Source organism: Hemibagrus wyckioides, linkage group LG22 (assembly GCF_019097595.1).
Source record: "Hemibagrus wyckioides isolate EC202008001 linkage group LG22, SWU_Hwy_1.0, whole genome shotgun sequence".
In the NCBI taxonomy this organism is placed as follows: Eukaryota; Metazoa; Chordata; class Actinopteri; order Siluriformes; family Bagridae; genus Hemibagrus; species Hemibagrus wyckioides.
The window spans coordinates 17769255-17840803 of NC_080731.1; the positions used below are offsets into that span (position 1 = coordinate 17769255).

Here is a 71549-nt window from a genome sequence, read left to right on the forward strand (position 1 = left end):
CTTTCAATGTATAGTTTTTCTTAGGTAAAGGAGCAGATCTGGAAGGTTCATGGTCATAGAGTGTTTGGTGCACTGGGATGTTTGGATGCTGTCATCTTACCACATTCGCAAGTCCCTCAGGTTTGCTGACTGTGAAGTGGTTGGACGCTTTTTGTCCCGGGAAGCCTTCAAGTCTGTCACCTTCTGGCTCTCCCTTTTAGTTATGCTGTCATAGCTAGTCCTGCCGGAGTCCCTGCCTGCACTTTAGTCACACATAATCTACACTGTCTTAAACATCACATGATCAGAAGCATACTTAATATCTTTCTCCTTCTCTCTCTGTCTTTCTCTGTCGAGCTATACACCCCACTCCTGAGCTCCCAGTGTTTGCCAGTTTCCATTGTGACCACTGCCCTACCCCTGGTCGGAGTCTCGTTGCTTGGTGGTGCCTACTGATGCTGTGGATGGATCTGTGGGGACAGCCTGTGACCAAGGAGACAGCGTGGACAGAGTTACTTGGGGACTTTCACACCGTCACAGATCTGCCATTTCATCTGTCAGCTTCTGACAGCAAGGAATTAGTGTCTGTAATAAACTCAGAAACTGCAATGACCCAATAGTTCCTCATGGGTCATTGATTGCTGTTGTAGAAAGGACATTAATCAGTTACAGTTACGTTGTTTACTGTTTAGTGTCACCCAAATGAGGATGGGTTCCCTTCTGAGCCTGGTTCCTCTCAAGGTTTCTTCCTCATATCATCCCAGGGAGTTTTTCCTTGCTACCGTCACCACAGGCTTCTCATTAGGGATAAAATAGTTTAATAATTTAATTTAATAATTTATTTTTATTTCTAGTTATTTAGTTATTTTTTATTTTAATTTTTTCCCCTCCCCTTTCTCCATTTCTGTTCTTTTATAAAGCTGTTCATTGTAAAAGTTGCTATACAAAATAAATTGAATTAAATTGAATTGAATCTCACTAGACCAGAGAGAGAGCCAGGGGATGACTACATACATACCGGCGTCGCATGCAGCTGGTATCATATGCCCATCTTTATCCTCTGCTGGAGCAGGGTTTTTCTTTTTGGAAAAAAGGACAAGTCTCTCTGGCCCTGCATTGATTATCAAGGCCTCAATGCCTTCACTATAAAAAACCCTTTACCATTGATGTCGTCAGCATTTAAGTTACTCCAGGGTTCCAGCATCTTCACAAAGCTGGAACTGAGAAAAGCATATCACCTGGTACGCATCTGTGAAGGGGGCGAATGGAAGACGGAGTTCAATGCACCTTCTGGTCTACATACATATGCTGATGCCCTTCAGCCTGACCAATGACCCAGCGGTGTTTCAGGTGTTCGTCAATGAAGTCTTTCAGGACATGCTGAACTCTTTTGTCTTCATCTCTCTGGATGACATCCTGATCTTTAATAATCTGACTTTGAAAACTTGATATTTAATCCTGACAGAATTTATTAATCGAGCTCAAATAACAAAATATGGCTTGATGTTGACATTTACTCTACTAGTCAGATATTCCTGTTCTGTAAATGCTAATGAACAGAAATTTAAGACATCCCTGAAGCTAACCATCAAGGTATAAGTTAGACGTCAGACAAACAATAAACACTTAAAAGGTTGAGATGCGAAAAATTTCCATAGTTTGAAATGAAAAGAATAAGCAGAACTGAATTTATAAATGAAGAAGAAACAAACATCCAGTTTATAAAAGTTATCCATATAATGATGTTGGGGTGAGGTTATAGAGAGAGAAATGAGCACACGGATAGGAAGCACATGGATAATCAACAATGGTGAAACAGTTCCTGCCACGAGCTAATCCATTTCCTAGTTACACTGAACATCCATGAAGCAAGTTCCTTCTTATTCTCATGCACATTACAGCATCTCTACCATGCAAGCATGCTCAAAGCGTGAAAGACTCAGTCCTGTGATGAACATAATATATATTTATATTGATGTGTTGTTCTTTGTTAAACAACAACATGCACTTTAATCTGTTTATTAGTGTCCCTGTGAATAAACAGTTACCATAGAGACAATCATTTATTAATAAGAACAGTAATATACATACAGTCTTTAGGTTACACCTAAAAAGGCAGAAAATATTAGTTAAAATCTGTTAAAATATGACTAACGATGTAGTAATACAGTTGATGGTTTAAAATGTTTACGAAGGCAATCATGACATATTTCTTGTCCTTCTATTAACCGATGCAAAGAAATATTTCAAACTTTAAACTGCAAAAATGTGCTAGATAATTTTAGGTTCTAGCTGATTGGTTGATCAGACTCAATCTACTTATCGTGATTCTTAGAGGGCTAGAGTATCATTTCCAGCATAGATTCACTGCTTAAAAACACCAGTCCACCAGTAGATAATCATCAGATGAGGCTTCTGACAGTTCACCTGTGCGTCATAGCGTTTACATCAGTAAATCGGTCGCAGTGTGCAGTATACAGTACATCTCACTCCTCTGTGACGTGTTAGAACAAGACTGCTACTCATTCTCTATAAAAGTGCAGAGGTGCTTGGGTAGCATTCTCATACTCAGGTGTAAGAATGCTGAGGATATCAGCTGATCATCTCCTGCTGTGGAGCTTCATGATTTTAGTGTCATCTGTCCACTCAGGTAAGATGTTCAATACATTCCTTTACAACAAGTTCTCTGAGTGATTGATTTGCACTCTTTTTTTTTGCCATATATCTGTACAGTATATTAATAAAACAGAGCTGGTCATGAGTGTGATTCGACTCATTAGTAGGCTGAAAATGGTCTATTCATGCGGTGGTGCCTATGATTATTAGCATGATTTATTATGCAATAAAATGTTAAAATGGCTCAAAATTTTCTCTAGATCAGAAGATTGTGTAAAGCATAGCCAGTGAGATTTTTTATACATTGGAAATCGTGTTCAACTGTTATTATATTTACTTTTGAGTTCTATGTAACAGCCCAAATAAATTCCAAGGGTTTTAATCCAACCCCCGCTATCATAAAAAAGCCTAATGTGTTCAATAAATGGATAGTTTAAGAAAAAATATTTCAAGGCTCCATGAACTATACGAGGTCTCAGAATGATTGATTTGCACTGATTTATTTAGATGATTTTGCCTTATAGCTGTACAGTATATGTATAAGAGCTGGGTGTGAGTGTGATTCAACTCATTAGTGGGTTAAAAAGGCTTCAAATGTATAGTCTATTTATTTATTGCTCAAGCGCTTGAGCATCACAAATTTCTATCTCTTTTATAAACCAGTGCAAATAAATAGTTCCATAGAGTAAAATGTGAAAATGTCTTTATTTATTTTTGAGGTCTATTTAACTGCAAGAGTTTTAATCCAAACCGCACAATCATAAAAACAAGCCTAACGTGTTCTATGAGTGGAAATTTTTTAGGCTCCAATAAACAGCTGGATTTGTTTAGAATGCATAATCAGATAATTAGCTGTATATTTGTATGATTCATTTATTTACGTACAGGGAATTCTTATTTCAGTTAAAGGAGTCAAAAAGTCAGAAATGCAGAACAACACAGAGAAGTCGTTGGATTTGAAGCAGAAGTACTTATGGCTTCATTAATTGCACTAATTTACAGAAGGAAGCTAGATTTTTAATGATTTACTAGACTGGAGCCACATGTAACTAGAGGAAAAATAAAAGAACAAGGAAAACCTTTCACAGATTAGTGATTACTTTCACTTAGCAATGTGAAAGAATCACTAGACTAAGTGAAAGGTACTCACTAATCACTAAGGTATGTTCAGGTAGCTCATGTTTGCTCAAGACTTTCATTCAAATTTGTCATCATTTCAAACCTGGTCTATGAAACCAGGGGTCATGAGAGAAACTCATGATCTGCTCTGTTGTTTTTTATTTATTTTACAAATTTATTTTACAAATTATACAGACTGTCTCTGTCTCAGTGGACCTCCACACAACAAACATGAAAATATTCTGTTTCCTTTTTTTATGTTTGGCTTTTTTGTGTTATTTGCTTTTTTGTTGTTGCTGTTTTTTGTTTTTTTTTAATATGGTTTTACAAGTAATAGTATAACCGCACTCCAACTCTTGTGAAAGCTTGCACATCCGGGACCTTTAATAATTATTTATGCAATTCCTCATTCCTCATTGTTTTATAAAGGTTTTCTCTTTTCACGTACTCAGTACGCTACACTAAAAGTATTGTTAATGTAAATATTGTTATTACAATACAGTAACTGCTGAAAACAGCAGCCTGGACAACATCATGGAGCCGGACTAGATAATACAAGCATTTTTTCACTACAGTTCAGCTATAGCAAATGTAAAAAATGAAAAAAAAAAAGTTTTAAAGTTTTAGGTCACAGGTTTTTACATATAAAACTTTTTTCTGGAATAGACACTATCATTAGAATCTAAATCTATTTGTTGAGCTTTATTCCAGGTTTTTGACATTGAGAACACTGGGACGTTCCCAAACAGAGAAATCTGTCAAAATATTACTACATTTTCATAATCATCACAGACTAATAATGACTCGCATATAGCTCCAAAATGTGACCTTAATCCATAGAAGAAGAAGAAGAAGGAGGAGAGCTTTGGTTCTAAAAGGCAGTTAGATAACAATTCCCCAAACGTGCAATAATCCAAAACCACAAAATTGCAACTCTATTGAAAGCCTGCAGTCTGAATTTTTTCAAAAATATTGAATGTGATACAAGATACCTCCACAATTGTTCTCCAGCTTTGTTAGACGTTACAACTAATCACTGCTGATGCCCTTATAAGCCTGTGGGCCAAAATTCCGGAAGGATGCAGACAGTTTCAAAAGTATTTAGTCAACTATTAACACCACATAAAAGTCCCCAGGCCATAGTATGATACACACCTCCGTATTTTGGAAAGGTGTGTGTCAGTTCCAATTGTTGAATATTAAATTGGTTATTTATTGAATATTATATTGGTAAAGGTTCTGTTATGTAATATTTCTTCCAGATTAGCAGCTAACAGAATTGTAGTGACAGTTTTTTTAATGCTTAAGCATTCATAAGGTATAAGGTTCACTTTAGGACTTTTGTCTATAGCACCATAACACTGATGCAGGGAGAATAAATACATGATATAATGAATACATAATTCTTTGTGCAAGAAAGAAACCTCAAGAGCAACCTCTGGCTGACTGGCTATGTAATGTAAAACAACTGGATGACAGACTAAACAGGAAACAGTCTGTGAATCTGTGATCAATCAGAAACCACTATTCAGTTAAATTCAAATATCTTAATGGTTAAGTCCCATCAATGGTGTATTCCTAGCTAATGCCAGAAGTTCCTAAGATTCACTACAACCATCACTATGAGCAAAAATGCTCACTGAAGTCATTAAGCCACAGTTCTGGGCATCATCTAAACAATTCTAGCTTTTTTGGACACTATTCTATTCTTCTATATTACTACAACTGAATTAAATTAAGTGAAATGAGATTTTCTCACATTTAGTTCTTATACATTAGATGGACTTGACCTCTATGAGGTGGTTCGACCAATCAGACTCCATGACCTTCATAAAAGATCTTTAGAGGTAAGAGTCAGTGAATGATTCAACCTTGGGAATCAATGAGAAGTGGTCATAAATGTATTTATAATGTGCATAATTATTCCTTTTTGTCCAGTCCACCAGGCCTGATACTGTGAAATATGCCATGAATGTTAGCGGCAAACACATTGAAATGCATCTAGAGAAAAACACGTAAGCTTTACTTTTCTAATTTCTTGAAAAATGGGAGCTGGAGGAATATCGAATGAAAATGAAAGCTGTTTAAAGTCCACAAAAGTTTTTATTTTTTCCCTCAGAGGTCAACAGGTGATGAGATCTTTGTGAAGATTAATTTTCTATGATAAAATTATGAATTTGTGAAAAAATGTGAAAAATACAAAAAAAAAATTAGGCTTTTTAGAAAAGGCTGTGTGTGTAATTTGTAATTCAACATTTAGTGAAAAAAACTGCTCTTACTAGTTGATCTTATGCCTATGATCCTTTGGTTCTGCAGTGATTTTATAACCGATGGTTACACTGAGACTCACTACATGAGCGACGGAACTCCAGTCGTAACTAAACCTGTTGAAATGGTGATTGGATTCTACTTGAATTCAGTTTCACATAGTCCTTAGATGGAGTTTATGCTTTAATAAAGATGCACACTGAGTAATTCTGAGGATTATTTTCTGTAGGATCTCTGCTACTACCAGGGGAAGATCATGAATGACAGGAACTCAATGGTCAGCGTGAGCACCTGTGATGGATTACGGTAGAGCCAATGACTTCTCAATGTTGTGTGAAAAACATTTGACAAATTTACTAAAAGTGTGGCAACAAATTAATATACTGAGTCTAAAATGAAAGCCTGCATAATTCACAGCCACAAGAGTCTTAATTAATGTCCATGAGAAGCTTAAATCATTTACTTTTTGGATATTGTACTTTTTGAGATTTTATTCTTCTAGTCATTTCTGAAAGAAATGCTAATATTTGAAAGAAGGTAATGGTGCCTTGGGTAAATTTAGCACGCTTAAAGGTTTTACTGGTTTGTTGCCCTCTTTTCTAAGATTGTTTCTGATTACTTTGGAGTGTTTCTTCTTACAGTGCTTTAATTAATTCAGGGATTAGTATTATAATCATTATATGGTTTAAAAACTATAGAGCTCCAAAGTTTTTATGCATTTCAGGGGATATTTCCAGACTGCAGAACAGAGGTTTATCATCGAGCCTTTGTCTGAAGACACTGATGGTGACCATGTGGTGATGAAGTACGAAGATGTGATTGATTCTCCATCTGTATGTGGAGTCACCAACACTACCTGGCATCCTGTACCTGAAGGCTTCCCAGGGTCTTCCGTTGACAGATCTAATGCTCGCATGTCAGTAAGTGAGATAAGATACAGTTTTTCTAGAGATTTTCTATTCTTCAAGATCTCAGGCAAACCAATGTCACAAAACCTAAGAGGTCATTTTCACAGTAAATAGTAAAATAAAACTTGATGTACCAGGAAGTGAGGAGAAGTCAAAAGTGAACCATGGCTAATGGACTCCAGATATGGAACATAATAACTATTGGTTTACTGATAGTTGTATTTTAAAATATTTTTTTTCTATTTCTTAGGGACAAACAAAGTTCCAGCAAAAGAAATTTAATGAAGTCTTCCTTGTAGTGGACAATAGAATGGTATGTAATCAGCAGCCACATGAATTATTAGAAATCTAAGTAGGATTCAGACCAACACAAACAGCAATTGTTCCATAATCATTCCAAAAAGATGGGGAAACCAGGAAATAATACACATGAAACTGGAAAAAAATTATTCTGTTTAATCCTGGCAAGACTTTGCAATGTGGCAAATAACATTTACTGGTTTAGTATTAGTCTTCTTCTTCTTCTTTCAGCTTTTCCCTTCGCCACAGTGAATCATCTCTCTCCACCTATCCCTATCTTCTGCATCCTCAACACTTGCACCCACTAGCTTCATATCCTCATTTATTCCATCCATATTCCTCCTCTTTGGCCTTCCTCTTTGCCTCCTGCCTGGCAGCTCCATGTCCAACATTCTCCTACCAATATACTCACTCTCCCTCCTCTGGACATGTCCAAACCATCTTAATCTGGCCTCCCTAACTTTGTCCCCCAAACGTCCAACATGAGCTGTCCCTCTGATGTACTCGTTCCTAATCCTGTCCACCCGTGTCACTCCCAAAGAGAACCTCAACATCTTCAGCTCTGCTACCTCCAGTTCTGACTCCTGTCTCTTCCTCAGTGACACTGTCTCTAAACCATACAGCATGGCGGGTCTCACCACTGCCTTGTACACCTTCCCCTTGATTCTTGCTGATATTGTTCTATCACACGCTGGTTTAGCGTTAGTATTGTTTACATATAGGAGCAACATATTTAGCATACTGAATTATTCCTTTTAACCATATCATTCAACAGTTATAATTATTGTACAGTAGGTGTAGGCTCAAAAATAAAAATACAAAAATACAAAAGGAAAAATACGTCCCCAGAATTTAAATGTAACTTTGTCTTTGCCAAAAAGGGTCTGTGACTAACCACATGTTTGATTTGCTCTCACACAGTATCTGAAGCTGGACGAGAACATCACCAAAGTGAGACAGAAGATCTTCGATATTCTCAACTTTGTTAACATTGTAAGTCTCAGACCTCAGGTTTAAGTAAATTCAATAAAACTCTGATATGGTGATAAAAGGATGCAGCTTCTAAAATACTATTTCAAGAATTCATTGTCAAGAACATGCTTAAAAGAAGTTAGTTCATGTGATCGCTTGATTACTACTTACACTGGCATCTACCATATGAGACCCTGTGTAAGTTGTTGCTATATAAACAATAGAATAAGCACTTTAATATAAACCTTCTGACCAATCAGAAGCAAGATGAGTTTGGATTTAGATTAACTACTGGAAATATTTTCTAGGAAGATTTATTTGAAAGTTATGAAGTTATTCATACATTTAACTGTTAACATTTTTTGACAGGTGTACAAACAACTGAATACTTTTGTCGCTCTGATTGGTCTGGAAATTTGGACAGATGCTGATAAGATTGAGGTGACTGTATCTCCTGGTGACACACTGTATGCATTTACTAAGTGGAGAAATGAAGATCTGATGAAGAGGATTAAGCATGACAATGCTCATCTGATCACGTCAGTGTGAAAAACTAATATAAATAATGTTGTATTTAAAAAAAAATTTTAAAAATGATATTTTGGTGCTATTTCAGTGAAATTGACTTTGATGGAATGACAATAGGCCTGGCTTTCGTTAGCACCCTATGCACAGAACTTTCTACCGGGGTCACACAGGTAGCAAAAAAAGGATATTTACTTCATAAACATGAATAACTGAAACTGGCATATGTTCAATGTCCATGTGCTCTCTCATGTCTCTCAGAACCATAACACACGAGCCATAGCTGTAGGTGCCACTTTGGCACATGAGATGGGACATAACCTTGGAATGGGCCATGATGACAGCTCATGTGCATGTGCCGGGGAGACCTGCATCATGGCTGCCTATCTGAGGTAACAAGCTGTGTTTATTAACAGCAATGCAAAAAACGTTCTCCAGTAGCATTGTAAGCCTAGCTTAAAAAAGTGATTTCATATGTTTCAGTAACATGCAATTACAAGAAGAACTCAAAAACTGTACAGTACAATTAAAAGCCATTGATAGTACAATCCCTTAAATGTCCCAACTTCTCACATTGAAGAAATTATTTTAATATGATTAAGTGGTAAAATGCCCTTTAGGTTACAGGGTAAATTTGTTAGAGAATCTTTAAGGGGCCGATGTACCTGGGATTCAGTTTGCGCCAAGGGAGCAAGGGAGAAGATTCCATTTTGACAGCCAGACCTTCTGTCCTGGTTGGTACAAGGAATGTGGGTGTATCCTGTGGTGTCCATGCACATGGGTGATTTCCCAAACCTTCTTGCTCTGGTTAAACCAGTCATCCACTGCCGGGACATCCAAGGGCTCTCCTGACCATGAAAACAGTGGCAGCTGATAACCAAGAATGCATTGGAATGTTGTGTGGCCAGAGGAGGCTCGAGTGAGGGAGTTTTAGGCATTTTTTTAGGCCCAGGGGAGGAATTTGCTCCACCTTTGCTACTCCCTGCTGCAGAAGGTTTGTAGATACCGTCCCACGCTCCACTTGACCATTAGATGGAGGGGGGTTGGTTGAGGTGAGCTTTCCACAGAAGGATCTCCATACATGTGACGTGAATTGCACCCCTCTGTCAGAGACTATGTCCACAGGGATGTCATAGCATCAGAAGATGTGTTTGAATAAGAGTGTGGTGGTTTCCATGGCTTTGGGCAGGTCCTTGAGGGGAACAAGATTGCACACTTTTGAAAACTGATACAAGGCCACAAGGATGATGGTGAATCCATGGGAGCTGGATAGGTTGGTAACAAAGTCCACTGTAATGTGGGCCCAAGGGTGTCAGGGCATGGGGGGCAGTTCCAGGAGCCCCGCAGGTAACTGGCAGGGAGTGCGTACTTGAGCACATGTATGCTCTGACATTCGTAGCCAGTGAGGGTCCCTTGAAGCCATTTCAAAGGAGTTGCATGGTTTGTTGAATGCCAGGGTGCCAAGAACTGAGGGAGGTGTGGACCCACTCAATGGTTCATTTACGAACAGCAATGAGCATATATTGTCACATTGGAGGACACTCTGCGGGTGGTGCTTCGTCTCGCAGGGCACAGCTGATTTACTCAATAAAGTTCCAATGTATTGGTGCGACGATTATGAAGGTGGTCAGAATGGGCTTGGGGTCTGTTTCTACATGAATGGGGTCATGGTGATGAGAAAGCACATCGGTCTTGCTATTCTTGGACCTGGGCAGATCACTCCTCAATAGCCTTCTTGATTGGGAGTAGCTCTTGGTTCCACATCATAGTCAGCTGGGGTCAATTTCTGGAAGAAGAAGGTGCATGGGTAAAGTTTTCCCAGGTTTCCATGTCGCTGTGACAGCACAGCTCCAATCCTGCAGCATGAGGCATGTACCTTGAAAATGAACGAGAGGTTGGGGTCGGGGTGACATAAGATGAGTGTGGTTGTAAAACTCATTCGAAGTTCGTCTGTGCTGCCTCAGACCAGTGTATTTTCTTGGGATTTCAAGTAGTGCAATAAGGGGGTGGCCACTGTGATGTAACCCTGGATGAACCTTCTGTAAAAATTCACTAATCCAAAAAACCTCAATAAATGAATTAATGCAAGTCTTTGACATTGGAGGGGACAGGCTAATATGTTACAGTTCTCACTTTGTTGTAGTCCATCTCCATGCCTTGGCTGCTGACATGACATACCCCAGGAAGGTTATGGTGTGTTGGTGGTCTGAAGGGCCGCTAGTACTTGTCCTTGCTGGGCCACTATGGCCTGGAGCTGGGTTACATCCGCTTGATCCATCAGTGGTGAAGTATCCTGTAAAGATTGACTGGCAGGATCCATATGCTGTGTAATTCTATTTACTAAACAATAAATAGCAATATGCAAACATCAAACTAACCAGAATACACAGTCCACGAAGCATACAAATCCAACGAGGATAAATGAGGGTCCATAATGAGGGTCATACACATTGGCAAATACAAAAGCAGAATAAAAAAGGATTGGTATGCAGTGATAAACCGACTATACTTTGCGCCGGCAACCAGCGTGAGTGCAGTGTAAATATCTGTATATCCGGAAGCATAAACCGGAAGTGACCTCCATGACCCAGAAGAGGGTTCCCTCTGGTGAGCAGGAAGGGAAATGAACATAGTTGTAACAGTATTATTGGCATCACTTAATTAATTCAACTATTCCAAATAGCAAATGAACAACATGATAGAATATCCTGTATCACACACACAGATTATGATTTCATGACCTCTCATTTGCAGCTTCTAACTTCATTCATTTGTTTGCACAATTTCATAAAAATGTTTTCATGAATTTCCTTTTTGATAAATATTAAAATAACATTCAGACATAAGTTGCTGACTCTTAAAGCAGCTAGTACTAAATGCACTTAACACTGGTGGAATGGTGCTCAAGGGGAATATTAAAATATATAGATATGATCTTTCAATTGAATTCATCATACCAGTTTTGTATTTTATTGCCATGTTACATTATGAGTCCATTTAGCCAACTAATGTTAGTAATTCTGGATTGTTAAGTTTCTAGAATTTGCAAACTGACTGTGATCCAGTCTGTGTCCTGTGTAGCTGTATTCGCAAAGCCCTATCAATCTGGATGTGATACCAGCAGCATCCTGCCAAATGGAATGTCAGGCCAGTGACAAAACAATGTAATTAGTGAACACGTCCTTGCATAATCTCTGTTTTGTTTTTGTAGCTACAACATCCCACAGTTCTTCAGCGCCTGCAGCCTGGACTACTATGAGGGGTTTCTGAACTCACAGAACCCTGAGTGTCTCCTCAATAAACCAAACGCCGAAGACCTGCTCCAGCCTGCAGTGTGTGGCAACGGCTTCCAAGAGATAGGAGAAGACTGCGACTGCGGATCTGCATCGGTAAACGTGAACCTGTAAACTATAGCATTGTGTTTGTTGTGTTATAATTTGAAAATTCAACCTGACTGAACTGATGTTCTGTGCACGTGTGTGTGTGTGTGTGTGTGTGTGTGTAGGAGTGTACTAACCTGTGCTGCAATGCCACCACATGTAAACTTACAAAGGGCTCAAAATGTGCAGAAGGAGATTGCTGTCGAAACTGTAAGGTAAAAACTTTATATTATTATGTTCTGCTGATACAAGGCATGACATGATGGAGTGATTATATAACAGCACATTGTGAAGTGTTTTATTCATCATATATTAGCAACCACCATCAAATTTTCACCTTATATTATTGGTATTTGAAATCGAAAAAAATGAACATTTTGGAGAATTTTTGCTCTATATAAATACCTTCGTGAAACGGGGCGATCGCATGCCCAAGTCAGTAAAAATTGCCTTTAAATTTCTATATCTTTTGATCTAGAAGAGGTATTGCCTTCAAACTTTGCATTCCAGTGGATTTTATTTCTGTAGAATTAAATTTACATGTTGTTTTTAACATTAAAAAAAGGTCAGGTTTTGACATTACAGTTCAAAGACACTTTTTAAGGTTTCATTTTATAGTTGCAGATTTTAAAAACATCTCTGTATGATGTATAAAGTTCCTGATATTTTACATGGTCACTGAAAAACCGCTGCTTTCCAGAATTTATACATCATGCCAGAGGCAAGAAGAAATCCTGGCTTTACTTTTTTTCACTGTAATCAATGATTTGGCTTTAATTTGATATAAAACACAATCTGGAAAATATTCACAGAGTTGTCCAAAAAAAAAAAAAAAGCGCATTGTGACCTTCTATTTTCATTTCATTAAAAAAAAGAACTAATAAGTAATCTAATAGGGGGTAAATGTTTGCATATATATCAAAAATATTTTCTTACCGAATAATTTTTTACCAAATTACTTTTATGAAGTAACAAGTAAAGAAACGGATTACTTTCTAAATTTACACATTAATATTTGCGTTACTTTTTTTGTAAACTAACACGAGTTACTTTTCAGTTAAATTAATCTTTTTTAACCATTATGTCTTTACTGAATTAAATTTATTTCCGTCACTCTTGCGTGCGCTGTAACACGCTGCAGAAACAGACATGGCAGGTCAGAGCTTTACGTTTCAGCGATGGAAATACTCTCATTATTTTGAAGTCGTCGAAGAAAAGGAGAAGGCAATAGTCATCAAATGTAGATTGTGTGCAGGTGAAAAACACAAACTCAAATTTAAAAAAGCATCTTCATGCAAAGCACAGCTCTGTAGAGTTGGAAGCGAGAGAGCCGAATGTTGACACCTGCACCCCGCCTACTGCTAAACAACAAAAGCTTGATTTCAGTTCACCACCAGGTAAAACATTTAGTTCCACTCAATAAATTGGTTTTAATGTAAGAAAAAGTTACGCAAAAGTAATGTAATGCATTACTTTTTATAAAGAAAAATAACTAAGTAATGCAATTAGTTACTTTTTTAGGGAGTAACGCAATATTGTAACGCATTACTTTTAAAAGTAACTTACCCCAACACTGAATTCGAGTTCATTTCTAAAACATTTTACATGACAAGAAAGGTTGTAATGTCTACATTCAGAATATATAACCATTTTCGCTGTAGCTGGTCAGGAAGCGCAAATATTTTGGGCTGACTTTGGGAACTTAGCGAAGGGTGGTCATATGTACATAAAGTCTGCACCTTTAGAAACTGTTTTCATTCATGAATTTAGTGAATGTCACCTCACAAGTATTCATGAGCCCAAAATAGTTCGCATTTGACCCCAAAACACACGTGTTCCCATGACACTTAGGAAAACACCATACACAGGATGTTGCAAAATAAACACATGGCACTGGTAATTACCCAGGCAGATGATCAACTTAACAAAGAACAATATTATATATTTATATCAGATAAAAGGGAATTTTATTAGCTTCCCAACCAGTGCGGTTTCATTCAATTTGAACAACAAATAATAATTTGATAGCAATTTTTGTACAGCTGGTATACGAAATTATCGATTTTCACCCTGATTACTGATAAACAATAAGCACTGATGGTGGCTGCTACACATATGAGCACAATTTGCCAACCATTACAATTCTTATTTATTAAAGAAGTTGCACATGTCATACCCTTGTAGTTATACTTGATATTGTGGCAAGGTCCCAAAACAACTAAGTTATCACTTAGTTATCACTTGTATTATAGCTGTTATAAACAGTTGTTCCACCACCAGACTCTCATTTTGTCTACAGTTAACAGGATAAGGAAAAAAACCTGCTTGTCATGTATTTAGAATCCATGAAGAGTCAGACAATTTGCTCATACCAGAGACTCCTTCCATAAAGGCTAAATACATGACAAATAATAGTAAAATTTTATTAATTTATTATTAAACATTAGTTTATGTTTAACAACTGTCATTCAAGTCCCTGCGAATCAAAACCAGTGCTTCCACCCAACTCGCTTCTACCTAACAGTGTGATGCTAGTCATTCAGCTCTCAGTCTACAGATACAAGTATGTTTTTTTTTTTCCTTATTCAACTATGTATTTTCTTTGATCCAATCCTAGTCTTAGATATATATATATATATTTTTTAAATATTACAATGCTAGGAGCATGTAGAATATGTCTGTGTTACACACATATGTATGTTTATGGGAGCTGTATATTTGGAAATGGGGAAGTTGGGGCATGTTCATTTCCGGTGTGAACACTCATTAAACAGGGATTATCAAGACAACACGTGGCTTCCTTGTTCTTGTGCACATCTACAGAGCACAAGAAATAACGCTGCACCTTAAATCCGTTTGCATTTTAGGTTCACATACAGGCATCGCTGTGGCAGTTTTTCTCCTGTTGGGGGCTGTTTTGGTGTGGCCATCTGCTGTATGAAACGTAGGAAGAATCAAAGCAGGTAAGCAGAAATACAGCCTTTTGTTGATCTTAATTTTATTATATCTTTCACAAAAGCAGAGTAAGATCTGTACGGTCCTGTGAAACATGTACTGTACTTCCAGGTTGAATTTGTATAATAGAAGTAGAAACTTAACAAGTAAAAAAAAAATATTTGGTCAAAATTATCTTAATTTTCTTTCATTTGTCTTAACATTATATTATCCACCTTCTCTGTCATCTTAATGTTGTGCTCATCATCTTTACATTAACACACTGTTCTTCCAGGCTTCATCACAGGAGATCCAGTCTGGGGGGGACAGTCACACAGAACACAACCTGCACTAAATTATCCATAAAAAGTAATTGAAGAGCACTGATGCTGTAAAATTATTTTTAATGGAAGTCTTTGTTTGTTAAAAATATGACCAGGAAACTAAACACAAGCAAATGAATGAACAATAGAATAAATGAATGAATAAATGAATGAATGGATAAATAAATGAATGAATGAATGAATGAATGAATGAATGAATGAATGAATGAATGAATGAATGAATGAATGAATGAATATATCTGGTACATTAGTACAAGTCTATATGTAGCTTTCTTTTGCACAGAACTTTCTATAATAAAAAATTAGATTGCATAGCCATCTGTATATCACACTTTGTAACCCCGCACCACACGGGTCTTGAACCCAGATCTCTGTGGGAGCCACGTGCGTCTGCACACAATGGGAATTAGGCCCATGCGCAGGATTAAATGAAGTGCTGCTTTATTAATAGGGGTAAGATAGGACTAAACAAAAATGAAAATGAAACAAAACATAAACAAAACATGAGCAGTCCATCATATGGTCTGACAACACTAGGCACGTGGAAACATGGACAAAACAACAACAACAATGACTGACAAAGACAGGCACACAAGGGCTCATATATACCTTGTGTGAACTGTCCCAGTGGTTCCTGACACACTTTAGGTACAGAGTAAATTTCTGCTTCTTTGTTCTCAGGTTTCATCAATGGTAGGCCATCAGGGTCAGCAAGACCTTCTCTGCTGGCCTAAACAGCAGTGATCTGAATCATTGACTTGCATTTTAATATATTTAATATATTTTTCCATGAATGGGTATTAAATTATTCCCGATAGTCTATTCTCTACATTTCATAGCTTTTCTCTTGGTTGCGCTGCTTCCAGTAGTGTATATTTATGATAAGAGTATTTATCCAATCATATTTCAGCCAGTGGCTGACATCATGTGTTGCCAGGGTGAAAATCTGCCTTAAGGCCTTCAGAATCAATAGTGCAGGCGCCCGGAGCTTAAAATAAGTGGCAATGAAATTGAAATCAGATTTCGAGTTGGCATCACTGGGGCCATCTAGCAGGCATACGATTACGTCAGCAATTTCCCGTCCTTTGATTGGATAATTGGAGTAGTCAGAGGCAGCGACCCGCACAAACTAAATATAATATATATGTATTAACTCACAGTGGCTGACAGAGGAAAAGAAATTGATTTGGTCGCAGACATCCTTACACATGCATTTTCAAGGGGAACTGTAATAAAACGGACTATTCCTTGTGAGGTGTGAAATACTGTAGCCTAATTTCTTTTTTACTTTGTTATTTAACGGTTGTTTAGTATCTACTGCTGTGGTGTCATAATGACGGTATAGAGGTGGATTAATACAGGAAGGACACCAGTGAAGGCCTAGGTGTGAAATTCACGGTCCGCCACTGGGTTTCATACAGTATAAGTTAACAGTTCAGGAACACAAACAGGTGTGTACTTCTCAGGTCTCAGGTCTCTTCTAAATACACTAAATAAAAAAATACTATTTTGTTTGTATATATTGAAAATAAACTATACAGTCTTATGCAAAAGTTTGGGCACCCCTTGATAAATAACAGATTTTGGTGATTTTTTAATTGAAAAGATGTTAACACAGTCTCTCTTGGAAATGGAAAAAATGCACAATATTTTCAGCAAACACTGATGCATAGTTACTTCTTATGCCATAAATTGAACAAAGATAAAAAATAAAAACATTATTATGGCACTGTGCAAAAGTTTGGGCACTCTAAGAGTTCCAGAGTCTCAGATTCTTTTTACAAGATTTCAGACCTTAATCAGCTCATTAGATCTGATGCATGGCAACAGCTGTCATTAGTAAATGCCAATTTCAAAGCTTTACAAATACTTTGACTCTTCAAACCTTGTGCACACACTTGCAGATACTCAACAACTATGGGTTCCTCTAAGCAGCTGTGTAAGACTCTGAAAATGAAAGTTATTGATGCCCACAATGCAGGAGAAGGCTACAAGAAGATAGCAAAGCGTTGTCAGCTTGCAGTTTCCACAGTGAGAAATGTAATTAAGAGATGGCAGTTCAGGGGAACTGTGGAGGTCAAGATGAGATCTGGAAGACCAAGAAAACTCTTGGAGAGAACTGCTCGTATGCTGGTCAGAAAGACAAATCAAAACCCCCATTTGACTGCAGAAAACCTGCAGGAAGATTTAGCAGACTCAGGAGTGGTGGTGCACCGTTCCACTGTGCAGCGATGCTTGCACAGACAAGACCTTCATGGAAGAGTCAGCAGAAGAAAACCTTACCTGCGTCCCCATCATAAAATCCAACGTCAGAAGTATGCAACAGAACATCTACAGAAGCCTGATGCGTTTTGGAAACAAGTGCTGTGGACTGATGAAGTTAAAATAGAACTCTTTGGCCACAATCAGAAAAGGCATGTTTGGAGAAAAAAAAAGAGCAGCATTTCATGAAAAGAACACCTTGCCAACTATTAAGCATGGGGGTGGATCCATCATGCTTTGGGGTTGTGTTGCAGCCAGTGGCACAGAAAACATTGCACGGGTGGAGGGAAGAATGGATTCCACTAAATACCAGCAAATTCTGGAAGCAAACATCACACCATCTGTAAAAAAGCTGAAGCTGAAAAGAGGATGGCTTCTACAACAGGACAATGATCCTAAACATACCTCGAAATCCACTATGGAGTACCTAAAGAGACGCAAGCTGAAGGTTTTGGAATGGCCATCACAGTCCCCTGATTTAAACATCATTGAAAATTTGCGGGTAGATCTTAAAAGAGCTGTGCATGCAAGACGACCAAAGAATATTACAGAACTAGAAGCCTTTTGCAAGGAAGAATGGGAGAAAATCCCAAGTACAAGAATTGAAAGACTTTTAGCTGGCTATAAAAAGCGTTTGCAAGCTGTGATATCTGCCAGAGGAGGTGTTACTAAGTACTGATTATGTAGGGTGCCCAAACTTTTGCACAGTGCCACAATAATGTTTTTATTTTTTATCTTTGTTCAATTTATGGCATAAGAAGTAACTATGCATCAATGTTTGCTGAAAATATTGTGCATTTTTTCCATTTCCAAGAGAGACTGTGTTAACATCTTTTCAATTAAAAAATCACCAAAATCTGTTATTTATCAAGGGGTGCCTAAACTTTTGCATAAGACTGTATATACTGAAATATCCAATATAATACTTCTGACATTTTATTGTTTGACTCTGCATCTCTAATTATTAATCATTATTTTCTGTAAGATTGTTCAGTTTTTAATGCTATAAAGCAGATTTGTTTTTTCCTTTTTTTTCACCACAGAATCACCAGATCTCCACACTAGTTATGCACAGGTATTATAAATACACACATTTTGTAATTTCTTTTGCAGCTCTGTTAGGATACTTGAACCATCTCAAACATCCTAACACAAATAAACCAATCCACCCAATTGAACCTACAAACATATTAATATACCCAACCAAATGAAAAAAAACAAAGAAACAACTTAAAACAATCCAACCTAAAACAGTCAATATACATAAATCCAATCGAGCATATGCAACCAATCCAAGCCAGTAAAACAAACCCAACTAAATCAAGTCATCTAAACCAGCCCAAGCCAACCAATCCAATCAAGCAAACTCAACCAAAGCAAATTATCCCATACCATCCAAACCACTAATCAAAACCAACCCAAACCGAAAATCAACCCACCATACCGACCAACTCAAACAAACAAACTGAAAGCAATCGAGCCAGACCACCAATAAACCACCAATAAACAACACATTCCAGCTAAAGGAACCATCCCACACTCCATATGCTATGAGAGGCCCCTCCCAATGGCCTAACAAAGACTTGATCTTTTTCAAATTCAAGTTAAATTACATGGCACAAAACCATTTCTATTCTGGACGCTGATTCTACTGATGAGATTAGAACCTTTATTATACATGTATGTTTGACATCCTTGTTGTAAAAAATTAGGTGTAGTTCCACGTAACTTGCCTGTGTGATGTTAGAACTAGCTCTGCCCTCGTAGATGTTGCTGGCATTCCACAAAAAGTGATATGAGTGAAGATGCATCCCACTGGTGGGTTCATCCTGTAAACATGCCATTTTAAAGATTTTAGAAAAGTAATGCATTTTGCCTTGCCAGGAGACATAGCATGACATTTGTGTGGTGTCTTTAGAGAAAGCTGCTGTAGGTCAGTGATCTCACCCTGCTATCTGAAGTGGATGATGTATTTGACTAACAGGGAGATTGCTGCTGTACAGGTGGGGTTTTTTTGTTTGTTTTATTTCTGTTACATAATTTGAGGAACTGTTTCTTATAAGTAGATGCTTGTTTGATGAAAAATGGCAGGAAGTGCCATAAAGATGGCCACGTGCCTTGCCGGTTTCCTCACTTGTCTCAGTGGACACCTCCCCAAGGCCTGGAAGATCTATTGTTTTGTTTTCTCTATCCCCTTTACTGACTGTCATCCTCTATCACTTTCTAGAGAGACAGAGACGGAGTCTGGAGGCAGCAGTGCTATTGTGAGTCCTGGCTGTGGACCAAGGTCAGGGTTGCGACTGCCTGCCAACAGACTTGAGCAAACACAGCACACACAAACACACACTTAGTCTTTAACTGTATATAGGCCCATGATAGTAGATTATTTGATAGACTGGCCTCAGAGGCCACTAGGCCCAATGTCATCGAACAGTGCTAAACCTGACACCAATGAACTGAAGTACAGTAGATCACGTGTCTGCAGCACAATTTCCGCTTAGGATTTAAACACAAACATGGCATATTAGTCTAATGTCAAGACTGAGATACAGTATTAGATATAGCGTTGCCTGTTTTTGATAGATATTTCACAGAAACTTAATCCAAATGTTAATCATGCTTAGATAAAAAAAAAAAGGTTTGCTTTTGTTTCCCATTTTTCTTCCCAATTTGGTCATCTGCCAAATTTGGTCATCTTCCCACCTGCCTCTCACAATCATATTTACCTGCTTTTTTTCAGAATGGTACAATCTGCCCTCTTTTCTGCATATATGAGCTTGTGGCATCTGTCTAACAGCCAGTTTTGTTCTCTTGGGTCCTGGCCACAGATACCTATGGTATTTTCAGGATTCTACCTCTGCCAGAGAAATCCCAATAAAGATGTTCAAATACACAGGCATTAAGATAATTGGACCTGTGTAATTCAGTCTGGATTTTGCGCCAATGTGTCGGGTAAAAACTGTATTTCTACATGTCACTTGAGATCTCCAGATTAGAAGGCTTACGAGCTTTACAAGCTTTATGCAAAGTTTTTTCCCATTTTTTGTTTGCTCTGTAATTATTTGTTAACAAATTTAGCTGGTAATATCCATCCATCCATCCATCCATTTCCTAAACTGTTTATGCTACAGAGGGCCACAGGGAAGCCTATCCCAAGAGTCTTGGAGTACAGGGCAGAGGACACTCTGGACAGGGTGCCAGTAATATTAAGATATAGTTTAAATAAATAAATAAATAAAACCAGTTATTAAGGATAAAATGAATTCTGAAAAGTGTTTTCCTCCAGGCCCAAAGTTTGCTGTATGGTTGCCAGGAGGTTCATTCTTAAAGCATGCACTTATCCACATCGACAAACCTCTGAATATAATAAACTTGAGATGTGTCGGCATATGTGTTATTTATTTGCGTTATATATCTGCATGTGAAACTTTCTTTTTTAGGAAGGGTGCCATTAAATCTGTTTGCGTGTTGAAAAAAATTATATTTTAAAGGCAGATGAATAGAAGTGTGCAAAATGTACCAAAATAGCCTGGATTTAAATAGAATGAGATTAGACAGCCCTCTTGTGGACAAAATGAGAAACACACCCGAGAATAATTTCTACAGTATGACCTTAGAAAGCTCTCTTGTGGTTAAAATAAGTAAAAGCTCCATATTCACTATCTTCAGCCTGCCAATTAAGCACAGATTGCATCATGGTTACTGAATGTTAGCCTCCTTTACACCGTGTACATAATTATACTCACAAGACCTTACACAATCATACACATTTTTATCCGTTATTATTATTGTTTTAGTCAGCTGTGCGATTTTTTGAACTATGACAGTTCATATGTGATGCAATTGGTGATTCGTTTTAAAAAGAGAACATGATGTGACTTGATGTAAGTCTTTTAAGGGTGATATTACTAGAACACCATTAAGTGGTTTAGTGAACAGTGTGAAGTTTGGGTTGTGGAAGCTGCTGTGAATGTGCCATTTTCAAAAGGTTCAGTCATAAAAAGGATTGTCTTCCACATCACACCACAAACACAAAGAAGAAAATTCATGACAATTTGATGCTGAAGGTCCACCTGAGGCAAGTCTGGAACTCTGAGATACACATTCAAATGACACACCAGTGGACCCTTATCAGATGGAATCAGAAGAAAGGGGGATGTGCAGCTTTAGTAGGAAAAGTTTCCCGTTTTTATCACTATGGCTGTGGGTTCAACTCTCACCCTGGCTCATGTTCCTGCTGAGAGACACCAAGGCTGAAAGTCATGTTGATAACAATAGTTGATTACAAAGGTCAGAGGACAATGGCTAGACTGGTTTGAGCTGACAGGAGGGATATGTTAAGGCAAATAACTACTCTTTACAAACATGGTGAGCTGAAAAGCATCTCAAAAAAAACAGTATGTTAAGTTCCAGCCAAGTCTATCTGAGTAGCTGAGGTGTGTTTCCGTCAGTCTTGTTTTATCTACACCTGAATCTATCATACTTCTTTGAGTACCATTTCTGTTTATCTTTTCAATATGAGCACAACAGGCCCAGAATTTTGTGCAAAAACAAGCATCTAATCAATCCACATGGCACCAACTACTAACACACCTAGTCACCAATCCACCCATAAGCCCATGCTGACACACCATGAAGGCAGTAACCCAAGCTGAGGATCGAAGTGCTGTGCCACACAGTTATAATTTACAGGTATTTTAAGCACTAAATAGCACATAGAGCTGAAGGGAAAAAGACAAGGAAGAAACCTGCTTCTGATGTATAGACTGTAGGTTCAATGAGAAATGCCTTAAGGATTTAACCAGCATTACCAAGATCTGGCTCATCACATAAGTCAGCTCACTCTCCAGCCTGCACAACTGTCTGTGGCTCCACAACACATCCATGAACCTCACCTGCCTCATCCTGAATATTTTGCTGGAGAGTCTGGTCTATTCTGCTCATTCCTTATGTAGTGTTCTGTGATCTTTGAGCTACAGCCATCTTCCTTCCCTACAGATAGGGCCAAGATCAGCTATATCATCTCACTGCCCTCGGGCAAAACAGGCTATGGGCTATGGTGGAATGGGAGCGGCAAACCACAATCTGCACCTCCTACAACTCGTTTTCGAGCTCCACAAGGTATCCAACTCCACCCCTCAAAACAGAAGCATCGTTAGTCCTCTTCGAGATAACTCCATGTAACTGGAATGACTGGAATTTTGCAGCTCTCTTTGATGCATTCTAACGTGGCCTAGCAGTGACCATCAAAGATGAACTTGCAGCGAGGGAGTTACCTATGCAACTCAGGGCTTGATTTACTTGGTTTCCTGCATTAATCGAAGACTTATGCCGAGTTCACACTGCACGTTTTTCAAAGTGGGCAGAACACCATTGTTTTCACACGGCACATTGGATCTGTGACAGGAGGTTTCACACAGCATGATTTCACAACAGGAAGAAACTGCGCTTCACAACCGAGCGTACATGAGAAATAATAAAGAAATAACGCAGGATCACACGTGAGATTAGAGTTCTTACGTGAGACTGGAAATGTTACCCCCGCAAAAAGTTTGCAATCCAAATGGTCTGTGCGGGGAACAAGGGTTGTGCGTTCTGTCTAAAAAAATCTAAAAACTCTAAAAACCTAAAAACTCACGACTGAAAAGTGCAGTGTGAACTCAGCATCAGAGAATGTAGCCATAAGAGACCTGTTAAACTGCCCCTCCAGAATAGTTACTGGAACCCATGGAGATTGATCAACACAAGCTATCAACCTCCAAGAGGGAGAGACAACATTCTTCCAGTCTGTGCCTCTACTGTGGCGGCAGAAGATAAGGTTTTTCACTGAAGGAGGGTCCTGTGGCAGACCAGTTTTTTTACCCTCCAAACCCTTGTTGCAAGCTAATGTTAGAGTGGGGAATCAAGCTCACATACTCGCTGTGTTTGTTGACTTAGGGTTCACTCAGTTGAAATGATTGATGAAGGACTGGTGGAGCAGCTAGGCATCGAGACAAAAACTCTCTCATCAGCCCTCTGTATAAGAGCCTTAGATGGTCACTTTCTGCACCAGACCCAGTGCAGAACCAAGTCCTTGCTTGTTACCATCACAAAGTGGCTCGCCTGTTTGGCTCGCCATCCAGTTGCATCAGATGCTAGTCATCTTGGCTTTCACGTGGTTGAGCGAGCATTTCAGTTAGTGTGGAAGGAAAGCCTTCTGAGATAAAAAAAGAAATTCTCTTAGTACTGCTAGACCTCTGCCCTAAGTGAAGATAACAAAAACAATCCTACATTTTTATTTAGGACTGTAGCAAAACTAACTAGGAGTAAAACCACTGTACAAAAGCGCACACCATCTATATTTAGCAACAATGACTTAAAGCACTAAATGGTCTCGCGCCGCAGTATTTGAGCGATCTTTTAGTCTTTAATGATCTGCCACACCTACTCCGCTAACAGCATTGTGGCTGACCCCACACACCCCTCACACACACTCTTCACCCTCCTGCCATCTGGAAAGAGGTACCGGAGCATTCGGGCCCTCACAACCAGACTGTGTAACAGTTTCTTTCCTCAAGCCATCAGGCTCCTCAACACCCGGGACTGAACTGTTCTACACTCTCACACACACTCTCACTCAGGACTGAACTGTTCTACACTCTCTCACACACACACACACACACACACACACACACTCAGGACTGAACTGTATACAACTCTCTGTCTCTCTCACACACATACACACACACACACACACACTCTCTCTCTCTCTCGACTGTGTGGACGCACACACACGCACACATAATTTATATTGTTCATTACTTATTGCAGTACCTCAACCTGTCATCTGCTGCTATAGTTGTATTTATGTTTATTTCTATTTGCACTACCTCAACCGCTGCTGTTGTATGTTTGCACAATATTTTTTTTACATCATTTCATTTTAGCCTTCCAATTAGTGTTCGGGATTCAGACACAGTCTCAATGTTTAGGTCTAGGCTGAAGACACATTTGTTTAGTCAAGCTTTCAATGTATAGTTTTTCTTAGGTAAAGGAGCAGATCTGGAAGGTTCATGGTCATAGAGTGTTTGGTGCACTGGGATGTTTGGATGCTGTCATCTTACCACATTCGCAAGTCCCTCAGGTTTGCTGACTGTGAAGTGGTTGGACGCTTTTTGTCCCGGGAAGCCTTCAAGTCTGTCACCTTCTGGCTCTCCCTTTTAGTTATGCTGTCATAGCTAGTCCTGCCGGAGTCCCTGCCTGCACTTTAGTCACACATAATCTACACTGTCTTAAACATCACATGATCAGAAGCATACTTAATATCTTTCTCCTTCTCTCTCTGTCTTTCTCTGTCGAGCTATACACCCCACTCCTGAGCTCCCAGTGTTTGCCAGTTTCCATTGTGACCACTGCCCTACCCCTGGTCGGAGTCTCGTTGCTTGGTGGTGCCTACTGATGCTGTGGATGGATCTGTGGGGACAGCCTGTGACCAAGGAGACAGCGTGGACAGAGTTACTTGGGGACTTTCACACCGTCACAGATCTGCCATTTCATCTGTCAGCTTCTGACAGCAAGGAATTAGTGTCTGTAATAAACTCAGAAACTGCAATGACCCAATAGTTCCTCATGGGTCATTGATTGCTGTTGTAGAAAGGACATTAATCAGTTACAGTTACGTTGTTTACTGTTTAGTGTCACCCAAATGAGGATGGGTTCCCTTCTGAGCCTGGTTCCTCTCAAGGTTTCTTCCTCATATCATCCCAGGGAGTTTTTCCTTGCTACCGTCACCACAGGCTTCTCATTAGGGATAAAATAGTTTAATAATTTAATTTAATAATTTATTTTTATTTCTAGTTATTTAGTTATTTTTTATTTTAATTTTTTCCCCTCCCCTTTCTCCATTTCTGTTCTTTTATAAAGCTGTTCATTGTAAAAGTTGCTATACAAAATAAATTGAATTAAATTGAATTGAATCTCACTAGACCAGAGAGAGAGCCAGGGGATGACTACATACATACCGGCGTCGCATGCAGCTGGTATCATATGCCCATCTTTATCCTCTGCTGGAGCAGGGTTTTTCTTTTTGGAAAAAAGGACAAGTCTCTCTGGCCCTGCATTGATTATCAAGGCCTCAATGCCTTCACTATAAAAAACCCTTTACCATTGATGTCGTCAGCATTTAAGTTACTCCAGGGTTCCAGCATCTTCACAAAGCTGGAACTGAGAAAAGCATATCACCTGGTACGCATCTGTGAAGGGGGCGAATGGAAGACGGAGTTCAATGCACCTTCTGGTCTACATACATATGCTGATGCCCTTCAGCCTGACCAATGACCCAGCGGTGTTTCAGGTGTTCGTCAATGAAGTCTTTCAGGACATGCTGAACTCTTTTGTCTTCATCTCTCTGGATGACATCCTGATCTTTAATAATCTGACTTTGAAAACTTGATATTTAATCCTGACAGAATTTATTAATCGAGCTCAAATAACAAAATATGGCTTGATGTTGACATTTACTCTACTAGTCAGATATTCCTGTTCTGTAAATGCTAATGAACAGAAATTTAAGACATCCCTGAAGCTAACCATCAAGGTATAAGTTAGACGTCAGACAAACAATAAACACTTAAAAGGTTGAGATGCGAAAAATTTCCATAGTTTGAAATGAAAAGAATAAGCAGAACTGAATTTATAAATGAAGAAGAAACAAACATCCAGTTTATAAAAGTTATCCATATAATGATGTTGGGGTGAGGTTATAGAGAGAGAAATGAGCACACGGATAGGAAGCACATGGATAATCAACAATGGTGAAACAGTTCCTGCCACGAGCTAATCCATTTCCTAGTTACACTGAACATCCATGAAGCAAGTTCCTTCTTATTCTCATGCACATTACAGCATCTCTACCATGCAAGCATGCTCAAAGCGTGAAAGACTCAGTCCTGTGATGAACATAATATATATTTATATTGATGTGTTGTTCTTTGTTAAACAACAACATGCACTTTAATCTGTTTATTAGTGTCCCTGTGAATAAACAGTTACCATAGAGACAATCATTTATTAATAAGAACAGTAATATACATACAGTCTTTAGGTTACACCTAAAAAGGCAGAAAATATTAGTTAAAATCTGTTAAAATATGACTAACGATGTAGTAATACAGTTGATGGTTTAAAATGTTTACGAAGGCAATCATGACATATTTCTTGTCCTTCTATTAACCGATGCAAAGAAATATTTCAAACTTTAAACTGCAAAAATGTGCTAGATAATTTTAGGTTCTAGCTGATTGGTTGATCAGACTCAATCTACTTATCGTGATTCTTAGAGGGCTAGAGTATCATTTCCAGCATAGATTCACTGCTTAAAAACACCAGTCCACCAGTAGATAATCATCAGATGAGGCTTCTGACAGTTCACCTGTGCGTCATAGCGTTTACATCAGTAAATCGGTCGCAGTGTGCAGTATACAGTACATCTCACTCCTCTGTGACGTGTTAGAACAAGACTGCTACTCATTCTCTATAAAAGTGCAGAGGTGCTTGGGTAGCGTTCTCATACTCAGGTGTAAGAATGCTGAGGATATCAGCTGATCATCTCCTGCTGTGGAGCTTCATGATTTTAGTGTCATCTGTCCACTCAGGTAAGATGTTCAGTACATTCCTTTACTACAAGTTCTCTGAGTGATTGATTTGCACTCTTTTTTTTTGCCATATATCTGTACAGTATATTAATAAAACAGAGCTGGTCATGAGTGTGATTCGACTCATTAGTAGGCTGAAAATGGTCTATTCATGCGGTGGTGCCTATGATTATTAGCATGATTTATTATGCAATAAAATGTTAAAATGGCTCAAAATTTTCTCTAGATCAGAAGATTGTGTAAAGCATAGCCAGTGAGATTTTTTATACATTGGAAATCGTGTTCAACTGTTATTATATTTACTTTTGAGTTCTATGTAACAGCCCAAATAAATTCCAAGGGTTTTAATCCAACCCCCGCTATCATAAAAAAGCCTAATGTGTTCAATAAATGGATAGTTTAAGAAAAAATATTTCAAGGCTCCATGAACTATACGAGGTCTCAGAATGATTGATTTGCACTGATTTATTTAGATGATTTTGCCTTATAGCTGTACAGTATATGTATAAGAGCTGGGTGTGAGTGTGATTCAACTCATTAGTGGGTTAAAAAGGCTTCAAATGTATAGTCTATTTATTTATTGCTCAAGCGCTTGAGCATCACAAATTTCTATCTCTTTTATAAACCAGTGCAAATAAATATTTCCATAGAGTAAAATGTGAAAATGTCTTTATTTATTTTTGAGGTCTATTTAACTGCAAGAGTTTTAATCCAAACCGCACAATCATAAAAACAAGCCTAACGTGTTCTATGAGTGGAAATTTTTTAGGCTCCAATAAACAGCTGGATTTGTTTAGAATGCATAATCAGATAATTAGCTGTATATTTGTATGATTCATTTATTTACGTACAGGGAATTCTTATTTCAGTTAAAGGAGTCAAAAAGTCAGAAATGCAGAACAACACAGAGAAGTCGTTGGATTTGAAGCAGAAGTACTTATGGCTTCATTAATTGCACTAATTTACAGAAGGAAGCTAGATTTTTAATGATTTACTAGACTGGAGCCACATGTAACTAGAGGAAAAATAAAAGAACAAGGAAAACCTTTCACAGATTAGTGATTACTTTCACTTAGCAATGTGAAAGAATCACTAGACTAAGTGAAAGGTACTCACTAATCACTAAGGTATGTTCAGGTAGCTCATGTTTGCTCAAGACTTTCATTCAAATTTGTCATCATTTCAAACCTGGTCTATGAAACCAGGGGTCATGAGAGAAACTCATGATCTGCTCTGTTGTTTTTTATTTATTTTACAAATTTATTTTACAAATTATACAGACTGTCTCTGTCTCAGTGGACCTCCACACAACAAACATGAAAATATTCTGTTTCCTTTTTTTATGTTTGGCTTTTTTGTGTTATTTGCTTTTTTGTTGTTGCTGTTTTTTGTTTTTTTTTAATGTGGTTTTACAAGTAATAGTATAACCGCACTCCAACTCTTGTGAAAGCTTGCACATCCGGGACCTTTAATAATTATTTATGCAATTCCTCATTCCTCATTGTTTTATAAAGGGTTTCTCTTTTCACGTACTCAGTACGCTACACTAAAAGTATTGTTAATGTAAATATTGTTATTACAATACAGTAATTGCTGAAAACAGCAGCCTGGACAACATCATGGAGCGGGACTAGATAATACAAGCATTTTTTCACTACAGTTCAGCCAAAGCAAATGTAAGAAATGAAAAAAAAAAAAAAAAGGTTTTAAAGTTTTAGGTCACAGGTTTTTACATATAAAACTTTTTTCTGGAATAGACACTATCATTAGAATCTAAATCTATTTGTTGAGCTTTATTCCAGGTTTTTGACATTGAGAACACTGGGACGTTCCCAAACAGAGAAATCTGTCAAAATATTACTACATTTTCATAATCATCACAGACTAATAATGACTCGCATATAGCTCCAAAATGTGACCTTAATCCATAGAAGAAGAAGAAGAAGGAGGAGAGCTTTGGTTCTAAAAGGCAGTTAGATAACAATTCCCCAAACGTGCAATAATCCAAAACCACAAAATTGCAACTCTATTGAAAGCCTGCAGTCTGAATTTTTTCAAAAATATTGAATGTGATACAAGATACCTCCACAATTGTTCTCCAGCTTTGTTAGACGTTACAACTAATCACTGCTGATGCCCTTATAAGCCTGTGGGCCAAAATTCCGGAAGGATGCAGACAGTTTCAAAAGTATTTAGTCAACTATTAACACCACATAAAAGTCCCCAGGCCATAGTATGATACACACCTCCGTATTTTGGAAAGGTGTGTGTCAGTTCCAATTGTTGAATATTAAATTGGTTATTTATTGAATATTATATTGGTAAAGGTTCTGTTATGTAATATTTCTTCCAGATTAGCAGCTAACAGAATTGTAGTGACAGTTTTTTTAATGCTTAAGCATTCATAAGGTATAAGGTTCACTTTAGGACTTTTGTCTATAGCACCATAACACTGATGCAGGGAGAATAAATACATGATATAATGAATACATAATTCTTTGTGCAAGAAAGAAACCTCAAGAGCAACCTCTGGCTGACTGGCTATGTAATGTAAAACAACTGGATGACAGACTAAACAGGAAACAGTCTGTGAATCTGTGATCAATCAGAAACCACTATTCAGTTAAATTCAAATATCTTAATGGTTAAGTCCCATCAATGGTGTATTCCTAGCTAATGCCAGAAGTTCCTAAGATTCACTACAACCATCACTATGAGCAAAAATGCTCACTGAAGTCATTAAGCCACAGTTCTGGGCATCATCTAAACAATTCTAGCTTTTTTGGACACTATTCTATTCTTCTATATTACTACAACTGAATTAAATTAAGTGAAATGAGATTTTCTCACATTTAGTTCTTATACATTAGATGGACTTGACCTCTATGAGGTGGTTCGACCAATCAGACTCCATGACCTTCATAAAAGATCTTTAGAGGTAAGAGTCAGTGAATGATTCAACCTTGGGAATCAATGAGAAGTGGTCATAAATGTATTTATAATGTGCGTAATTAATCCTTTTTGTCCAGTCCACCAGGCCTGATACTGTGAAATATGCCATGAATGTTAGCGGCAAACACATTGAAATGCATCTAGAGAAAAACACGTAAGCTTTACTTTTCTAATTTCTTGAAAAATGGGAGCTGGAGGAATATCGAATGAAAATGAAAGCTGTTTAAAGTCCACAAAAGTTTTTATTTTTTCCCTCAGAGGTCAACAGGTGATGAGATCTTTGTGAAGATTAATTTTCTATGATAAAATTATGAATTTGTGAAAAAATGTGAAAAATACAAAAAAAAAATTAGGCTTTTTAGAAAAGGCTGTGTGTGTAATTTGTAATTCAACATTTAGTGAAAAAAACTGCTCTTACTAGTTGATCTTATGCCTATGATCCTTTGGTTCTGCAGTGATTTTATAACCGATGGTTACACTGAGACTCACTACATGAGCGACGGAACTCCAGTCGTAACTAAACCTGTTGAAATGGTGATTGGATTCTACTTGAATTCAGTTTCACATAGTCCTTAGATGGAGTTTATGCTTTAATAAAGATGCACACTGAGTAATTCTGAGGATTATTTTCTGTAGGATCTCTGCTACTACCAGGGGAAGATCATGAATGACAGGAACTCAATGGTCAGCGTGAGCACCTGTGATGGATTACGGTAGAGCCAATGACTTCTCAATGTTGTGTGAAAAACATTTGACAAATTTACTAAAAGTGTGGCAACAAATTAATATACTGAGTCTAAAATGAAAGCCTGCATAATTCACAGCCACAAGAGTCTTAATTAATGTCCATGAGAAGCTTAAATCATTTACTTTTTGGATATTGTACTTTTTGAGATTTTATTCTTCTAGTCATTTCTGAAAGAAATGCTAATATTTGAAAGAAGGTAATGGTGCCTTGGGTAAATTTAGCACGCTTAAAGGTTTTACTGGTTTGTTGCCCTCTTTTCTAAGATGGTTTCTGATTACTTTGGAGTGTTTCTTCTTACAGTGCTTTAATTAATTCATGGATTAGTATTATAATCATTATATGGTTTAAAAACTATAGAGCTCCAAAGTTTTTATGCATTTCAGGGGATATTTCCAGACTGCAGAACAGAGGTTTATCATCGAGCCTTTGTCTGAAGACACTGATGGTGACCATGTGGTGATGAAGTACGAAGATGTGATTGATTCTCCATCTGTATGTGGAGTCACCAACACTACCTGGCATCCTGTACCTGAAGGCTTCCCAGGGTCTTCCGTTGACAGATCTAATGCTCGCATGTCAGTAAGTGAGATAAGATACAGTTTTTCTAGAGATTTTCTATTCTTCAAGATCTCAGGCAAACCAATGTCACAAAACCTAAGAGGTCATTTTCATAGTAAATAGTAAAATAAAACTTGATGTACCAGGAAGTGAGGAGAAGTCAAAAGTGAACCATGGCTAATGGACTCCGGATATGGAACATAATAACTATTGGTTTACTGATAGTTGTATTTTAAAATATTTTTTTTCTATTTCTTAGGGACAAACAAAGTTCCAGCAAAAGAAATTTAATGAAGTCTTCCTTGTAGTGGACAATAGAATGGTATGTAATCAGCAGCCACATGAATTATTAGAAATCTAAGTAGGTTTCAGACCAACACAAACAGCAATGGTCCACAATCGTAGGATGGGGAAACCCGGAAATAATACACATGGAAGTGAATAAAAATAATTGGATTTAATCCTGGCAAGATTTTGCAATGTGGCAAATAACATTTGCTGGTTTTGTATTAGTGATGATTACATATCTAACGGTATTTCGATTCCTCTGTATGTCTGCACTTATGGTGGTATTGACAATAAAGAACCTTGAACCTGTAGGAGCAACATATTTAGCATACTGAATTATTCCTCTAAATCATATCATTCAACAGTTATAATTAGTGTACAGTAGGTGCAGGCTCATGTGCAAAAAAATCTATGACGAGAGTAAGAAAAATACGTTTCTGCAGGTCTGTGACTAATCACACGTTTCATTTACTCTCACACAGTATTTGGAGCTGGACAATAACATCACCAAAGTGAGACAGAAGATCTTCGATATTCTCAACTTTGTTAACGTTGTAAGTATCAGGTTTAAGTAAATTCTATAATGATGAACATGCTTTAAAGAAGTTAGTTAATGTAATCACATGTTACAGCAGCTATAAACTCCTTTGTGTAAGTGCTAACACTGGCGTCCACCATATGAGACCCTGTGTAAGTTGTTGCTATATAAACAATAGAATGAGCAATTTAATATAAACCTTCTGACCAATCAGAATCAAGATAAGTTTGGATTTATGTTAAGTAAGGATTTTCAAGGAAGATTTATTTGAAAGATATGAAGTTATTTATCCATTTAACTTTTTTTTGACAGGTGTATAAACCGCTGAACACTTTTATCGCTCTTATCGGTCTGGAAATTTGGACAGATGCTGATAAGATTGCGGTGACTGTATCTCCCGGTGACACACTGAAAGCATTTACTAAGTGGAGAAATGAAGATCTGATGAAGAGGATTAAGCATGACAATGCTCATCTGATCACGTCAGTGTGAAAAAGCAGTAATCTGCACAAACAATGTTGATTTAAAAAAAAAAAAAAATTAAAAAGCATGTGACTTGGTTTCTGTTGGTATTTCAGTGAAATTGACTTTGATGGAATGACAATAGGCCTGGCTTTCGTTAGCACCCTATGCACAGAATTTTCTACGGGAGTCACCCAGGTAGCAAAAAGAAGATATTTACTTCAATAACATGAATAACTGAAACTGGCATATGTTCAATGTCCATGTGCTCTGTCATGTCTCTCAGAACCATAACACACGAGCCATAGCTGTAGGTGCCACTTTGGCACATGAGATGGGACATAACCTTGGAATGGGCCATGATAACAGCTCATGTGCATGTGCCGGGGAGACCTGCATCATGGCTGCCTATCTGAGGTAACAAGCTGTGTTTATTAACAGCAATGCAAAAAAGGTTTTCTAGTAATGTTGTAAGCCTAGCTTTAAAAAGTGATTTCATATGTTTCAGTAACATGCAATTACAAGAAAAATATATGATACAATTTAAAGCCAATATAAGTATGACACTATTAATTAATAGTACAATCCCTTAAATGTCCCTAAAACATATTTTTCTTTCAGAGGACATTGAGGAAATTATTTTAAGATGATTAAGAAAAAAGCTCTTGTTCCACCGATCATCTCCAAGACCAAGTGTCTTTTCTATAACGTAATGAATTTACTTAATTAAATTAAGAATTGACCTTTTAACTGTGGGAATAATTTGGCATTTGTAAGGATTGATTGTCAGGATCCATATACGGTGTAATTCCAGAGTCAAACTAGAGAAAACAGGAAGAGAATCAAACAAACCAAAATACACAGTCCCCAAAACAAATAAATCTGACAAGGGTAAATCCAAACAGTGATAAAAACACAGCAAGGTTTAACTGTCCAGATACCCAGAAGCATTAACCAGAGGTGACCTCTGTGACCTGGAAGACTCGGTTCTGAGTGCGGTTGTGAAACTTTGTTTGTGTCTTCCAAAGACCATCTGTGCCGCCTCAGACCAGTGTATTTTTTTGGGTTTCCCTTGAAGTAGTGCCAAGAGGGCGGCAGCCATATATATATATATATATATATATATTTATATATATTAATTTGTGCTATAACCCCAGATGAACCTTTCATAAAAATTCACGAATCCAAGAAACCGTTGCAAGGGAACAAGCCATTCTGTCACAACGCTCACTTTGTTAAAGTCCATCTCCACACCTTGGAGACTGATGACATACCCCAGGAAGGTTAAAGTGTGTTGGTGGTCTGAAGGGCCACTAGTTGCTCCTGGTAGGCTACTAGTACTTGTCCTTGATGGGCCATGATGGCCTGGAGCTGGGTTACATCCGCTGGATTTATCAGTGGAGTAGTATCCTGTAAGGATTAACTGGCAGGATCCATATGCTGTGTAATTCAGTTTATTAAACAATAAAAAATGATATGCAAACCAGTCCAAAATGGCAGGCAAAGTAGTGAAAACTGGCAGAGAATCAAACAGACCAGAATACACAGGCCGTGAAGCAAACAAATCCGACAAGGGTAAATCCAAAAGGTGATAAATCCAAAAAAAGCACAGCAAGGGTAATTCACAATGGCAAATACAAAAGCAGGATACAAAGAATTGCATCCTTCCAAATGAAATGTTGGGGCAGTGACATGAACAACATAATTACCGAACGAATACTTGCAAGATCTCTGTTTTGTTTCTGTAGCTACAACATCCCACAGCTCTTCAGCACCTGCAGCCTGGCCAACTATGAGCAGTTCCTGAACTCCCGGAGCCCTGAGTGTCTCCTCAATAAACCACAAGCCAAAGACCTGCTCCAGCCTGCGGTGTGTGGCAACGGCTTCCGAGAGACCGGAGAAGACTGCGACTGTGGATCTGAGTTGGTAAACAGGAAACTATAAACTACAGAATCGTGTGTGTTGTGTTATTATTTAAAAAAAATTCAACCTGATTGAATTGATTTTCTGTGTGTGTGTGTGTGCATGTAGGAGTGCACCAACCCATGCTGCAATGCCACCACATGTACACTCACAAAGGGCTCAGAGTGTGCAGAAGGAGAGTGTTGTCAGAACTGTAAGGTAAAAACGTACAGTTATAAACCCAAGACATATATAATTCTGTTCTGCTGTTATATGGCATGACATGTTGGTGTGATTGCAGTGGCTGTCACCTCCACAAAGTGTATTCTTTTTTTCTTTTTCTTTTTTTTTAAATAATAGCACATCCTGAAGTGTTTTATTCCTCATATGTGACCACAATTTGGCAACAATTACAATTATTTTTATTTATAAAAGAACTAGAAGCTGCACGTCATCCGTTTGTAGTACCTAATGTTGAGGAAAGTCCCCAAAAGAACTACGTTCCTGTTATCACTTATATTTTATCAGTTATAAACAGCTTTCCACTGCCAGCCTGTAATTGTGTCTTTCTCTTAAAGTCATTAGGATTAAAAAAAATCAAAAGTCAGACAACTTGCTCAGAGACTCCTTTCATAAAGGCTAAATGCTTTGACAAATAATTTTATGAATTTATTATTAGACATCAGTTTATGTTTATGCACATCTGTCATTAAAGTCCCTGCGAATAAGCTGTTGCTATAGAAACCTATTAAACCAGTTCACTGATATAAACCATGGGTTTTGCAGCTGCACTACTCTCAGAACTATCAGCACCATCTAAGCAGATTTATTGATTTTTTTTTTTTAATGGGGATTGGTTCTCTCTTTTATACATCACCTGTATTTTGTTTTTCATGTCTTGTACACCTGGTTTCAGTTTGGTTTAAACTGAAGACAACAGAAAAGAGCACAAAACAATGGCTACAAGCGTTCTACTTCTATCTAACAGTCTCAATCTTCTTGGACAGATCGCTGACACCTCCTTGCTGTGTCGTCCCATGCGTGATGAGTGTGACCTGCCTGAATATTGTACAGGAAATTCAAGCTCATGCCCTGAGGATTTTTTTGCTGTGAATGGTTTGCCCTGTAAAGACAGCACTGGCTACTGCTACAATGGGCAGTGTCCAAAACGGGCCGAGCAGTGCATCAAAATGTGGGGTTCAGGTACTGGACATGGTTCCCATTTTACAAAGCATTAAAACTACTATTTACTAAGGATTAATAATGAGTTCTACTGATTTGGTCTTTATCAGGTGCCATTGTAGGGGTTGATAACTGCTACAACCAGAACACAAAGGGACAATACTTTGCTTATTGTACACGACCCAGCAATTACCAGTTTATAGGGTGCCAGATACAGTGAGTCATTACGGCATTGTCACACATTCCAAGCATTGGCTAAAAGCTCATTTCTCAAATACAGACTCATAAATCATTGTGTGATTCTCCTAAATACATTTAATCTCTTAGGGATGTCATGTGTGGGAAGCTTTTCTGCGATAAAGGCCAGGCCAACCCGAACTATGGCCGCTACTTCCCGCTCCCACAGGGCAACTGCAAAGCCACTTTTTACAGCGACAGTACCCAGGATTTTGGTCAAGTGGACACAGGGACCAAGTGTGGTGAAGAGAAGGTAAGATTTCATTCAGTAAAATGATAGCTAGTTAATCAAAACGAATCAGTTTACTCATTAAAGTTTGGGTCTTCCAGGTGTGTAGTAAGAACCGGTGTGTGAGTTTAGACATCGCCTATAACGCAACCAACTGCACAGCTGAGTGTGGTAAAAACAGGGTAAGTTTTCAATTTAACAGATATGTAATATGGGCCAGATTCAGAGGCTGTGAGTTTGAAAGATATGTCAGGATTTATGCTGAGAAAGTGTCTTCTATTCAGAGTGAGGTTACGTCCCATTCAGATTATTATAAAAAAATCTCTAGACCACTACCTTTAATCTCAAGGATTTGCCTTTAAGAAAGAAAATGCTGCTTGGTGTTGATGCCTTGGTGCTTACTATTCACTCAAATTCACCTCTGACCCCTTTTTATGCTGACCCTTTCAAAGCAAAGCCAATAATCTGAGTGTAATCGTGTGTATTTCAGGTGTGTAATCATAAACTGCAGTGCACCTGTGCACCTAACTTGCTTCCACGTGACTGTGTGATGCTAACCAGCAGATCTCAGTCTACAGATACAAGTACATATTTCCCTGTGATCCGATCCTAGTCTCAGACACATTTATTTAAAAAAATAATTAAATGGCAGGAGCACAAGGAATAATGCTGCACCGTCTATTCGTTTGCATTTTTGGTTCACATACAGGCATCGCTGTGGCTGTTTTTCTCCTGTTGGGGGCTGTTTTGGTGTGGCCATCTACTGTATGAAATGTAGGAAGAACCAAAGCAGGTAAGCAGAAATACAGCCTTTTGTTGAGCTTAATTTTATTATATCTTTTACAAAAGCAGAGTAAGGTCTGTACGGTCCTGCGAAACGTACTTCCTGGTTAAATTTGTATAATAGAAGTAGATACTTTTATATTTTTTAATAAATAAGTTTAATGAATTTTACACGATTTGTAGACCATTTATTATTATTATTATTATTATTATTATTATTATTATTATTATTATTTAGAAATAGAATTCTATTTCATTCCTCTTATATTATTATCTTAGTCCGAAAATATTAAATTTGTCAAAATAATCTACATTTTCTCTAATTTGTTAGCATTATATTATCCACCTTCTCTGTTATCTCAATGTTGTACTCCTCATCTTTACATGAACACACTGTTCTCTTCCAGGCTTCTTCACAGGAGATCACAACCTGCACAGAATTTTTCATAAAAAGTACTTGAAGAGCATTTATGCTGTAAAATTATTTCTATTAGAAGCCTTTGCTTGTTAAAACTATGACCAGGAAACTGAACACAAGTAAATGAATGAACAAGAGAATAAATGAATGAATTAACAAATATAAGTCTATATGTAGCTTTCTTTTGCGCAGAGCTTTCTATAATAAAATTAGATTACATAACTATCTGTATATCCCACTTTAGGTACAATAGTAAATTTCTGCTTCTCAGGTTTATTGCACTATAATATTACAGTTTAGGTCCATTATACATTATATTATACATTATACATTGTTTTCCCAGTTTGTTGTGTCACATGAAGTACATAGTAGTCACCACAGCTCCACTCTAGCGACTGAATTAGGCACCTGTATAATAAATACACACATTTTGTAATTTATTTCACAGTACTACTAAGATTCTTGGCCATTGAACTAACCCAGTCCACCCATTTGAACCTACAACATATCAATATACCCAACCATATGAAAAAAGAAAACAACAATCCACCAAAACAACCAATTCCCAACTAACTGAATGAATGCAAACTCACCACTCCAAGCCAGTGAAACAAAGCCAGTGTAACCAACCTAAAGAGCAAACCAAGTGAACTAAGCCAGCCCAAGCCAACTAATCCAAGCAAACAAAAACTCAACCTAAGCAAATTACCCCATACCATCCAACCTACTAACCAAAACCAACCCAAACTGAAAAAAAAAAATTAACCCACCAATCCAACCAACTCAACCGTCCCTGCAAATCAAACTGAAAGCAACCAAGCCAGACCACCCATAAATAACCAAAACATTCCAAACCAAATCTACCAACCCAAATAACAGTCAAACTAATAGTCAATCATTCAATCAATTGAACAATCAATCAATCAATCAATCAATCAATCAATCAATCAGTCAAATAATCAATCAATCAATTAATCTCTCTCTCTCTCTCTCGCTCGTTCGCTCTCTCAGAAATCTTAAAACACTGGGCTGTCTTGCTGTTGGTGCTGTGGTTTAGGCTGCAGGTCTGACACTAGATGGCAGCAAACTATGATATTATTTTCTGGATGTTTTTGGAAAGGTTTTTTTTTCCTGAATTCTTTTATCCTTCAGTTCTAGGTAATTTCCCTAGAGCCTCCTTAAAGCAAACATGCCCTCTGAGCAGCATACAGAAGGGATGGTATTATGTATCGCTTGGAATTCAGCCCAAAATTTCTTTTCAGTCCTTCAAGTGTCTGCCATATCTGCAGTGACTTCCACCTGACCACTCCTGAGAGGATTTTAAAGTTCTCTCATCTCGCTAACCAAGACTCTTCCTATAGGAGCCCTGGTGATTCCAAACAGTTTCCATTTCTCAATAATGGAGGCCACTGTGCTCCTGGAAACACTCAGCTTCAGAAGTGGTTTTCAGCCAGATCTTACACTGGTTTTCACTGGTTAAAAAAGAATAAACCAAACTCGATTGGTTGATATGATGTGCTGGTGAAATCTAAAAATCATTTTAAAAAAATCTGTGGTTTGATCATATTTCACAACTTCCTTTTAAATGCCAGACTGAATATGAACTTTTTAGCCATTGAATGTTAAGACTGGAAATGAACATTTCTTTAATCCTGGTTTCACTCATGAAAAATAGTCATTCTAGTATTCAGCCTCAGACAGAAGTCACATATTCAGTATTTACACAGAGCAAACATTCCCATTGTCTTGGTTGAACTCAAATCAGGAAGGAAATGTATCACTATGTCTGATTAGTGTTTAGTCAGCAATGTCAATAGACCTGCTCCGTTACTTGTTTTCAGGCAGTTGCCAAGTAAGACAATAAAACATGATGATGATGATGATGTCTGATTATTAGTTGATTATTACTAGCACATTCTTAAGCATTTTATTCCTCTTATACTACATGCTTCCTCTCTTCTAAACTCTGCCTCTTCTTTAAGCACAAGCGGCAAACAAGACATGAGCATCAACACTGGCCAAGGATTTTTATGTGTTCAATAGACAGAGGTTGACTACAATAATAGTCAAGTCCCATCAGCTCTTGAGCAGTCAGTCATCTGCTAACATCCAATTAGTGAGAAGATTGAGAAACATGAGACTATAAACCACAAAGTATGCTGCAAAAACTGCTGAGAAAGTAAGAATTATTCAAGCTCTTCCTCAATCTACGTATAAGGGCTTAAATAAACAAAGCCGAGAGTTAAGGACTGGCTTTTTATGTCCTCAATTACCTTCTAAACACTAATCATTCCTTTCCTACATCTACAGAGGTTTGGAAATGTATTCACCCCCCTTGGTGTTTGTCCTGTTTTTCTGCTTCACAACCTTTACAACAAGCATGTTGTGTTAATCTAATGGAACAAACCCTGCAAATAATCCATAATTCCAGGTTATAATGCAGAAAAATAGAACAAACACCAAGGGGGTGAATACTTTTGCAACCCACTGTACTTGGTCATTACAGATAAATGAAACCTGCAAACCTTTGAACTTCAAAGCAAGCCATGATCACATAGTGGACACGTATCCTTGCTTGATTTATTTGAGTGGATACTTGTACAGTGTTGACTATTCAGGCTAGGCTGTCTGAACTGAAGAAAGCTTCCACTAGCACAAGCCGATGAATATGAAGAATGATAGTCTAAACTTTGTCTGATGTCTTGCTTAGCCTGAAGCTTTCTGTGAACAGAAATAATATAAAACATTGTGTGTCTTGAGAATTGCTTATTGCGAATGTTATTAATAGACACACTTGCTCTATTTCTGTAGCACGCACTCTTTGCTGGACATTTCAAGAAATGACACAATAGCTTCCCTTTTTTATTGTTTTTTTTTTACATTTGAAGAAGGCAGAAGAATGCAGTGCAGTGGGTGAGTCCAAAAGGGCAAGGGTTCATTACCTCACTGCCACCGATCTTCACAATTTAATCTGCCTTTGGACTGGAGATGAGTAGCTGCTTAAAGAGCTGGAGAAACAAAAGGAAAATGTTTCCTATTTAAATATGCACAAATAAAACAATTTAATGCCATGGTGCAGAAAGTGAAGAGTCAGCAGTATGTGTGCTGAGACGCGAGCTGCTACTCAGACAGCCTGAAGACGGCTGAAAGAAACTCAGAAGAAAGGTAAGCTAATGTGTTTATGTCTTAAAGATATGGACACGGTCATTAAATATTTGTAGGATAATGATAGGCTTTGACGTTTAACTCCTGCATTACTATATAGTTGTTATTATTACTCCATAGTGTTCTTTAAGGGGGCTGTGTCCACGTGGAAATTGAACATTTTCCAATTAAGATGCATCCTGAAGCGTTTTATTCTTCTTAAACCACAATACGACATTTTATTAATTAAAGAACAACTCAGTGTATATTCTATCCTTTTATGGTTACATTTATTGTTGTGGAACATCTACAAAATAAAAAAGTGCACTTGTTTTATAGCAGTAATTTTTTTTTTATCTTTCCCTTTTCCAGATTTACCTCAACAGTGAAACTGGAGACTGAGAAAACAAAAAGGTAAATAAACGTCACCTCACAGAAAACACAGACTCAATTATACATATTTTATTAGTACACTTACTTGGAGTGTACTTATATAAGTTGTTACCACGGAAACAATAATGTATTAGAATTTCAATGAGCAAATTATTATAAACCTGTCATAACTACTCACTCTCTCACTCACTCCTTTTCTGTGTCCTCAGGAGGGTCGTGGTGAATCTGGAGCATATACCACCTGCCTGAGCTGCTGTTATAGAAAATAAATCAACCACTGTGAAGTAAAGGTGAGGAATATAAGTCTGGACTTACATACTGCATACTGTACAAGAATCAGCACATTCCACCTACTTCAACAAGAAATATGACAGGAAGATGAAACAGCCAACTTGACCTTGCTGACTGGCTTTTATTGTAACACAGCCATGGTGCAAAGGAGTGGCATTAGTGTTTACACTGTACATAGCAGCTCTCAAGTGGTGCGCTGCGTCACAGCATGCCTGCACCTCTCGCTGCCTCGGAGGCGTGTTTGAAGGCAACCGCAAGTCTCTTCTTCACTTCCTTAAAGGCTGAGCGCTTGAACTGGAGGGAGGCGGAGCTGAACAGACTCGGCACAGGTGATCTATAAAGCTGAGCTCAGGCAGCTCTCACCTTTCAGTAAGTGTTTAGAGCTTGACAATGGCAACTTCCTGCTTTCTAGCATGGGTCCTCGTCCTCTCTGTGTCATCTGTCCCATCAGGTAAGATACTGGATACTGGCTTATGGCTTCATACAATGGCTGCTTAACTCACCTCTCACCATTACTATACAGGAGCTGCTGCTATGCAACTGGTTTATTTATGGGGCTGTGACAGAATCCATTAAACATGTGCATAAAATACTGGCTGTATACAAAATACTAACCAAAGTTATACTGGCTTAAAATAGTTAGGTAGGAATATTTTCATGTAACCTTTAGCACTATAAAACTTAAACATTCACATATAATGCCTGCTGTGTAAAAGCTTCTACATGCCATGTGCATTGTTGAGGTACAATACTCCTCCCAAATCCACTAATCGTGTTCACAAGCACAGGCTAGTATTTAAAAAGGGTAATCACACTTTATCTAAATAAACCCCTAAGGTTTTTCTTGTTAACTGTTGTGCAAGTCAGTGTAACATTTACTATCACAAGTTGATAAAAAAAAACAAAACAATGACACACCCTTCCACCTGTTGTTACAACACAATGAATCAGAGGCACAGGATCAGCAGGAAAACCTTTACACAATTATAGTCTGTTTGGGTAATTATTTTATAATGCTAGAATGATATACTATATATTTTATGAAGAGATTCCTATAGACACTTTATAGATTCCTGGTATAAATAGAAAACAAATTTGTGAGTTAATATGGTTTAAAATTTATTTATTGTTGTACTTTTCTGTTTTTAAGATGTTGTGTTATGTTTGTATTGTGGTAACAATATAACACTCATTTATTGTAATGGCATTATTCATATCTGTATCTGTTTGGTCCTTAGTACAGTCTGTATTGAAATTTGAAGTGAATAGTCAAAACCAGAAGAATGTTCTTCTTGTTTGTCTGTTCTTATTGAATATTTTAACATTAACACATCACCCAGATATACAAATGTCTGCATGGTTTTGTAACAGTTCGTCAACCTTAGCCAAATTATGTTTTCTTAGTTATTATTCGTCCTTAGATACCTGCAATAAAACATATAACAAATAACAACATAATGTAATGTAACCTAACCTAATATATAACACAACATATAATAAAAATGCAAAATAATGTTCCTTAATATAACAATGTCAAATAATTTAACATAACATATATCGCAGCATACCATAACAACATACAATAACAACATGATAACACATAACATCAATTTAAAAAGGAAAGTAAAAAAAAAATTTAAAAAAAACACGTATTTATAGATACCAAGAATATATAGAGTTCTGGGTTTTGTTTTGTTTTGTTTTGTTTGGAATAATGCTGTAAGGAAGGTTTTCCTGCAGTTTCGATCTCTCTTATTTTCATGATGGAGTAACTACAGGTGGAAGGGTGTGTCAGAGTTTTTATTAGCTTGGCACTTTGTAATAGTAAACGTTAATCTTCACATGACAGTTGGAGAAGAAACTTTATACAAGCACGGCATGTTCATGATAAAGGTCTGTAGTGGATTAAATTTGCCGCGTAAGCTTCATAATCTGACATTAAGACGTCAATAACTAAGGAAGTAATGAAACTCATCATTCTTTTGGTTCATTTGGTCCATCACATGATTTTGTAAGTAGGCAGTTCCCTTTTAGATTCTCCCACAACCACAGGTCAGTGACTACTTGCGTCTAGCAGGTTACAGAACGTTTACATGTTCCTGTTTTCTTAACAAAGTTCCTGAAGTGCCTCATGAGGGAAAGTACTGAAAAAATCATTGAAGCTGATCAGTCATGTAAACAATGTGAACCTTAAACAATTTTTTTTTGAGATTCATTCCAAAATGTCACAGATTAAACACATTTTTATATAGGCCTTCCTACTGGCAAGTCAGAATCAACAGCTGATATAAAAGGTTAAACTGCTGATCCATGATTAGCATAGCATGGAGGAAATGCTAAAGTTAATCTGAGCCGGAAGTGCCACATCTAATGCAAAACAACCTACCCAGGTGGAGAGACTAGAATAAAATGCTGAGGCTGGTTTTCTTATTTCTAGAAAGAGGTTAAACATTATGAACATTTAATTAAATCCTGAGGAATCAGAAGCACATCAGATACGCATCAGCAGCCACAGGAAAAGTATAAAGCAGTACAGAAAGGTTAATACACCACTCTCATCACGTCAGTCCATACCCTAAATAGAAATGAGGCACTATGAGGTGTATCATTCATTCACAAATCTGAGGCACTCTGTAGCGTTCCTTCAAAAAATTAGCACTGTGTGGCATTCTTTCAAAAAATGACGCACTGTGTAGCATTCCCTTGAAAAGAAATGAGGGACTGTGTATCATTCCTTCAGAAAAATGAAGCATTATGTATCATTCCTTCAAGGAAATGAGGCACTACGTATCATTCCCTTAAAATAAGAGGCACTGTGCAATATTCTCTCAAAAAATGAGGTATTGTGTAACATTCCCTTAAAAAGAAATGGGGCAATGCGTATCATTCCTTCAAAAAAAAAATGAGGCAGTGCGTAGTATTCCTTAAAAAAATGAGGCACTGTGTAGCATTTTCTCAAAAAATGGGGCACCATGTAGCATTCTCTCAAAAAATGAGGCACCATGTAGCATTCTCTCAAAAAATGAGGCACTGTGTAGCATTCTCTCAAAAAATGAGGCACCGTGTAGCATTCTCTCAAAAAATGAGGCACCGTGTAGCATTCTCTCAAAAAATGAGGCACCGTGTAGCATTCTCTCAAAAAATGAGGCACCGTGTAGCATTCTCTCAAAAAATGAGGCACCGTGTAGCATTCTCTCAAAAAATGAGGCACTGTGTAGCATTCTCTCAAAAAATGGGGCACTGTGTAGCATTCTCTCAAAAAATGAGGCACCGTGTAGCATTCTCTCAAAAAATGAGGCACCGTGTAGCATTCTCTCAAAAAATGGGGCACTGTGTAGCATTCTCTCAAAAAATGAGGCACCGTGTAGCATTCTCTCAAAAAATGGGGCACCGTGTAGCATTCTCTCAAAAAATGAGGCACCGTGTAGCATTCTCTCAAAAAATGAGGCACCGTGTAGCATTCTCTCAAAAAATGAGGCACCGTGTAGCATTCTCTCAAAAAATGAGGCACCGTGTAGCATTCTCTCAAAAAATGAGGCACCGTGTAGCATTCTCTCAAAAAATGAGGCACCGTGTAGCATTCTCTCAAAAAATGAGGCACCGTGTAGCATTCTCTCAAAAAATGAGGCACCGTGTAGCATTCTCTCAAAAAATGAGGCACCGTGTAGCATTCCCTTGAAATAGCAGGCACTGTGTAGCATTCTTTCAAAAAAAAAAAAAAAACAGGCAGAAAATGAGGCATGAAGTAAAATTATCACCCAAAACGTGGCACTGAGTAACGTTTCCACACAAAGAGGCAGTGACTAATATTCCCTCAAAAAAAAACTTCCAGGTAAATTATGCATTGGGTAAAACTCTCATAAAATAATTCACAGAATTACATCTATTACATCAACTACATCATATTCAGACAGTAATGAAGCACATTTTCCCAGAAAACGTAGTTACACAACTACAAAAAAAATGTTGTAGCAGCACAAAAGAAAAAAAAAAGTATAGAGTCAAAACATATTCATGTAGGCAAATGATGTTAAAGTACAGTCTATTTGCATCTGGTCTTGTTGTGGATCCAGGGCTACACACACACACACACACACACACACACTTAATGTTAGTGGTTTTTTGTCTTTCTTTTTAATCACAGATTGTTTGACTCTAAACGGCGTGAAGGTCCATGAGGTGGTTCGTCCAATCCGACTGCATGACCTTCATAAAAGAGGTTCAGAGGTAAGAATCTTCGAAAAAGCTTTGAAGCTTTGAATCCCTGCTTCCTTCAGATGGTTGCAACTTTCATCCACGCAAATTTAGTCAGCTGAGTTTTATTTAAATCTCATCCACAGTCCACCAGACCTACAACGGTGAAATACGCCATGACTCTGGGTGGAAAACCCATCGAAATGCATCTCGAGAGAAATGAGTAAGCTTGATTTTTTAGATTTCTGACACATCACGTAGTATCATCAGAACATGATTTCAGCTGCTTCAAGGTTGCAACCAGGTATGCTGCAATCTGTGAGTGTACAACAGTTTCACGATGTAACAGCGTTGCAAAATTCTGGTGCCAATCTGCTGAATATTAAACAGCTCCTTCTACATTCACGCCTTCGTATTTTCTCTTGACTCACAAAGCCAAGGTTAAGCAAATATCAATAGCAGGCAATATCAATAGCAAATTATTTACATCTTGGGTCATTTCTCCTACAGTGGATTGTAATGTATTGGGTCAAAATGGTCAAAAACAGGAAATGATATTTATTATTATTATTATTATTATTATTATTATTATTATTATTATTATTATTATTGAGTACATAAATGAATTTTAAAAATATCTTCAGATAGAAGCGAGTCTCAAATGAAAAATAAACCCTTAAATGCTTCCACTTACTGTCTCTTAGACAAGCTTCAGCATGTTAACAATGCTGCAGCTCACGTTTTGAAAAGGAAAAGAATGTCAGATCATATCTTCTTCTTCTTTTTTACATAAACATCAGATTCTAATAGTTGTTGACTACAATGTTTTACAAAGCTCTAAATGGGTTCACGCTTGGATATATTACTGTTCTGTCAGTGTAGAACCCATCTCAAGAACTTTGCTCAGATCAGATGGAAGAGTGTTTCTGAGGGTTTGAGGAACGCAGGTTCTGTAGATGGTTTAGATTAAAGACCTAGCTGATTTGTTCATACCTTTAGATTTCAGATTACAGTTCTCCCTTTTTGTATTTTATTCAGGTTCCTTTATTCTCATACATATTGGACTCCAAAATGTAGTCTGAAGCCTTATGGAAAGAATTAATAAATAATTATTATTTGCCTTGGATTCTGTCTGCAGTGAATTTTTAGCTGAAGGCTACACAGAAACATATTACACAGATGACGGGATTCCTGTGGTAACTAAACCCCAAGAGCTGGTAGGTGAACTGTGAACAGGCTCTTTGATTTAACCTCACATTTATCCGAGGTCCTTGATGATCAGTCCCTTGGTCTATTGTCTTTTTTCCAGGATCTTTGCTACTATCAAGGGAAGATCGCAAATGACAGGAACTCAATGGTTAGCGTGAGCACATGTGATGGGTTACGGTATGTCGGATTTACTGGAAAAATTTTAAAAAGAGAGATTTTACCATTTTAATAAAAGTGCTAATCCTCTGTTGCATTTCAGAGGTTACTTCCAAACAGCAGAGCAAAGTTACCTTATCGAGCCCTTGCCCGAGGTCAGCAATGGTGATCATGCGGTGCTGAAGTACGAGGATGTGTCTGGTACTCCAGCAGTGTGTGGGGTCACAAATACCAGCTGGGATCCTGTTGCTCTTCCCCCTTATACCATGAAATCGAAATCACGTGCTTCTGTGAGTCTGATCAGCTTTCGGTTCAATGTCTAACCAATCTTAGCCAAGACAAAGCCTAAAAGGCTGACATGTATTTTTAAATGTTTGTCTGCTGGCAGTGGAAATGTATCAACACTCATTCACATGGCTCCAGTAGGCATCAATGGAGAAAAATTATAAATTATTATAATTATATATAATTATAATTATTATATAATATATTATATATAATTATTATTATATATTATTATATGCAGTATAAAGTCTCAGGGTAAGGTGTAGATACATCAAGAGGCACAGCAATGAAGCCTCAGAATGTAGCTTATTGCACAAACTGGACCTAGGAACTGGGAACTGGCTACTACATTACAGAACCATGGATGGAAATGAGCCATCAAAAAACTCAGGACTATAGAGGAAGTTCAGTAACAATGGACAAAAATGTTATCAAATTCAGATTGTTAGAACATAAACAAGAACAAGTGTTTAGCACAAATTTCCCTGCACCTCCAGGGTTTGATTCCCACCCTGAGTTAGAGGAGTTTGCCTGTTATCCCCTTGGTGTTCCCTCAGGATACACTGGTTTCCTCTGCAAGGCCAGGCCAAAGAGATGCCTTATATTCTGATCGACATCTCTAAATTGTCTGTGGTGTGTAAAAAGGTGTGTGAGTGTGTGTGCAATAGGTTGGCACCTGGTCCAGAGTGTCCCGTAACTTGTACCCCAAGTACCCTGGAATAGACTTCAGGCTCCTCATGACCCTGTGTAGGATAAGCGGTTCAGAAAATGTGAGCTAACTGGAAGTGTCCTTGACAAGTGTGCTTTGATCCGGGTTAGTTTGATGCACAAAAACTTATAACCTTGTGGTGGCAGAGATAGATAGAGACATCACAAAGCTTGGAAGGAAGTAGTAGAGACCAGAGTCTGTTGTGAGCTGCCTCAGAGCTACCCCAGAACTACTGTACATCAGAGCTGCCTCAGAGCTACCTCAGAGCTGCCTCAGAGCTACTTCAGAGCAGGCTCAGAGCTGGCTCAGAGCAGGCTCAGAGCTACCTCAGAGCTGCCTCAGAGTTACTTCAGAGCAGGCTCAGAGCTCCATCAGAGCTGCCTCAGAGCTGCCTTAAAGCTGCCTCAGAGCTCACTCCAAGGTCCAGGTCGCCAGTGTGATCATGAGCTCAGGTTGCTGCCTGTGTGGACTGTATGTCTAGCTTCACCTGTTTCCTCTAACCTTCCAAAAACATGCTGGTCCGCAGATTAGCGCTTACTCTAACATTTGTTGAAGATAAACATAAGGATTAATGATGGCGCCTGTCATGTAAGTGGTGAGAACTTTCAGAAAAATTCAACAGATGAACAGGAAGGCTGAAAATTCACTAGATTTATAGAAGATTCAGTCAGGAGAAGTTGTACCTGCTCTCGACTTGACCTAATGTACTTGAAAAAATAACATGTTCACCAGCTGATGAACAACTGTTCTGCTTTTCCTCCTGGTTAGGGGCCAACAATGTTCCAGCAACAAAAATACAATGAAATCATCCTGGTGGTGGATAACAGAATGGTACGTAAGAGGCAGAAACATGAGCCCTGCTTTCTTTATGATTGATCCTCATGTTCCTCATGAAAGTTTTTGTAAAGTGCTTAGTAGCTTGATAAAGGTCAGTATAAACCTCAGATGACGACTAAGTGTACTCGTGATTAACACATTTTTTCCTATTCAAGCTTATTATTATTTCTCTCTCTGCTTAGACATGCCTATGACTAACCGTCTTGCTGATTTATTGCATTCACAGTACAAGAAGATGGACAGCAATGACGATAAAGTGAGAAACAGGATCTTTGAGATCGTCAACTTTGTTAATGCTGTGAGTCAGTTTCACATGGCTGATGTGACAGAAAATTAATTTTCTGGGTTTTTTTTTTTTTTGGAAGTGAAAAATGACAGCATATTGATGATTTATTTAGATTTCCTGTTCTCACACAGGTACACATGTTTATTTTTGAGTTCAGCAAAACTGCTTTAATGCTCAATACATGGAGATTGTTTCATGGCTGGGTCCAATGTGTGATGTCCACAGTGTAACCATGTAAAACTTTCATTGTGCATTTCTGCAGCACTTCATTAGTGCTTTAGTCATTTCTGTAGTGTGTTTTAGGAAATTATAGGAATGCTGTAGGAACAGTTTAGAAAATTGTAGGAATACTTTAAGATATACAGCAGGGCTTAAAGAACTTCAGTATTGCTTTAAGAAGTTCAGTAGAACTTTCAGATCTTCAGTAGTGCTTTACGAACTTCAGTAATGCTTTAAACAATTCAGTAGTGCTTTAAAAATTTTAGTAGAACTTCAGTAGTGCTTTAGGAATTTGAGTCGTGCTTTAAGAACTTTAGTAGACCTTAAAGAACTTCAAAGAATTTCACTACTGTTTTAAGAACTTCAGTAGTGCTTTAAGAATGTCACTTGTGCTTCAATAGGGCTTTAAGAATTTATGTAATGTTTTAAACACTCCAGTAATGCTTTAAGAACCCTGTTAGTGCTTCAAGAACTTCTGTAATGCTTGAAACACTTCAGTAGTGCATTAAGAACTTCAGTAGTGCTTTAAGGATGTTACTAGTGCTTTAGGAACTTCAGTAGTGCTTTAAGAACTTCAGTAGTGGTTTAGAAACTACAGTAACAATTTAGGAAATTCAGTAGGAGTTCAGTACTCCTACAGTAGGAGTAGGATTTTTTGTTCAGTGTTGAAAAGAAAATGCAGTTCAAAGCCAGCCTTTGAAATCCCCAGATCTGAGTTTGCACTGAGCTTTCAGACAGAACAGGATTATCCATCACTATGATTTATGATTAGTGCCAGTGCTTTATTTGAAAGCTAAATACGCAATAATTTTTTTCCCCATTGCCATTGTTCACAGCTTGTGTCCTCTATGTTGGTCCTGAGTATGTGTACATGTATGGTTAAAGAAACACACTAATGTGAACCATAGCTTCAAATTGTATAATTAGCTTAAATCACCATGTATGTGAAATGATCTTCACATTTATCTACCATGCTGTTTGCAGGCAGACCTTATACAAATGGTTTTTTTTTAAAGCAGTTATATATCATTTAACATATATCTGTGCCTTTTTTTTTAAGTACAGCCAAAGAGTTTACCTAGAAAGCCTCATCCATTTAGTTACTGACTTATTTAGGCAGTCAAAAATCCAGCAACCTGTGACAGAAGGGCTATTGCTGTTTTAATGAACATTTGTTTTGCATGAAATATTTTGCATTGTTGCATATTTTTTAAAATTATGAAAAAAAAAAATTTATTTATAAAATTATGTTCATGGGAATATTTTTAAGGCCAGACACTTGCACTCAGTTTGGAACTGTGTGTTCAAGCACCTTTGTACTATTTTGATTTGATTTGATTGAACAAATTCTTAATATATTTCCATATACAAACATGATGGGTGCTTGAGTTATTAGTATTATTATTAATAAACCTTTTTTAAATTGTATCCTATAACTGGTTGGCAGGTGTATAAACCGCTGAACACCTTTATCGCTCTGATCGGTCTGGTAATGTGGAAGGACTCTGACCAGATTCAAGTGACCGCACCGGCTGGAGCGACGCTGGATGCATTTACCACATGGAGGAATAAACAGCTCTTGAAGATACAGAAGCATGACAATGCTCATCTGATCACGTCAGTGTTCATCTAGAAAATGTCTTGATAAACAACTGTCATCTGTCATCAGCTGATAATTATGTTAATAATACAGAAACTCACTGGGGACTCCTTCTGATTCCTTCTGTACTTTCATGAAAGTTCCCTTTAATTATTTGTTGATCAGTTTTTATTTTATGTGCTATTTTTTTGTTTAAATAATTATTAAATAATAATAATATTAATCTTAATATTTAATAACACAACTTTATTCCAAATTTGAGGGAATTTAAATTGTGGTCAATTCAAATGTCTGTCACTGTATAATAATATATCAGTTTGTAATGGTTTAGGATGTAAAACATCATGAATCATGATTCTGTTAATGTTGCAGTGGAATTGATTTTGAAGGCTCGACGGTGGGATTGGCGTTTATTGGCACTCTGTGCACGGGTCATTCAACCGGCGTCATCCAGGTAATAAACAATCCAGATGCTTCTCGTCATCTAATTTCACAAGCGCAGAAGAAGTGCATCTTTTGTGACTTTGCAAATCACTTTTTGAAACATCCTGTAATCCATAATGCCATGATTATAACATCTAAAAATTCAGGCTTTCTATAGCCCTACATCATAAATAGTACACTGTCACGACAGATTTTAACTTTCTATCCGTCAAAAATATTTGTACACATTTGTTTGCTATTCCTTTACAAGTATTATGAGATCTAACTATTATGCAACTAATGCAAGTCTTCTGTTGTCTTCCAGGACCATAATCCACGTGCTGTAGCCGTAGGCGCCACCTTGGCCCACGAGATGGGACATAACCTGGGTATGAACCATGACACCAGCTCATGTGTGTGCACCGAGAGCAGCTGCATCATGACTGCTGCTCTCAGGTAAATAAATAAATAAATACAATACGATACAATCTACAAAAACAAGAAAAATAGATGGCCCAAATCAGAACCTTGTGGTAGAACACACTGCCCTTTAAAGGCTCTGAAGTATCTTTAGTTGCTTTGCTGGGGAACCCTTAAAGGTCCTCTTCAAGAAAGGGTTTCAACCTCTTGTTTTTTTTATTTTGTGGAACATATATTCCAAAATATTACAAATTTTTGTAATATTAGTTTTAGTGGTGAGGTTTTGGTGGTCTGGTGAACAGAATTATGGCCTGTATAAAGTTTTAGTTTTGGTGGTCTGGTGATCAAAATTATGGGCTGTGAGTTGAGGTAGAACACAAGAATGGTCGCATGCTGTGAGATTTATTTGTGCAGATTTTATTCCTGCATTATTAGCAGGGGCCGAAACACCAGGCAGCCAGAATTGGTATGAGGTAATTCTTAATCAGAAATGAGAAATGAAACCCAGTGTTGAAAGCAGAAAAAAAAAAAATTAAATAAAATAATGCAGAAGTTAAAAAGCACAGTGATATTCAGAAAACAATGCTTAACCTTTATGACACAAAAGAACAACATGACTATGACAAAACAAACAAAAAGGAAAAACTAATCAAGATTAAACACAAAACAGGTAAACAAAACTGGGTAACAAACCAACGGCGGGAAAGGGCAGGGGTGAAAAAGGGCAAAAAAATTTCAAATTTGTTAAAAACTCTTGCACATCAGCATGATGGTTAGAAAATGCTGAAGATTGTTGTGCGTGAAGCAGCATGTATTTGGTAAATTTATCTGGAGAATTTATCTCATATTTATTTCTGATTCCTACATTTCTGTCATTTGCAGCTACACTATCCCTCAGCTCTTCAGTAGCTGCAGCATCAACAGCTTCGAGCAGTACCTGAACTCACGGAACCCTGAGTGTCTTCTCAACAAACCGCAAGCCTCAACCCTGCTCCAGCCTCCGATTTGTGGCAACGGCTTCCGAGAAAGGGGAGAGGAATGTGACTGTGGATCTGTGACGGTAAATTTATCATATATTCTATTCATATCAGATAGGTTTTAAACAACCGCATTGTTCAGCAGTACAACAGGTTTATAATAATGTGCTCATTCTAACACGTTTCTATAGCAACAGCACATTCTCAGAAACTTGTATGGAGAACACACTATCTAATCTAAGCTAAATAATAAACGGTTCAAAAAGCTCATTGTTATTTAACAATTGTTGACATGGCGAAGCTTTCTGTAGGAGTATACATAACATTTCAGGAAAGAGTCTCGTGTGTCTGGGAAACGTTTAAAATCTGTATTTTTCCACCACAGGAAAGTCTTCAGGACCGTGTTTTCGGGCTGCATCACAGTCTATAAGATTAAGGGTTATGATGTATAGTTTATCCCTTTCTTAATTTAGTCTTTTTGTGAAAATTGGTTGGCGCCTCAGTGACATGTAAACCAGATCCTTACAGCTTGCTTGCTAACTTCACTTTAGTGTCTTTTTTTTTTCTCAACACTGAAACCCCAAAGCATGTACATGCCTATTGTTGACTGCGTTCTAACAAATAATCTTTTTGCCTAGACAGGTTTAAATCGACATCCCCAAGGGCCAAAATAGTTTCTGTGCCTTAAGAATGCTTCAAACAGGATCGGGCCTATTGAATATCAGATAATTCAGCATAGTAGTATATTGAGTAAGTGCTTAAAGATAGCTAAATTTACATTCAGAAGAACAAAGAGCCTGTTCAGACACGTTGTCTCATCTCGACCTGAATATTAATGCCAGTTTCTTGAACTGAGACAAATATCAGTATTATTAGTATTTGTATGATAGAATAGTATGTATTACATAATTTGTTACGCATCTCTCAGCCTCTATGAATTCACAGAATATCCTTTTTATTAATATGGTGGCTGTGTTTTGTTTTTGTTTTTTTAGTGCCCAGACACTACATGCATGCATTACTATATAATAAATATCATTACTATATAATTCTTAACACAGTCACTGGGATGTAGGCAACAATCCTTAGCTGAAGCATTTAGTTTACATGAACATAATGGAGGTGAACAATGTAATCTGAAGCAAGGTTTTTACTTTCAAATGAAGCGTGAAAAGTGATGATTATGAAGCTTAGGAGCAGGTTTGCCAAGTTTCAGCAAAATAAACAACAACGCAAAAACTGCACAAAGAGTCTAACTTTCATTTCAGTTTGGACCTCAGTTTAACTTTTATATATATATATATATAGATATATATATATATATATATATATATATATATATATATATATATATATGTCAAACTGTTTGGTTTTTTCGTTCCATGTCCAGTTCCAATAAGCTGATTTCGCAGAGGCTTTGCACACACAGAACCTCCTTTATTTCGAATTACTGTCACACTTTCTAAAGGGGGTAGGGAGGTGCTGGGGGTTCTTTTCATTGAAAGAGCACAAACACAGAGAGGGACATACATCTTGTGGTCCTTTTGTAGGCAACACAGACTTCTCTACAGTCAGACTTCTTGTGCTGAAAAGGGAAGCTGCGCAATGGAAAAAGCCAGAGTCATGCGAGTCGAATGCTACAAAAAATGCATCAGTTACATAATTTACTTTACCTATATTTTATGGGTGAGTGCTTGTGACATTTTATTATGGATTGTGATTAGGTAGAAGTTGTTTTTTCATGTCTAACTATGTCTAACTTGTCCATCTTAAACATTAGCCTTTTTTTTTTTTTTTTTTAACTGTATGATGTAGAAGCCTGGACTATTCTAGTACAAACCTGTTATATAATAAGTACAGTGCTCTGAACATTGACACCACCCGGTCTTTGTCTAAACCATTCTTCTGCTGTTGTAGCCCAAACCCCTCTAGGATCAATGTGTTGCTTTTCTGCTCACTGCAGTTGTAACAAATGGCTATTTAAGGTATCATCATGGTCTTCCTGTCAACTCAAAACAAGCTGGCCATTCTCTTTTGTTCCCTTTCATTAACAATACGTTGTATTAATATGTTATAATACAATAATAATATGTTGTCTGGATGCACAGTTACACACAAACGCTACAGAGATGTTTCTGAAACTCTCTGACTTACTTGCTAGCCATCTCGCAGTCAATATCACCAATATTTAAAGGAAACCTTGATCTGTATTTGCAGGATGTTATTCTTTGTTTGCATAATAATAACTATTGAACAAAAAAAAAAAAAACAGTTATAACTAGTGACCTCAGCATGTTTTGCCTGAATATTTGCATATGCAATAAAAACTAATAGGACATTTTTCCCCCAACCACTTTTTAGATCAGATACGTACAGTGTTGTTTGCATATAAAATTTTGAGTAACTGATATCATACATGTGTGTATTTGTGTGTTTGTGTGTACATGCAGGAGTGCACGAACCCATGCTGCAATGCCACCACATGTACACTGACAAAGGGGTCTATGTGTGGAGAAGGAGAGTGCTGTATTGACTGTAAGGTAAGAATTCTAACCGGTGTTAAAATGTGCGTTAGTGTGTTGTACACCAACATCCTCCACCTTTAATCCTCTTGTACTCTATCAGATTTTGCAATATTTTCTTAGTTCACGACATCTCACATGCTTGTTCAAACGAGTTGTTAAGATTAAGGGGAGTAGGTGATCATGAATATCACAGCTATCATTTGGTATGAGCTGAATTCAAGTCACAACCATGATGTTATTCATGATAGCCAGTATGTGAGTGTGGGGTGGGAATTGGATAGCAATTAGCTATTCATGTTGGGAAGGAAAATAGCTACCTCAGCAAGGAATTGACTGCCCATTTTGGGTGGATATATCCCATAAGTCTTGAGAGGGAATTGCTTACCTGTCCTTGGAGGGAATAGCCCATGTGTTTTTGGAAGGAATTGGTTGCCTGCCCTAGCAGGGAACAACACATGTATTATGGGAGGGAATTGGTTACCTGTTTTGAGAGGCAATTGGTTACCTATCCTGAGAGGGAATAGCCCATGTGTCTTTGGAGGGAATTGGTTATCTGTGCTTGGAGGGAATAGCCCATGTGCCTTGGGAGGAAATTGGTTACCCATCTTAGAAGGCAATTGGTTACCTGTATAGGAAGGACATAGCCCATGTGCCTTGGGAGGGAATAATCAATGTGTCTTGGAACGGAATTTGTTTGCCTGACTTGAGTGGGAATTGTCCATCTGTCTTGGGACGGAATTGGCTACTCGTCTTTGGCAAGAAGTGGCAACCCATCTGTATAAATAAATACAAAATCACATTCTCAATATTAAAACCAAGTCTTTAATTTGTTCACAATGCGCAGATTGCTGATGCCACCGTGATGTGTCGTCCCGAGCGCGATGAATGTGACCTCCCTGAATATTGTACGGGTAATTCACCCACATGCCCGGAAGATGTCTTTGCTGTAAATGGATTGCAATGCAAGAACGGCGATGGCTACTGCTACAATGGGCAGTGCCCTCGACAGCAAGACCAGTGCATCAAAATGTGGGGGCCAGGTTAGTAGTTATAACATTACACAACATAGCCGACATAGCAAATGAAGGTTTTTATCATATTATTGGTCCAAGTTTAACTTTTAATCTTTTTCAGGTGCTGTGGTAGGAGCTGACTTCTGCTACAACCAGAACACCAGGGGAACATACTATGCCTACTGTGCATGGCCCATCAATGGAACATATATAGGTTGCCAGAAACAGTGAGTCCAAGATTTGACACTCTTACATGTTCACTCGTTCCACCAGATTATGTAAACACCTCCTTACAAGCCCTGTACATCCCATGAAGGTAACCACATGCCTTAATAAACTGTGAGATAGTTATGGTTTGTACACAAGACCCATGTCTACAAACATTTGTGTATCTAGGGATATAATGTGTGGGAAGCTTTTCTGTGATCAAGGCCAGAGCGACCCAAACTATGGCCGTTTGGTCATGTTCGCCAATTGCAAAGCTACTTTCTACAGTGAGCCTGAGAGTGACAATGGCCAAGTGGACACCGGAACAAAGTGTGGTGATGAGAAGGTAACAATCGAAAACTCTTGTCTGTTGTCAGTCATAGCAACTTTGTATGGAGAAGATTCAGAGACAATTGTAAAAACTGTAAATGTAAAATTCTTCAATGTACGAACTTTGCATTTCATTAGCAACATGCAGTGGTTGCACCACACTGAAAAGCAAAATCCATGCATTAATACCATATTGGTTATTTTTGCTTTCTGCATGTGACTAAGGAAAAGCAATACAGAGGGTTATTTGTTTATTGTTGTGGTTTTTGCATTTTGCGTCAGCATCTTCTCCATAAGGGTGAGTTCTGACTTTGCGTTATATAATATGATACAAAATATATCCAGGTGGTCCAACATTTGGCACAACAATCAATATAAATGTCTAGTTTTTAGAACACACCACAGCCAAACATTATACTATTTGAAAACAAGCTGCCAGATATGTAGATTTTTATAACAAACTCTTCCACACCTGTTTCAGGTGTGTAGTCAGAACCAGTGTGTGAACTTAGAAGCTGCCTACAAGTCAACCAACTGCTCAGCCAAATGCAGTGGCCATGGGGTAAGCTTGATCACATTAAATCATATATTTTAAATGATATGCGACAAACGAAGACGATGCCAGTATAATGAGAGTAAATGTGTGTCCTACAGGTTTGTAATCACAAGTTGGAATGCAGTTGTGAACCTGGCTGGCAGCCACCTTACTGCGACAGGTATACCACCACTGAAGGTGCAGGTATGTCCTACTTTTATTACCGTATGTGTCATTCACAGATACTAAACAAGGCTTATCACGTCATATTATCTTCCAGTGATTCAGTTATTAATAAGCAAATAGATTAGCCCCAGTACACACAAAATCTAAAAATTCCATGTAAACACCTAAGACCGTACCAGTAGGTCTGTCGCTTAACTTTAATAACTTCATAAGATATGCCCTTTTTGTCCTGTTTTAGGTTCTCGAACGCATCTAGCCATGCAAATAGGCATCGCAGTGGCAGTCTGCATCTTGTTGGGGGCCATTTTAATTGGACTGAGTATATTTTTCCTGAAACGTAGAAAGAGTCATCCACGCCAAACTGGGTGAGTAAGAATACATCTAAACCATATATCTACCTGGTAAACCGGCTTGGCACAATGGTACAAAATATCTATATCATCTAAATAATCTTCTAATCTTCCACCAGTGTTCAGTTCCAAGAATCTGTAAGCAACATTTTCTCCAACCAGCAAAGAGCGAACATTCCACATCAGATCCCGCCCACGGTACAGCTTATCATCTTTCTTAATAGTTGCTAGTGAGTAAAATATGGTTGTGATGAATTGTTATTTTTTTCTAATTTATCAAATGTATTTTTAGGCAATACGTCCCAAAGGCCCTCCACCACCACCACCTACAACTAAGCCATCTGCCCCACCCTTGATCCTGCATTCAGACTTCAGAGCAGCGCACAAGGTAACAAATGATTTTTGAGATTAAACAAGTGTCGTTTCAGTTATTCAAAAATCAAACATCTGCACAATATGTGGAAATGTGCTCAACATTAGATGCTGGCTTTTGATTGTAAACAATTAAAGAACCTGTATTCTTCTCTTTCAGGCTCTGAGACCAGTTCCACCTCCACCAAGGGCATAAAAAATGGACCCAAGTTGAGAGGGTTATATAGAACAAATCCAGCACTGAGTATGATTTAATTTTACATGACCTAATTAAGAAAAATGAATGCCTAATTCCTGGAGATCTGCCTTACACCAGAATTATCTGGTACTTTATAGGACTCCAAGAGCAGTACCCTCTAGAGGCCAACAGAGGAACAACCTGTTACTGAAATCTAACAATATGCACCTTAGTTCTAGACTTAACGACGTGAAAATTATAAAAACGTCTGATTTTGTTCCAGAAATATTCTGGAGCAGGTTTGGCACTGATATTAATCTCAAATTCACACTGGATGAGTCGCTTGCATCAAACCTCAAGGTCATTCCACAATAAACACACCTTAGAGTTCCAGTTTTGAGAAATCTAGCCTTCAAATATCAGTTATCAGGAAGTGGCTTGCCATATCTGCTAGTTTTTCTTGGATCCTTCTATCAACCACAATCATGTAAATCTCCCAAAGAGATCTCTGTACATTGCTGAGCCTGTGATGTCCATTGAACTCTGCTCAAACTTGACTCCAGTGCACTTCTGCTGTGACCTTTGTGGATTGAATCACTTGTTAAAAAATGGAGTGGAATAATGTTTTAAGGCAGCAAATTGTCTGACGTGAACTGCCCATCAATTTGTAATACTAAACTCAGGGCAAAACCACACTTAACAGCACAATATCTTCCATCATTTCTTGTAAATACTTCATAAACAAATTATTTATTTTCCTACTAGAGTGCCATGAGTATGAATGTGATGTTATAGATGTTACAGGACATATGTGTACAATACATGAGGCTGTATTCAGATTTTTTACAATTTACTAAGAAAAATGTAGCAATAACTAAAATACTTAATAAAAAAAAAAAAACTTTCATATTATGGTGCCTGATGACGTCAATCCTTTCTAACGTTCTAAAAGTTCTTCGGTTTTCAAGACACGTAAAAGCTTAAAAAATCATGAGTGTGGTATTTTTGATGTATTTTATGTCATACAATAAAACGTGAAAATATCTTGAGCTTGTGTTAACCACAGACTTTATTTCAAGCATTTAACCAAAAACACATTCATAAAATCAGTTGACTTGGATCGATGGAACCAGAAGTGCAAACTCATTTCCGGGTTTTAGGACTCTATATGGCTAAAAAAATTACGAATCAAAATACTTGTAATAAATAATCAGTACTTTTTCTTTGAGACAGGAGGAAAAAGGTCATATGAACAGTCAGTTTATCCGGGTATTCCTCATAAGATCCCGGAATATATGCAGGTCTTCCCAGAAAATTGTGGATGCCAGAAAACAGCTGGACACAGCTGTATCGTAAATCATTTAATCCCAGTTCCTTTTAAAAAGAAAAATAAATAAATAAAAGGCTTAATGATACAGTCGGGTGACTGGTGTGCCTTAACTTTTACTGTACAGAACAGCATTATAAAATGTTCCATGACATTCAACTTAATGATTTCTCTTTTTTTTGGCTTGTACTCATAAAAAATTCAGTGCTTTCAGAATTAAATAAAAACAATTATAATAACACAGCTGTTATTTACTTCCTGTGCCGGATGACCTTTGGCCTTTGACAATGGCAAACGAACCGTTATAGCTAAAGATGGAGTTTTTAGCGGCAAGTTTCACTTTTTTAAAAAGTTGCCTGATGGAGGTTTGGAGAACACAAAAGTAATTTGCTCAGATTGCAAAACTGAATTTATTTAGCAAAGAAGTAATTCTGTCCACTTAAAGCAAAACACCTAGAGAAACTATCTCTATGTGGCCTCGCTAATCTGTATTGCAGAAGTGCGTTAATAACGATCATGAGCGAATAATGAAACTTACAAATGAGAAAGTAATTGATGCTGTGACTTATTATAGAATTCAAAAAAATGTCTGCTGAGCAATATATTTGAATTAGAAAATGGTCACTGGAACCAGGTTCAGCATTTGACGCAGAGGGACTGGGGTGTCAAAACTTTTGCTACACAGTGTGTTTTAATTCTGCTTGCATTACAGGATGATAGATGACACCCAAAGCAGTAAGGGGAAAGTCAGGGAAGTGGGGAAAAAAAGAAATACAACATTTTAAGGTTTTAACTTTTTTCAAATAAATAAATGTAAGGTGCGTAGTTTTTCAAGGTGTGTATTTTAAATATATTCAGTCAGATAAAATGTTTAATGACATCTAAATAGTCATTAAAGTGATAAAGTAAGTAGGGTGTCTCAACATTTTTGAGCAGCCTTTTTTTATTATATAAATATAACCTGAAATACTCCTTAATGCAGTGTCAAATTGGAGGTTTGTAAAAGGTTTTAAAAACTTTTAATGAAAATGCTTGACAATTCTCAAAAGGTATGAGACTGAAACGTTTGTACATGCTTTCAGAAAGAAAAGAAAAATCAATCATTATTTAAATTCAGTTTGTTTAAACCAACCAGATGACATTCTTATGTATAAAAAAAGAAAAGAAACGACCCAAATATTATGACTCAGTCACACAGTATTGCACATTTCATTTTATTTCTCCTTATTTTTTCTTCTTAAGTGAAACATCTACATAAAATCAAGAATTAACTGGTGGCGTCACGTTACAAGTAGTATTAGAGTGTAGGAATAGCTCATCCTTTAAAATTTTTTTTTTTTTTTTTAACTTTTATTTATTTATTTTTTAAATCAAAGACTTGTGGTCGTAGTGTGCAAAATGTCCTTCACACCGTGTCTGTGTTTCTCTGACTTACCTTCAAAACCAGAACTAAATCCTACACACTGCACAAATCACCGGATCTCTGGCACTCTTCAATCCAGGATTTATTCGGGTGAATCGTTTCCTTCATACGACAGTAAAAAAAGAAACCCAGGCGCTCACAGAGTGACAACAACGCAGTAAAAACCCGGAATGTTTAAAGGGCCACGATGTGAACCCTGAGGTACTCCACCCGAATTCGCACATCCGTTTCCTTTCTGTTCCTTGCTGAAGAAAAGCTGCGATTAAAACCCGAAGCCGTGTGTTTGTGGAGAATCGAGCGCGTTAATCAATCAAACAAAGGCGCTACTGATCAAAAGTTTGTACGCCTTTACAACTTCCAATTAATGATGCAGCATGGAGACAAAGCAAAGCTATGAGGACCCACTGATCAGAAATATTTCAAAACCAATCTCCTCACTGCTAGTAGTTTCAGGTAAACAATTACATTCCTCTTATATCTTGTGCAGTTGGTTTCAGAAATGAATTCATACGCAGGCAGAAAACGACAGAATTAACTTCAACCTGAACCCCTGACCCATAATACAATCAGAAATATACATTTAAATCAAATAGTTCTAGTTGTGGACAAATCATACATTCATCAGGCTCCAGTGTACTACCGTTCTCTGGAAACCTGATTGACGAGGCTAAAAAATAAAAGTGGTAGCAGAGATAACTAGCTAACTGTATGTTATTAATCATTTATGTGGTTTTGGAGCTGTTTATCTAATTGAGGAGAAAAAAAAAAGATTTTCGGATATGTCTTTACATTTATATATTTCGTTAAAATGCTGCTTTTGGGACCATGTCTGTGGTTAAAAGAAATAAAACAAGGTCTGCTAGTTGTCGTGGGAATAAAAAAAAAAAAAAAAAAAACATTGATTAAAAAAGCCCAAACTTGAAATCACCCTAACGATTTGTCCATCTCCATATAAATCAAATGATACGTTCACCATTTGGTAAAATTTCACACCGTCTCCTTCACCTAGATACACGAGCTACACAGCAATTTCACATAGCCAAGTCAACAAAGCCCGCTCTAAAAGACGAAATACTCCAAATCAACGTCTAAATAACAACAAATCAAAGCTACCCCCCACCCCCCACCCCCACATCAGCCACTCTGGAATGAAGAGGTATAGTGCGCTGATGGGATGAGTTCCTGCTTACATCCAATAAAACGGCAAAATAACAGACTCTAGTACAGCACAACAGCAGGTATCACCAACGTGAAGATTTTAAGATACAGTACCATCAAAGTTATTTAAATAGAGAATTTAAAATGTCTCCAAAAAAAAAAAAAAAATCCCCATTCCCTCTAGTGGAACTCGACGCTCTTAATAATCTGTTTTTTTTCTATTTCTCCTTTTTTTTTTTTTTTTTTTTACAAAAGTTTTCCGAATTACAATCAATCAACAAACTCGTATAAAATATGAAAATGGTGATGCACATTTTTCATTAAAGAGAGACGTCGTTCGGCTCGACACACACACACACACACACGTTAGAATAAAGCGCTGATTCTCAGGACATCGTCACTGCTCACACAAAAACACTTCAAGGATTTCAAGGGTTTTGGCTCTGGGGATATTTTCCAATCATATTTTTTTGCCATTTCTTTAAAGGGAACGCCGCAGCGTTTAACACAGTCTGTTCATTTGGCTACGAAGCTACAACCAAGACGCAGAATCAAAGCCGTCTTCCTGCCAGTCTTTGGTTTTGGAGGGCTTTAATCGTCGACTCTTCCTTCGATACATGGCAAAATGAGCCTCTGGCAGGTAAATAAATTAATAGAGGAAAAAAAAGCTGTTAAATAAATGCTTTTGGTGGAAAATATACATCTTAAAAGATTCTCAAATCACTTATTTTCTTTTTAGTTCACTTTTTTGTCGTCCGGCGTGGGTTAGGAAATACTAATAAAATTGGAAATTTGGACTTTTTCGAACAAGCAGAACCACATAAAATGATTTAAAGAACAGCCCGTGATCAGGTGACCCCTAGCCAAACCGACCGTAAACATAAGACATCGGAAAACCCGAGAAGACGGAATCATCTCCTGACCGACAGAGTTAACAGACGATCCCGTCTGATGGGGAAACTGGAAGGAGACCCGAGGCGTTTGAAAACCCATCCACGGGCTGGAAAGAAACACTGCTAGCACATACATCTAATATTCAATACATTTTGTTTGAATAATTACAATCTCATTAGTGGTGAGTGATTTATCCTTCCTCTCTCTCTCGCTCTCTCTCTCTCTCTCTCTCTCTCTCTCTTTCTCTCGCCAGAGTCACGAGTCCTGGGTTCTCCATTACAGTAGGAGTTTCCGGTTCTGTCTCTAGAGTAGAGCTGAACAGAGAGAAAATGAACACTGCAGTGGAGGAAGAGGAGGAGGAAGAGAAGGGCGGAGTTCCCTACACCGTCCCGTCTGTGCCGTTTTTCTCGGTCACGGTCGTCCCTGGAGTGCGCTGGCTGTCCTTCCGCGGGGGCATGCGCTCGTTTATCCGGTCCAGGCCGCGCGCCTCTTCGAAGTTGCGGATCTTTCGCGTTGGGGAGAAACCTTGGATTGCTGAGGAAATAAAAATAAGAGATAATCGAATGCTGCATCCTTAATGCACAAGATGGTTAGACTGCAGCTAGAACACAGTCCACAACATCATCCAAACATTCCGAACACGGATGTACAAATGACCTCTGACTCCATTTATAACACTACCATGCATTTTAGCTGACATGCGAACTCCAAAGCTGCGTCCCAAATGACATCCTACACACTGCACTAGCGTATGAATTTACTCAGTTGATGACCAATGACAACGCCCTTTCTAATCTAAAAGAGGTTCATATGACGGCGTGTCCACTGGAGCGTTGTCGGCCATCTTGAAACTGTTGATCTTGAAACCCTCTGTGAGCACTACTTCTACAATTTTTTCACTGCGGTGTAACATCCAGGGAATTAAAGGTTTTTAGTGTGAACACACTACTCACACAATTTATAAGTGCAAGTATGCGATTTGGGACGCACCTCGACTTTATTCTTAAATGTGACTTTAGCACAAGTTCAACATTTTGAGTTTGTGATCTTGCGACAGAAGCAGCATGCAAGAGCCGTTAACAAAAAACACGAGCATTCATCAACGATGGACAAATCAGTCAGCACTTATTAGTTTGTTTGCATTTTGTAGTGTGTGAGACCTTCAGTGTTCTTCTCAAATCCCTCTAGCTGTTAGGACTTGCAGACTAAACGGAAATATTTGTTTTGTGAACCTCGATACTGAGACTTGTTTCGCTTTGTTTGGTTGTTGAACTTTCTCGTCTTACAGACAGCTATGACTTGAAAACAAAACAGAACAGTAATTATTATGAAATCTGCTGGACCTGGGCTACTGATTTGTCCACGGGTTAGCAGAGTTGTTCCCAGAATGCACTAGTTCTCAAATCTCAGCTCAGAAAAGAGACAGAAATCTGCAGCAACTTTATGTCCTCTCACTGGACATAAAGAGAGGAGAGTAAAATGCAGTACGGAATGAAAAAGAAATGCAAAAAAGAGTTGCCATAATCTTCCACACACACACACACAAACTTTGTGTAAGCAGAAAGCAGGCCAATGACTCAGGAGCTTCCTGCTGTGGCACGCCGTGTCTGTTAACACTCCGTGCCTGCAGTGTGTGTGTGATAAGTGTGTGTGTGTTCTGCTGGAGCGCTGACGTAACGAGATTACAGGCTGAAAATAACCAGTGCTGAGAGGATGCCGCTCCTCCACCAATCAGAACACGGCGTGGGAATTAGCCCGGCTCGAGCAGACTGTTGCATAGGGTGAATAATTCTGATGAGGAAGTGAATCGGTGCCAAACACACCCTCACCATTTCCTGTACGAAAAACCCCAAGTTTCTTTATCCACAGGACCTTATTATTACTAGCAAAACTGGAAAAAGATGAACTAAGAAAGAGAGATAGGCGACATTAGAATGTAGGTGTTGTGATGTCATAATACCCTTGAGAAATTTTGCTGTATTTGAATTTTTATAAATTACGAACTAATTCCATAATATATATTTTCTTATTTTATAAACTTTTTTAAATTGTTAGATCATTTTTTTCTGCTTTTTTTTTTATATGGACGTCTATTCTACTGTATCGTAACTTGTTGAAATGTCTGAGAACTAATCTGAAGCTGCAACTTTAATGTTAAATGCTCCATAAAATTTTTTAAAATATTTTTTTTTTTTACTTTTTTTTAAATGGATTGCTCATTTTTAGTGCTACATATTTTTTTTTACATGAATATATTAAATTTATATTAATTTAAACACTCCTCGTATATATTCCAGTTCCTACTTTTATCCAGCCACAAATCTATGTTGATTATTATTACTAGCAGTAGTTCAGTATCATGGGGTAAGTACTGACTACTGAAACTAGCCAAAATACATCCAAGTATTTCACACACATGCACAGGGAAAGAACAAAAACAGCACAACACACTGGGACACGACACCACAGACGAGGCCACGGGCGGGACGGGGGATTACCTTTGCCCTCCTTCGCCAGCAGAGTGGCTACGTTAGCAAGAAGCCCAGAGCGGAGAGAAGAAAGAGCTGTGAGTCGCCAGGTTTAGAGCTCAGAATAAGCCAAAGCAAAGCAAGAGTCCATTCTTTCACACACATATATATATATATATATATATATATATATATATGTACAGAAAGCTTTTCAGAAATATGAAGCAGCTCAGCAGACCATGATTTTTATTTTTAACCCAGCCTCTTTGGCCACACCTCCTTTCCAAAAAGTTAGTAAATTATAAAATCTTTTTTTTAAAAATTAGCATCCAGTGAGAAGGAAAACATGACTTCAGCTCAACCTTGTCCCTTAATTCATCAATCCTGTGCACTTTTATGACGTTTTACAGCGTCCAGTGTTTACATGTAAAACAAATGAGACGTGTGCCCTTTAGTAACCTTTTTCTTTTACTTCGGTAACGTTATTAATGCACGTCTTGACTCAGGGCAGCTACTGACTAGCTGAAATATTTACCACAGCTACATAACACAACCCCCACACACACACACACTGTTAACCAACAACCCGTTTCTGTTGTAGTGACGTGTGTAAATATTCTTCAAGACATTCTTTAATTTTTAAGCTCTGCGTGTGTGTGTGGGGGGGGGGGCTAAATAAACAGGCTAGAAGAATGTTCAACAGAGCTGCCAATGTTATTGTCTGTCCACCGTTAAACACATTCAAATCACACGCTATTTGAGTAGAAACACTGATGTTTTGTCAAGAAACACTTTTCGTTAGAAATGCGACGAATAAATAAACCAAATAATACAGTAAATAAATAATAACATTAAACATTAAATACTGAAAGTTTGAGAACTAATGGTGCACAAATAAAAAAATGAAATACATTTTTTTTGTCGTTATAAAATTCCCACAAACACCAGAGACATGTTTTGAGTACTGTTTTTTGGTTTTTTGGCACAAGAAAAATAAATGAATGAATTTGAACACCACAAATAAAAGCAGATAAAAACGACCAAATTAAAAAAATAAAAATAAAAAAAAAATAAAAACATAAAAAATAAAATAAAAGTTCAGAGATGTTTGGAAAGAGTTTGAAAATCATGGTCATGTGCAGAAGTTATCAAGCAGATTACTTAATTGTAATTCATTTCCAGAATAATTTTTGAATAAATTGTTATTAAAACAATCCTGATTCAACAACAAATAAAATGAATAAAATACTAATAAAAGTTTGAAGGTTTTGGAAGGGTTTGAAAGCCACATGTGCAGGAAAATGATGAGATAACGAATAGTTTCGAACCAGATAGCTTTCTGTTTTGGAGAACATCCCTTCAGAATTCTCTGTAAAACTTTATTGTTGGAATTTAAAGAGAGGATAATGTTGTGTTTAAGGCTGTAGCAGTGAGCTGTTTTGAGTTTCTGTTCATTATAATCAGCGGAAATGAAGACTGTGTGTGTAAAACAGAGCACGTGCCCTAAATGAATCAAAAAACTGAGGAGTCGAAATGTTATGGCTCTGATCTGCCCTCTAGTGGCCGCATGTGTTATAACGCCTTCTGACAAAAAAATGTGAATGTACTTGAAATCTGTGTTTAAATCTAAATAGATAACACACACACACACACACACACACACACAATCGTCACAATATTTTTCCTAGGTGAGCTACATCTTTCTATTAAAATAACTAAAATAAAATTTAATATAAAATTAATGTGGACTAAATGACAATTGCAATCTAACAAACAAACAAACAAACAAAAACAAATAAATAAAATTATATAAAAATAAAATATTATCCCAAATTAATAAATCACAAAAGTATAGATATAAAAAATAGAAATATTTTTTAATATTTTATAAATAAATGTACTAATAAAAATACATCTAAGAACTATAAATAAATTAAAATATTTTCATACTAAATATCAAATATATTCTATTTTGTTCTGATAAATTATGAAATAGCAAACGCTAGACATGAGAAACACAAAATTAAATAAATAAATAAATAAAACAAAACCCTCCTAATGCTTTTGAAATAAAATATCAAAATGTGTGTTTAATATAACACACACACACACACACACACAGACACACACACCATAAAGAATGATGATAATCCAGTGTCATGATCAAATTGCTAATAAGTTGCTAATTTTTGACTGGAAATTTCCGGAAGATTAAAATCATCGACATGTCAAGTGTAAAAATATGAGGTCAGCTACCTGTGTGAGGTTTTAATGAGTTCTGGAGCTGAATGTGTGACTAATGAACTCTAACACACACACACACACACACACACACACACACACACACACACACACACACACACACACACTAACCGTTCTGTAAAGTCTGTTTGCCTCCAGACAGCACTCCCAGAGGTAACGTTCCAGTCGGTGTCAGTCCTTTAAGGGTCAGAACGCTCTCACTTTCCTCTCTGAGAGAAAACACACACACACACACACACACACACACACACATACACACACACACACACATACACACACACACATACACACACACACCTCATTAGCACTACATTCACTGAAACCAACGAAACCAATGAGCCTGATGGGAGGAGAGAGGGATAAATGATGAATCTGAACATCCTGAATATCGTTATAGAAAAACAAGACAAAAGATTTCACAACACAGAAAGTGCTCTCCTGACCTCTCCACTTTACTCCACCCTCGTCTCCTCTCCACTCCATCCTCCTCTCTTTACTCCACCCTCGTCTCCTCTCCACTCCATCCTCCTCTCTTTACTCCACCCTCGTCTCCTCTCCACTCCATCCTCCTCTCTTTACTCCACCCTCGTCTCCTCTCCACTCCACTCTCCTCTCTTTACTCCACCCTCGTCTCCTCTCCACTCCATCCTCCTCTCTTTACTCCACCCTCGTCTCCTCTCCACTCCACTCTCCTCTCTTTACTCCACCCTCGTCTCCTCTCCACTCCATCCTCCTCTCTTTACTCCACCCTCGTCTCCTCTCCACTCCATCCTCCTCTCTTTACTCCACCCTCGTCTCCTCTCCACTCCATCCTCCTCTCTTTACTCCACCCTCGTCTCCTCTCCACTCCACTCTCCTCTCTTTACTCCACCCTCGTCTCCTCTCCACTCCATCCTCCTCTCTTTACTCCACCCTCGTCTCCTCTCCACTCCATCCTCCTCTCTTTACTCCACCCTCGTCTCCTCTCCACTCCATCCTCCTCTCTTTACTCCACCCTCGTCTCCTCTCCACTCCCTCCTCCTCTCTTTACTCCACCCTCGTCTCCTCTCCACTCCATCCTCCTCTCTTTACTCCACCCTCGTCTCCTCTCCACTCCATCCTCCTCTCTTTACTCCACCCTCGTCTCCTCTCCACTCCATCCTCCTCTCTTTACTCCACCCTCGTCTCCTCTCCACTCCATCCTCCTCTCTTTACTCCACGCTCGTCTCCTCTCCACTCCACTCTCCTCTCTTTACTCCACCCTCGTCTCCTCTCCACTCCCTCCTCCTCTCTTTACTCCACCCTCGTCTCCTCTCCACTCCATCCTCCTCTCTTTACTCCACCCTCGTCTCCTCTCCACTCCACTCTCCTCTCCTCTCTTTACTCCACCCCCATCCTCTCCTCTCCTCTCTCCACTCTCCTCTCTTTACTCCACCCCATCCTCACCTCTCCTCTCCTCACTCCACTCTCCTCTCTTTACTCCACCCCCATCCTCTCCTCACTCCACTCTCCTCTCTTTACTCCACCCCCATCCTCTCCTCACTCCACTCTCCTCTCTTTACTCCACCCCATCCTCACCTCTCCTCTCCTCACTCCACTCTCCTCTCTTTAGTCCGCCCCCCATCCTCTCCTCTCCTCTCTCCACTCTCCTCTCTTTACTCCATCCCCCATCCTCTCCTCTCTCCACTCTCCTCTCTTTACTCCACCCCCATCCTCACCTCTCCTCTCCTCACTCCACCCCCCATCCTCTCCTCTCCTCACTCCACTCTCCTCTCTTTACTCCACCCCCATCCTCTCCTCACTCCACTCTCCTCTCTTTACTCCACCCCCATCCTCTCCTCTCTTTACTCTACCCCCATCCTCTCCTCTCCTCACTCCACTCTCCTCTCTTTACTCCACCCCCCATCCTCTCCTCACTCCACTCTCCTCTCTTTACTCCACCCCCCATCCTCTCCTCACTCCACTCTCCTCTCTTTACTCCACCCCATCCTCTCCTCTCTTTACTCCACCCCCCATCCTCTCCTCTCCTCACTCCACTCTCCTCTCTTTACTCCACCCCATCCTCTCCTCTCTTTACTCCACCCCCCATCCTCTCTTTACTCCACCCCCATCCTCTCCTCTCCTCACTCCACTCTCCTTTCTTTACTCCACCCCATCCTCTCCTCTCCTCACTCCCCTCTCCTCTCTTTACTCCACCCCCATCCTCTCCTCTCCTCTCTTTACTCCACCCCATCCTCTCCTCACTCCACCCTCCTCTCTTTATTCCACCCTCCACTCCTCTCTCTTCTTTTTACTCCACCCTCCTCTCTTTACTCCACCCTCCACTTCTCTTCTCTCTTTACTCCACCATCCTCTCCTGTCCTCTTCACTCCTCTCTTTACTCCATCCTCCTCTCTTTACTCCTCCCTCCTCTCCTTACTCCACCCTCCTCTCCTTCTTCTCTCTTTACTCCTCTTCACTCCTCTCCTCTCTTTTCTCCACCCTCCTCTCCTCCCCCTCTCTCCTCTCCTTACTCCACACTCCTCTCCTTCTCCTCTCTTTACTCCTCCCTCCCTCCTCTCCTCTTCCCTCTTCTCCTCTATTTACTCCACCTTCCTTTTCTTCCCCTCTTTCCTCTCCACTCCTCTCCTCCCCTCTATGTCTAATGCAATTAATTATACAGCTGCTTCCACTCATGACTCACCGATGCTGCATCATTATACCTAATGGACAAGCATATGTGTGTGTGTGTGTGTGTGTGTGTGTGTGCACACTTTCAGACAAAAGTCCATTGTATGCAGCAAGCTCCTCTCTTCTTTTATAAACAGTAAAATCTATTTTCTACTCCGTGTCCCGTTTAGGTAAGGAGGCCTCTCTCTCAGAGGCAGGAGTACGGAGGAACCGTGTCCAGATCTGAGACTGCTCTCAAAATCACCAGTGCTGGACAGAAACTCCTCAGAGAGCAGACAGACGGGGGAATGAAGCTGATATGAAGACGAGCAGCTGCGGCTTATTTTAACTTTTCATTTCAATACTTATTATTGAATTTAAATGAAAATGATCTGGTTTGTAATTAAATGTTCTACTGAACATTAAGCTTTCACCAAAATATGGATGTTTTAAATAAATGTCATTTTGATATTATCACCAATCCAATAATTGAAGGAAATGTTTCAGAAAACTAGCGACTGACCTGAGCACGGAGAAAACTCTGGCCATCTTGCCTATGGCACGGATTTTATTTCTGATCACCTCCTTACGAGCTGCTGGGGCTCCGCCTGGAATCACACACACACACAATATGCAAACATAATATTACTGTCATAACACAATGATCCCTGCACCCAAAGTGGGAGGTCCCAAAAATGATCCCTAGGACAGATGTTCTTCATCTCTCAGGTACCTTCACACAGGTCGTCTCCCTCGGACATGAGCTCATCGTCCGAACAGATGTTCAGCACGTTAACCAGCATCTCGGTCACTGAGGACACACAGAAAAAGTGTCACTACAGTCACTAGAACCTTCTCAAAAACAAACAAAAAAAGCAGCTATGATAGTAATTCAAATAACGGGTTCATAATTAATACCAGCATTGTAACATGTTTCTATAGTAACAGCTGCTTCTGATGATTCAGGTTTGGTTCTATAGTAACAGCTGGTTCAGATGGTTCAGATATATTTCT

The 71549-nt window shown here is 38.2% G+C and overlaps 4 protein-coding genes across 7 annotated transcripts in view; 3 read left to right on the forward strand and 1 right to left on the reverse strand.

The window, feature by feature from the left end:
• Positions 1-2491: 2491 nt before the first annotated feature.
• Positions 2492-15915, forward strand: LOC131343388 (disintegrin and metalloproteinase domain-containing protein 28-like). Its single transcript, XM_058375040.1, has 15 exons — positions 2492-2629; positions 5494-5561; positions 5653-5729; positions 6031-6109; positions 6212-6288; positions 6707-6902; positions 7141-7203; positions 8112-8183; positions 8532-8701; positions 8779-8860; positions 8949-9079; positions 11899-12076; positions 12193-12282; positions 14935-15030; positions 15297-15915. Exons 1-14 carry the CDS (start codon positions 2560-2562, stop codon positions 15013-15015), a joined length of 1434 nt encoding a protein of 477 aa, XP_058231023.1. The 5' UTR covers positions 2492-2559; the 3' UTR covers positions 15016-15030; positions 15297-15915.
• Positions 15916-27135: 11220 nt separating this feature from the next.
• Positions 27136-38140, forward strand: LOC131343385 (zinc metalloproteinase-disintegrin-like crotastatin). 2 transcript variants are annotated; one of them, XM_058375033.1, is made up of 20 exons: positions 27136-27239; positions 30110-30177; positions 30269-30345; positions 30647-30725; positions 30828-30904; positions 31323-31518; positions 31757-31819; positions 32268-32339; positions 32636-32805; positions 32902-32983; positions 33072-33202; positions 34534-34711; positions 34817-34906; positions 35695-35890; positions 35980-36085; positions 36197-36359; positions 36437-36517; positions 36826-36919; positions 37045-37128; positions 37526-38139. In XM_058375033.1, exons 1-19 carry the CDS (start codon positions 27170-27172, stop codon positions 37104-37106), a joined length of 2055 nt encoding a protein of 684 aa, XP_058231016.1. In that variant the 5' UTR covers positions 27136-27169; the 3' UTR covers positions 37107-37128; positions 37526-38139. The 2 variants fall into 2 exon arrangements, with proteins under 2 accessions (XP_058231016.1, XP_058231017.1); XM_058375034.1 differs by lacking the exon at positions 31757-31819 and having other exon boundaries at positions 37526-38140.
• Positions 38141-40531: 2391 nt separating this feature from the next.
• LOC131343384 (zinc metalloproteinase-disintegrin-like batroxstatin-1) lies at positions 40532-59424 on the forward strand. Its single transcript, XM_058375032.1, has 24 exons — positions 40532-40701; positions 41053-41094; positions 41283-41815; positions 45509-45591; positions 45705-45781; positions 46697-46775; positions 46868-46944; positions 47027-47213; positions 48686-48748; positions 48981-49052; positions 50707-50876; positions 51232-51313; positions 51608-51738; positions 52585-52762; positions 55130-55219; positions 56049-56244; positions 56339-56444; positions 56614-56770; positions 57236-57316; positions 57409-57493; positions 57714-57840; positions 57945-58023; positions 58118-58213; positions 58358-59424. Exons 3-24 carry the CDS (start codon positions 41755-41757, stop codon positions 58391-58393), a joined length of 2313 nt encoding a protein of 770 aa, XP_058231015.1. The 5' UTR covers positions 40532-40701; positions 41053-41094; positions 41283-41754; the 3' UTR covers positions 58394-59424.
• A 1463-nt stretch (positions 59425-60887) lies between these two features.
• Positions 60888-71549, reverse strand: part of ppp3cca (protein phosphatase 3, catalytic subunit, gamma isozyme, a) — a 31138-nt gene continuing 20476 nt past the window's right edge. For 2 of the 3 annotated variants that reach the window (XM_058375037.1, XM_058375039.1), the window contains 5 exons: positions 71269-71346; positions 71059-71143; positions 68019-68116; positions 65676-65702; positions 60888-63711 (listed from right to left, as the gene is read on the reverse strand). In XM_058375037.1, the coding sequence (XP_058231020.1) occupies positions 63557-63711; positions 65676-65702; positions 68019-68116; positions 71059-71143; positions 71269-71346 (443 nt within the window). In that variant the 3' untranslated portion in view covers positions 60888-63556. The remainder of the gene's footprint in view (positions 63712-65675; positions 65703-68018; positions 68117-71058; positions 71144-71268; positions 71347-71549) is intronic. The other variant, XM_058375038.1, reaches the window with a different exon arrangement.

What these genes read in the sequence shown, in the direction of transcription:
- LOC131343388 (XM_058375040.1), top strand. Translation starts at nt 2,560, where the DNA reads ATGCTGAGGATATCAGCTGATCATCTCCTGCTGTGGAGCTTCATGATT. An exon ending in TAACTAAACCTGTTGAAATG is followed by an intron (nt 6,110 to 6,211) that starts GTGATTGGATTC and finishes TATTTTCTGTAG; the next exon opens with GATCTCTGCTACTACCAGGG. An exon ending in GATCTAATGCTCGCATGTCA is followed by an intron (nt 6,903 to 7,140) that starts GTAAGTGAGATA and finishes TCTATTTCTTAG; the next exon opens with GGACAAACAAAGTTCCAGCA.
- LOC131343385 (XM_058375033.1), top strand. Translation starts at nt 27,170, where the DNA reads ATGCTGAGGATATCAGCTGATCATCTCCTGCTGTGGAGCTTCATGATT. An exon ending in AGTGTCATCTGTCCACTCAG is followed by an intron (nt 27,240 to 30,109) that starts GTAAGATGTTCA and finishes CTTATACATTAG; the next exon opens with ATGGACTTGACCTCTATGAG. An exon ending in TTTCTACGGGAGTCACCCAG is followed by an intron (nt 32,984 to 33,071) that starts GTAGCAAAAAGA and finishes CATGTCTCTCAG; the next exon opens with AACCATAACACACGAGCCAT.
- LOC131343384 (XM_058375032.1), top strand. Translation starts at nt 41,755, where the DNA reads ATGGCAACTTCCTGCTTTCTAGCATGGGTCCTCGTCCTCTCTGTGTCA. An exon ending in TGTGTCATCTGTCCCATCAG is followed by an intron (nt 41,816 to 45,508) that starts GTAAGATACTGG and finishes TTTTAATCACAG; the next exon opens with ATTGTTTGACTCTAAACGGC. An exon ending in ATGCATCTCGAGAGAAATGA is followed by an intron (nt 45,782 to 46,696) that starts GTAAGCTTGATT and finishes TTCTGTCTGCAG; the next exon opens with TGAATTTTTAGCTGAAGGCT.